The sequence below is a fragment of the Pelobates fuscus genome, chromosome 5 (genome assembly GCF_036172605.1).
Source record: "Pelobates fuscus isolate aPelFus1 chromosome 5, aPelFus1.pri, whole genome shotgun sequence".
Taxonomy (NCBI): Eukaryota; Metazoa; Chordata; class Amphibia; order Anura; family Pelobatidae; genus Pelobates; species Pelobates fuscus.
Genome location: NC_086321.1, coordinates 246,654,801 through 246,726,889, shown reverse-complemented (window position 1 = coordinate 246,726,889; position 72,089 = coordinate 246,654,801).

Here is a 72,089-nt window from a genome sequence, read left to right as displayed (position 1 = left end):
GATGAAGCTTATCCAAACACCAAGGATGCAGGTCACCCAGTTGTGGTATCCTGGGTAAAGACCAAGGTGAGACACAGAACTTCAGACTGCATAGAACCATACACAGGCTTGAAAATTAGTTGTGGACAGTCAAAACTTTAGTTAGGTGGTAATTGGACATCATATGAGGAATCATGGTGCATTTGGAGCAGTTGGTGTATGAGGGGTTAAGCTATCTGTGGATTGTTTGGTTGTAGGTAGCTAAGGGGGTGAGCTATGTGGGGATGTGTTGGTTGTGGGTCTGCCAGGTTTGGAAAAGGGGGTTTTGCAGTTACTTTCTCCCTGTGGCAGGGATGTCTGGGGCTCAGCAGTAGAGAGTCTGTTATCAGACTAGACCTGGATGGTGAATATTTGTAAATATATAAATGCTGTATGTTTGTGTTAATAAGTTGTACTTTGTTTTAGCCTTTGTCAAGTCTCTGCTGAGATCTGGGCAAGCTGTGATCACAACAACACTCTCTCCTATAGGGTTTCACTGCCTTTAAATTCTTGGATTAATCTTTGTTCCAGTCTGACCCTGCATATCACACATTACTGCAGAAGGACATATATGAGTGGTCAAACAGTACTGCAGAGATGTTGGTTATCTGTTGGAATCTGTTGGCACTATATAAACGGCAATGATAATAATAATAATAATAATAATAATAATAATAATAATAATAATAATAATAATAATAATTGATTTATGCTCTGGATGCATCCAAATGGAAATATTTATTTATTATATATTTAATAGTATTCAAAGCAAACAGTCAATATGCACAAGTGAAAAAGCAGACAAAAATATTACTACACTTGCAAATAATTTAGCCACAAACAACACTTGGTACAAATTGGCAATATAATAGACAGATATTTAGTATTCATGTCTGTATGTCTCAGCCTTTGGAAAACCTAGCTGGCATTGTTCTGAAGCATTACAGTCTTATAATTCCAACAGTTCCATAATATTGTTTTGTTTTTTTTCATACATAAATTGCTGCCCCAATCTAAACCCACTCCTAAGTTATAATTCCCTATTAATACCTTCTCTGAGATGCTCTATTTATGTCATACAACTCACAACAATGTAAAGGCCACTAAGAAATAACAAACAAAATAAACTACTAAAATTACAATTATTAAAGTTATCTGACACAAAATATGGCTAGGTGCTGAAAACTGATATGCCCACTTCTATACTCACTTATATGACAGAATGACAAATGACACAATTTAAATGGTCTGTACTAAGAATACTATTTTCATACTTCTTTATTATTACGACCTTTTACTTTTTTCAAATATATCTTTCTCTAATTCAGCTTTACCAATTTTAGCAAATCTGACTTGGAATAACTAGTATATTGTTCTCTACTTTCTTTGACAGTCCAGCGATCAAGTAATGCATACAAATCATTGTACTGTTTAAAAGTTTTGAATAAAACATTCTAACCTTGTCATACTAAGTGACAGACATAAATGTCACCATTGTTTGCTTGGGACAAATAATCCATATACTTCATGTATAATTCATCTGATCTTTAAGAATGTTTAACAATATTGAATTTAGATAAATTTCAACGTTAAAGTGAATCAGTTTCACTTTTTTTTCAAATTATATGCTTGTCTCATCAATTTTATTCATTTTTACTTCTTTATTCTTATTTTTATCACTGAAGGGTATATATGACATTGTAGTAAGTAAATATAAAATTTAATTACGTGTTGTTTCATACTGTCTCTTTGTGTTGTAATATCAATCATCCATGAAACAAACTTTTTTCCTTTTTATTAAAGATGTAAGATAAGCTTCGTAAAATAAATCAAAATGTTGAATTATATAAGCATAAAATATATTGCAGATCCCTGAATTATTATCTTTCGGCATCAGAAAAGGACAATTTCAATATATCATCCAGTAGTCCATTATTCATAACTTTCTTTTCCTTTTGTTTCGTTGTTAAATGTGTTTTCATTTTTACCTTCTGAGCCATGAACTGTTTAATTGCACTTAATTATATGTTTGCTTAGTTTTAGACTGAAACTGCTCCATTGAGGGCCTGTATGATATAGGAACTTGGCTAATTTTGAACTCAGAAACTCTGCTTGCTTCATTTACTGATTTAATTGTATTTTACAAGTTTTACAAATGGTGACCTATATCTGTGCTGTTTAACCATAAATACATATTATGCATACTTTTTTACAATGTAATTATTTTACAAACAAAAGAAAGAGGCATAAAATATTTAGTTGTGTCTGATAAAATAATAGTTTACATCATAAACATATCACACTAACAAAATAATTTGGTCACAATATATTGTGTGCACCTCAAAGACCAAAAAAAACCACCATGTACTGCAGTATTTATTTTATTGTGTATGCTGGTTTTCGTCATTCAATGTATTGAAATCTATCTAATTAAATAAGCTTTACTCACTAGTTGTGTAATGGTAAATATCCCTACAATATCTAAGAGGAATAGTCCAGGATTGGAGATTATCTGGTTTTCCTATAGCATGACAATGACAATGGACCTGTTGACTGCCCTTGCATTTATATTGGGAAATACACTCTAAAACTGCAAATACTCCTAAATAAAAATTGAGAGTACTCGATTCTGCTCTATCCTGTTCAGTAAATATAGTTACAACTGACGTAGAGATGGCTTTACACAAAATGGAGAGCACAGAACATTTTAATTTCGTCCTTGGACAGACTTAAACAAATGTTTGGAGTGGTGGAAGAAAGAGCGATATCATTATTATTATTATTATTATTATTTTATTATTTATATAGCGCCAACAAATTCCGTAGTGCTGTACAATGGGTGGACTAACAGACACATAATTGAGATCAGACCACTGGACGTACAGGAACAGAGGGTGTTGAGGGCCCTGCTCGATGAGCTTACATGCTAGAGGGAGTGGGGTATAGTGACACAAAGAGGTAAAGTAGGTGGATTAAATAGTTTGTTAGAGAAGGGAGTGGGGTATAGTGACACAAAGGGTTAAAGTAGGGGGATTAAATAGTTTGTAAGAGAAGGGTTTATTGAGTGCTTGGTATGTCATTTTTGACAGTTGCAGGAAAGGAGTCATGAGGTTTACCCTAACAAAGGCCTTCTCCACGTCTGTAGACAGTAAGAGAAGGCCTTCTTGTTCACGTCTGCAACCATGTATCAGCGTGAGGGTGCGAATGGTGTTATCGCGTGCCTCCCTTCCCATGACGAACCCCACTTGATCTGGTTGTACTAATGTGGGTATGTGTGTCTGTAGTCTAGTAGCCAGTATTTTGGCCAGTAGCTTTGGGTCGCAGTTTATAAGCGAGATGGGTTGGTAGTTGCTACAGTGCTCTCCGTCCCTTCCCTCCTTGGGGATGATGGTAATATGTGCCACTAGGGACTGCTTTGGAAATTGGTGACCCTCTTTGATTGCATTGAATGTCTCTAGGAGAGGGGTGTATAGTATGTCCGCATAGGTCTTGTAGTAGCAGAGTGGCAGGCCGTCCGGGCCCGGACTCCTGCCCGGCTTTGTCTGTTTGATAGCTATGGCTAGTTCCTCTGGTGCGATCTCTTCGTCTAGGAGGTCTGCTATTTCTTTATCTAGTGTGGGTAAAGTGTGTGTGTTTAGGTATTCGTTTATGGAGTATAGTAAGTGTTTTTGTGCTTGTTGTGACTGTGGGCTCGGGAGTACGTATAATTCCGCGTAGTATGCTCTAATCACTTCCTGGATCTTGGTGGGAAGGCAATGTAGTGTGTCTTTGTTGTCTCTAATGCGGTCTATGTATGTTAGTTGTCTGTGTTTGGCTAACATCTGGGCCAGTAGTCTGCCACTCTTATTGCCGTGGAGGGAAAAGAACGCTTTGTGTCGAGGTGAATGCCTATGGTATCTCGTTTGGAGCAGTCGGGTCAGATCTCTGCGTAATGCGAGTAGTGTTTCCTGAAGTGCTTGTGTCTGTTTGGTTTTGTTGAGGTTGTCTAGTTTCTGTATTTCTGTCAGTGTAGCTGTCATGGCGGCTTCTCTGTTTTTTCAGTAGTGCGCTCTTTTGTATGAAGTGGCCCCTCACTACACTTTTATGGGCCTCCCAAATGATCGTGGGGGATGTTAGGTGGGGTGTGTTGATGGTGAAATACTCCCTCAGGACCGTTTCAATTTCTGCTTTTATATCCGGTACCGAAAGTAGGTGTTCGTTTAGGCGTGATTTGGCTTCCTTTGGTCTATATAGGGGGGAGGCTAGTGTGATTGACACCGGGGCGTGGTCAGACCACGTCGCTGTGCCCTGTTCTACTTGCAGGATGAGTGGGAGGTGATAATGTTGCAGGTAAAAGTTATCTATTCTGGTGTATGAGTTGTGTGGGTGTGAGAAGAAGGTATAGTCTCTCTCGTCTGGATGGTGTGCCCTCCAGCTGTCCACTAGTTTGTGTTTGGATAAAAGGGTTTTGAGTGCAGTGAGTTGTTGTGTTGGGATGTGCGAGGTTCCTGTGGATGTGTCCCATCTCGGGTCTAGCGCCAGGTTAAAATCTCCTCCTAGTATCAGTATGCCCTCAGCGAATTTTGATAGTTTGCGGAGGATCTGTGAGAAGAATCTGTAGTGTCTCTGACTAGGAGCGTAGATGTTGGCGAATGTGTATAGTTGTCCCGCAATCGTTTCCCTTCAGGAACACGAATCTGCCCTCTCGGTCAGTCAGTACCTCTTTCTCTATTAGAGGGATGCCTCTGTGTATTAAAATCACAGTTCCCCGTGCCTTGCCCCCATGGTAGTCGCTAAAGTAGCCCGTAGGGTACCCGTGGTCATGCATTTTGGGTCTGGCCCCTTCCCTAAAGTGCGTCTCTTGCATGTAGACTATGGATGCCCTAATGTTGTGAAATTCTTTTAGAGCAGTTGACCTCCTTTCAGGTTTCTTCAGCCCTCTTACATTTACGGATATTATTTTGATATTGGCTGGTGTGAGCGTCATGGTTGGTGTCTGTCTATCGGTCTAGTTGTCAATCTAGAGGGTTGGGGGGGAAGGGTTTGTACAAGTTGGTCTGGGGTAAAGGGTGGGGGAGGAGTCTATTGGAGGGTTCGCCGCCTGGCGGCGTTAGGGTTATGGCGTCTGGGTGGTTTCCGAGGCCTGTACCTGTACACGGGTCTGGTGTCTCATCCACCTAGTTTTGGCGCCTATCCCTTGGGAGAGTGGAAGGAAGACTGTAGTCACCTGGCGGGTCGTGGTCCCACTGTGGCTGTCGGCTCTGGGCAACCTGTCCCGTTGTCTCTATCCGGTCTGAGTTGCTCTGTTCCGTCAGTCTCCCGAGTCGTCCCTTCGTGGCTCAATCTAGTGTGGTTCCATGTGTGTGTGTCCTCGCTTAGTACGTTTGTGGCATCTGTGTAACATCAGTAACATTGCATATCATAAAGCATTAAACTTATATCAACTTTAACAGTTCAACTTGTCGTTCCCAATAGATATTTCAGCTTGCCTGTTATAGCGGTTTCCCTCCCCATGCGTGTATGCTGTGCTCGATGGGGAGGTGATGATTGGTTGAGCTACCAGGATGTTTCACTACCTCTGTCTCTCATTGCCTGTCCTGTTTGTTTTCATATCTGAGTATTTATTACCTGTTCCCTTTGGGGTGTCCGAGCAAGTCGGGCACCCGAGCAAGCTATACTTTTTCCACCTGCACTGTGAATGTTTACATGGTGTGTTCAATAAAAACATGGCAACATTTCATTCTTTGTGTGTTATTAGATTAAGCAGACTGTGATTGTCTATTGTTGTGACTTAGATGATGATCAGATCACATTGTATGACCAATTTGTGCAGAAATCCATATAATTCCAAAGGGTTCACATACTTTTTCTTGCAACTGTATCTGGCTAGACGAAGCTCTGCTTAGGGCCCAAAGCCTTTCATCACGATAGTGATTTCCCCCTAGGAATGGTTCCTATGGATGTTAGTGATCAAGAATAAACTGGACCACAGAGTTATACTAGTAGTCTCAAAGTAGTTCTGTAATCCCTTTCTCTGGATACTTCCCCTCTCTAATAAGGATTACTTTAGATATTTACTGCTTAGAGTCTTTGCCAATCAGGAGAGGATAAAGATTCAGCGCAGTTTGGAAATTGCCTTTTCCGAATTACTTAGTGATTAAGGCTCAGTTAGACTATGTCTAATTACTCTATTGTAAAAAGGACTTTTCAAACCCAGGAGAACTGAGGTACTGTAGAGAATGTGAACATGGTTGTAATGAGCCCCAGGAGGGTGTTTTATGGGAGAATATATGTGAGGCTTCCAGGAAAGTCTACTGCGGAGTTCCTGTGTTTACAGGAACAAATATTCAAAATACTAATGAGGTGGTATAACATTCTGGTTAACTGTTTTTTTGTGGTCATGTGGGGTAAGGGCACATCTTTGCACTTGTGGTAGGCTTTGCCCTGTGGTAGTCCCATATTGGCACAGGTCCAGCACTTTATGTCTTAAGTCTATTATAGACTTTATAGACTTTTGATTTGAAGTCATGATCCTTGTGCACAATATACTCCAATCCTTTGAAAAAAATTGGTGATTTTAGGATGATTTTACTACTTAAACATGTGGTATTCCTGGGTGGAGTAGTGGCTTTTTATGTTTTTTCTTTTTCTTTTTTTTTTTTTGGTCCTTTTTTTTCTTTTTTAATTATAAAATTTGCAAGTGGTATTAACATGTGGTGCCTACATGTCTTGTACTTTTACACTTGTGGTAAAATAAAGAATTATAAACAAGACAAAGCATGAGGCTGTTGGACATGGACAGTGCTTTTCCATAGCACTCAGGAACAGTCATTGCTCAAAAATCCACTGATAGGATCTGTGGTTCAGTATCATATGCCCCTTGATTGTACTTATTACTTCTTTATCACAACCTATTGCCATTCTTCCCCTTTCAAATAATTGTTCTTTAGGGATGCTTCATATATAGTAAAGCATGAGGGTAATAGGGCAAAAACCATCAGCTATAAATTATTTAGACCCTATTGTGTACTGGTAAGTCTATCCTAAAAATTCAATCATTTACATTTTCAGAAGCTCAGCAGAAAATTATAATAATCTGGCAATAAATGATTAAGATAATTTAAACAGTTGCCAGCTGTAGACCTATTACATTATCTGCTGTTGGTGTCAATACGTACCCAAATCTAATGAGCACTGAATGTCATTCTTGATTATGGAAAAATTGGTTACATGTTTGAAGCTTACTGGTAACACTGAAACAAGAATTACTACTCGTAAACAACTTACTAATGACTTTTCACTAAAAAAAAATAACATTAGTGTTAAATATGAGATGGTTAGCTAACACACAGACATTGGATATAACAGTTATTATTTTTTTAGATTATTTTTAAAAGATATCTAAAAAGTTGAAACCAATATAAATTTATTTTATGACACAGTAAAAATGAATTGTCTAAAATGCAAAATTATCAAATTCACACATACACTGTTTTAAAAATTAGAACTTACATAGTTTTATGCAAAAATAAATTCTCATGAACATACAAAAACTAGCCACGGCATCTTTATAATGCAATATTTGAATACAAATTAAAAGATGCATGAAGCTATTTTACCTTGGGCTTACATTTATTGTCAGTACTAGAAAAATAATTTCAGTCACCCACTGTTCTTTTACTTAACTATAGTTAAAACCATCAAGAAAGTACTGCTGTTTCACCAGGAGTCTCACTTAATAAGTAATAAATTCAGAGAAAAAAGAGAAGAATATAAGTAGAATTTCTTTTTTATAGCATGAAATAAATTCATATACTTGAAAAGCAATGTTCATAGGGTGACTGAAAACAAGTCAAGTTTCCATCTCTCTCTCTGTTTTTTTATATATGAATTTCAAGATTTCTTCTGACCTTGATCCCCTGGCAGAATAATATTCTATGAAGAATTCCATAGGCATTTCTTCTGGCAAGTTTATATTTCTATCCTGGACTTTTTTAATATTATTTTTTAAACAGTAATTGTATCTATTTATTTTAAACTGTTGTAATAGCTTTTTGTGTTGCTCATATATATTAGATGAATATTGTTTTTGAGTAACCTTTCCCCCTCTCCATAATTTTATGATAACCCAGCCTCCCTTACTTCTCCCTTAAATATGTAGGAAGAACATAATTGTGTACTAAGGGGTTCCTTCATCCAAATTGGTTCCAAACTTAAATTTAAAAAAAATCGAAACACAAAACTCCAATCCATACTCATAAAAATTCAAGCACTAGAAACACACCATAAATTGAACAAAGACTCCAAGACACTGCTCCACTTAAAGCGGCACTGTCATGCCAAATGTACCTTTACCTAATCGCTTCCTATTCTCTTCCTCACTCAGAATCTGTTCTTCATTTCTTCCTGTCTGCTCTAGTTTTCTCTAAAACATAGGACAAAATAGGGACTATTGTGTCTTGTGTATATTTCCTATGCCTAACCAGCTATGACCAGCGGAGGAGCAAAGTGTTCTTCATTTCCTTCGGTCAGAGCAATTTCCCACAATTCTCAACTTTCCTCTGTGTTCTCGCTATGCCTCCTTTCACTATTCTTGAACGTCCTGTCATTTAGACAGGACGCCGGCGAAACTAAGAAATTTTGCCCTATCAGAATGAGAACAGTTTGTTTATTCATGTTAGGACGACAATCAGTACTTTTAGGTTGCTTCGAAATTGAATTTGATTGAATGAAATTCCGATCTGCACTGCGTCTTGCATCCGCTTAGAGTAGATAGCTCCCTAATTCCCATGGTATCAGGGAGCTATCTACAAAAAGGCTGAAAGACCAAGATTGGTCTTTCAGACAACTTTACTAATACTAAGTAAAGATGACTTAGTATTAGTTATTAATCTGCCCTTACTCGCTATATCGTGAGATGGGGCAAGTCTAGTAAACAGTGAGCAGCCTGTTGCTGGTGGGGGCCCTAAATGAGAATGGGGGGACATATTATCCTCCCCCCTGGTCCCCACCCATGAGTGGCAGGTGGGGGCCCTAAATGAAAATGGAGGGAACCTATTGTCCTTCCCCACGGCCCTCACCCATGAGTGGCGGGTGGGGGCCCTAAAAGACAATGGGGTGAACCTATTGTCCCCCTTGACCCCCACCCATGAGCGGCGGGTGGGGGACCTAATTGAAAAAGAGGGGACACCTATTGTCCTCCTCTCAGCCCCCACCAATGAGCGGTGGGTGGGGATCCTAAAAGACAATAGGGGGGATCTTTTGTCCTCCCCTGGCCTCCACCCATGGGCGATGGGTGGGGGCTAAATGTAAAAATAAGCCCCCCAGGGGTGACTAGGGGTCCCCAAGCCCTTAGTCACCCATCCACCAAAAAACAAATTAAATAAAGCCCTACCTACCCCCCTAACCCTAAAACTAGTGAGGGGGGAGACATTAAAACTAAATACCTGTAAATAAATAAAAAATAACTTACCATTTAAAGTCTTCTTTTTTTGAAAACTTTCTTTTTTCAACCCCAAAAAGGCCAAATAAAAATCCATAATACCAGTCGCACTTTAAAAATAAATTAAAAACCTAAAAAAAATCCCAATGCTAAAAAAATAATCCATCTTCACCCAGCGAGGGCACTGCTCAGACTGAGCTGCGCAGGGTGGGGAAAAGCTTATAAAGCCCTGCCACACCCTGCAATTTGACTCAGAGTGCTCTGCTTGTATTAATAGGAATGGAAAGCTTCTGGCCAGAGCTCACAGCAGAGACTCCACAAATCATGCATATCTAAAATCACAGATATCCAAGGGAACATGCACCAACTGACAGCAGACATAGCAAAAACATTTTTAACAAAATTATGCCTCACTATATAAATTACAACCGACTGGGGTCTCTACCAATGAGAGACAGCAATATATCCACAACAACATAGTCCACAGTCTGACCCCTACAATGAGTGAAAAACATAATGCTTCATTCACAGCTCAATAATTAAAACATCAATCAAGGACGCCCAAAATGGTAAAAGTCCCGGCCCTGTAAGACACACTAATAAATACTACAAACTTTTTTATCTTCAACTAGGACATCACATTCTGCAAGCATTTAACTCAATCTCGACCACCTCCAGATTTGACCCATCAGCTTTAGAAGCCATAATAACCTTGATCCCCAAACCTGACAAAGATCACACTCAATGCGGCAATTACAGGCCAATATCATTAATAAATATTGACATTAAGATATTCTCCCGAATGTTGGCCAACAGACTAAAACCTCTATTATACTTGCTAGTCCACCCTGATCAGGCTGGGTTTACCCCCTCATAGGGAAGTGAAAAATAACACGACCAAGATTATTAGCATCATACACAGAGCAATCACTAAGAAAATCCCAACACTTCTTATAGTATAGATGCAGAAAAAGCATTTGACAGGGTGGACTGGACCCTACTATTTAATGTACTGGAGGAAATTAGGTTTGTAGCATGATGGCTAAACTGGATTAGAGCCCTATACGCATCTCCACAAGCACGAACACAGATCAATGGCACTTACTCTGACACATTATCCATTCTAAACGCAACGAGACAGGGATGCCCCTTACTCCCTCTACTGTTTATTCTCACACTAGAACCTTTTTAAATGCAGTCCGTTCAAACATTAACATATCTGGCATCCCTGACCATTCAACCCAATATAAAATATCTGAATTTGCAGATGATTCACTCTTCTCAATCACAAAACCTGAGCATGCACTACCACACCAACTATCTGAAATTAACACATATTCCAACAAACCTAACTTTAGAATGAAAAAAGCAAGATACTCAAACTCCTAGTCACAGAACACAAGTTACACAACCTCCAATAATCCTTTCAGTTTAAATTTACCACTACTCCTATCAAATATCTGGGCATCAAGATCACTCTGTAACTAAAAGATCTCTTCTCTCATTACTATACTACATATACTAAGATGTAGCTAAATGGAACAAACCTCAATTTTCGTGCATAGGCCGAATCAATATTATAAACAAAGTATTCTACCATGCCTACTCTATTTATATCAAACATTACCTATAGGAGTCCCTCCATCCTTTTTTTGCATCCATAAGAACAATATTCACCCAAAGTGGATGGTGGACTGAGACTCCTTTCATTACTATTTAGCAACACAATTTTCTAGAATTCTTGAATAGTGCAATATGGGGAGCCCTAAACAATGGAAATCATTGACAAGAGTGGATTAGTCTGCAATTGGCATCACTACCATGGCAGTTGGAGCCACTTTCAAACCTAATCCCAGATCACCACCCATAAATCAGCCCACTACTTCACATCTGGAAGAAATATGCAAAACAACTTAATCTGATGGGATTCCCATCACGCTTAATCCCAATCTCTCATAACTCTGCGTTCCCACCTGGGAAAAATAGGCTCAAATGGCATACACATAGGAGTAACATAAATATATCCATGGTAGAAACCAACTATAAGTTAATTACAGGGTGGTACCGAACTCCGGTAGGCTCCGGTAGATCAAATATTCCCCACAGTGATGGAATTGTGTTGGAGATGTGATAAAGAAAGGGGCACATACCGACATATATGGTGGGAATGCCTAACTTTAACAGAATATTGGAATTACATACTATCAACCATAACAACAATTGCTGCCATACCAAAGCTACAATCCTTCATGGAGATATAACCCCCAAACCTATAAAACATTACCGTAAATGTTTTAGTTTTACCTATTATCAGTAGCTAAAGCTCTCATAACTAAATATTGGAGACAACAGATTTCGCCTCCAATCACTGAATGGTACACCCGAGTAGAACATATTAGAAGCATGGAAAAAGTTGGTTACTCCTTATCTGGGCATAACACACAATATACGATGACTTGGGTGGCATGGATAGCACATATGAAGAGCAGAAATTAACAAATGCAAACTGATCACTAGGGACACATCACAAATCACACCCAACACATACGAAATCACTATTGATAGAGCAATTGTAGACACAAGATACATGGGAAGACTGAAGATATATGTATATACAGAGAGTAATATCTTCTCCCCGTTGACTGTCTAATATAGATATTGAACATATATTACACACTTGAAAACCAACTAACAGTGACCATTATGACATCACTTATGTGCTGAGTTAATTTTTTCCTTATTATTACCTCTTTATGCTTTATTTTTATTTTTCGATATCATGTTAGTTCTTTTTTTATTTTTTTATTTGAACTGTATTATGGCTTATGTACAATATATTCACATTATATAATGGTCCTATACTAATTGGCAAAAGCATAGCCTCCCCATGTGACATCATGAATGGGATTATGGGTATAGCTGCAGCTGAAGGATGATTTTTTTCTTCTTCAGTATAATGCAAGTGCCATAGGTGCTTATGGTGCTTGGCGTTTCCATCTTAACTTGAACTGTTTATTTTATTTTATTTTTTAGATATTTTTTTTATTGAAAACATTTTCTCATTTTATCGTACATATGACAAAATAGTGCAATTTACATACAAGACAAAAACAAGTGTGACAATAACAACATATAATTTTACATTTATTACAACTGTTCTAATCTAAAATATAAGATAATTCTCCAACTAAACAGCTGAGGATCTAATCTATCTTTTCCGACCACCTCGGATTCTATTTGGTACCATGTGTCTGTTTTAAACGATTCAACCTGAAGTTTATATATGTGACCAATGATGTTAGCATAATAACAATTTCTGATATTTGGGTAATTTAAACCTCCATTTTGGGGTTTCCTAGAAAGAACTTTAGAACTTATTCTGGGTCTTGTCGTTTTCCAGATGAATTTCTGAAAACTGGATTGTATCATGGTTAACCAGATATCTGGGATTTGAAGGGGAATCATCCTGAATAAATGCAACCATTTGGGCATAATGTACGCGTTAATTATGTTGATCCTGCTGATCCAAGAGGATTTGGTCAAGCGCCATTCTTTTAATTTTATATTTGTATATTTCAGGAGATTCAATACATTTATTTCCATAATATCGTTAACTTGAGTTGAAATTATCACGCCCAGGTAATTAAAAACATAGTTAGACCATACAAAATCGTAGTTATCTCGCAGGTCTTTTAAACTGTGGATGTCGACATTAGTGGTTACAGCAATTGATTTGGATATGTTAAGTTTGTAATTAGATACATTAGAGTAACGTTTTATAGCAGATAAGACTTGGGGGAGGGAGGATTCTGGAGAAGTAAGTGTTAATAATATATCATCGGCATAAAGTGATATTTTTGCTTCTGAGTTGTTAGTTAGAAAACCCCTGATATTCAAATTAGCCCTAATAATAATTGCTAAGGGTTCTAAAGTTAAGATATAGAGAAGGGGGGATAGGGGACATCCCTGCTGTGTGCCATTATGTAGATTAAACCAGCTTGATCGAATATTTACTCCTACAGTTCTAGCTATTGGTTCGGAGTAAAGTGCCATAATGGCATCATGAATCCAACCTATGAATCCAAAGGAAGTCAATACTTCGTCGAGGAAGTCCCAACTGGCCCTGTCAAAAGCCTTTTCAGCATCTAATGACAGGGTCAGCAATGGAAGCCCCCGACGGAGTGCACCATCCAAAATTTTCACTATTCTTCTGGTGCAGGTATCAGAAGATCTACCTGGCAAAAAAACGACCTGATCAGAATGAACGACTCTCTCCACAAATAATTTTAATCTACATGTTAATATTGCTGCGTATATTTTCATATCTGTATTAATTAAAGAGATTGGTCTATAGTTCTTAACGTCTGTTGGTTCTTTATTTGGTTTTAGTATTGTAAGGATATTGGCTTGTAGCAACTCCTTTGGCGTTTTAGCTTTTTGGCCATTTTATTAAAAAGAGCCGTTAAAGGGGCAGTTATTTCTTTTTTCATTACTTTATAGAAGAAATTGCTAAATCCGTCCGGTCCGGGGGTCTTATTTAGTTCAAGTCTATCGATCTCTCTTTCCACCTCATTCACCGTAAACTCATAATTGAGTTGAGCTAAATCTTGTTTGTTGATTTTTGGAATATCGGTATTATCCAAATATTTTTTAATATCTTGGCTATCTGAAGATGTATCCAGATTGTATAATTTACTATAATATTCATTGAATAATTGTCCAATTTTTTCCGGGGAAGAATATATAATTTGATCCTCAACCAATTTATTAACCCTATTATTTGAGTTTAGCTTTTTTAATCTCTTAGTTAAGTTCTTATTTGCTTTATTACTTTGATGGTAAGTATTTAGTCTCAATTTGTTAATTGTTCTTCTAATCTTTTTCTATCTTTAAATTAATTTGTTTTTGTAATTCTAAAAGTGTTGATCTTAATTGAATGGTTGGGAAATCTTTATTCATTTTGGACATATTAAAGTATTGAATGTTTAAATCTGCTAGGTCTCTATTTATCATAGTTTTAGTTTGTTTTTCTATTTTAATAAGGTAGCCTCTAATAACCGCTTTATATGTAGACCATAAAGTGGAGTCTAAAATATCGGGAGTGGAATTTTCAAGCCAAAAAAACCTTGAGAGTTTAATTATGGAATCTTGATTTATTTTAGATTTGAAGAGAGAGTCGTCCATTCTCCAGGAGTCCACAGATCTCTGCAAGAACCTACCCATTTCTAATATTACTAAACTGTGGTCAGACCAAGTGTTATCTTTAATTTGAATTGTATTAATTTCTTTCCATGTGTTGGCTTTTACTAAACATAAATCTATTCGTGAATACGAGTTATGGACTTTAGACAGATGTGTAAAGTCCCGTAAATCTGAATGTGTTACCCGCCAGGCATCATATAAACCATGCATGGCACATAAGTTAGACAGTATTTTAGATTGTTTATATAGCTGGCTGTCAGACTTTAACTGAATATGTGTTTTTTTTTGTCCATTTTTTGTCCATATCATGTTAGTTCTTGTTAACTGTTATTCTCTGATGATATTTTATTTTGTAATATCTCCACTTACTCAAGTAACCTTAGGTACAGGGCATCATTATAAAATGCTATTCGCATATGAAATGTGTATGATCTATTCAAACTCCAATGCTAACTGACAACCAAATGAATGCCTATACTACTTGAATTTATCTGTTTCAAAAATTGTCAAGCATTGTACCGATTTATACAACTGTATCTTTATTTTTGAATAAACAATAAAAAGAGAATAAACAAAAAGTATTGACATCAATCATTTTTTCCCCATCAATTATCTCTTTTTGGCATCATTTGCGGAACTTCGAATTATGAATCAAACAGGCATGATTGCGCAAGTCATTTGTTACGTGATTAGTCTAGAAAGGTTTAGAAAGGTTTATAACAAAACACATTTCCAAGTCCACAAATAAATATCTGTTTGTGTTAAGCTATTTTATATAAGTTAAGATTAAAAGTTTTTGTATTCCATAGGTCAAATTTTGACAAGTTCTCATTGCAGTTGACAGACTTGATACAAGTTGAAATGTGTCAATCAAACTTCTTTTATCACTTTTCAGCCATTGCAAATAGGAAACAGGGAGGAGAAGAAGTCATTAGGACAATAGGTGTGGTCATCCACCTTTATTATGGGATAACACAGGGATAGGCAACCTTCGGCACTCTAGGTGTTGTGGACTACATTCCCCATAATTCTTTTACACACATAATGCTGTCAAAGCATCATGGGAGGTGAAGTCCAAAACATCTGGAGTGCCGAAGGTTTTCTATGCCTGGATAGCATATCAGAATTTGAACCAAGGAGGTTCCCTATCGCATCATTACTAATCCTCGTTCCTACTGCACTAGTTAATTAAATGGAAGGGGTTATTGCTTTGCTTGTTATATCAGTCCCTAATTTCTAAACACTAGACAAATGAAGAAAATCGCTACTTACCTGGTAACAATAGACTATTGGAAGAATTCAGAGGGGAACAATCTGGTAATATGTCTCAAAATATTTAAGTATTATGATTGATTAAAGTTGTGCATTCTAAAATACCTTTAAAAAAAAACTGGAAATAAACAGAAATAATAATAATAAATATAAAATAAATGGCTGGTGCATTATATGCTCACAACATGTATATAATGGCTCAATGACAGTATTTTAATTTTTGATTTTGAATTTACACTTTTAGCAGTGTTCATTTATTTATATTTAAACTGGAGACATGACAATCATGCTTTAAACATTGAATTTTTGAGAAAGCTGAACGAACAACTGCAGGTAAATAATGTCCCCTTTGTTTGAGAAGGCCAGATGCCTGGATTATGTGTTTTAATTCACAAGCTCAGTATAAAAGCATATTTCAAAGGAAATAGTTATACCGTGTCCTATAACCCCTTAAGGACACATGACATGTGTGACATGTCATGATTCCCTTTTATTCCAGAAGTTTGGTCCTTAAGGGGTTAATAAACTTGGCAATTGTAGAAGGAATGTGACTAAAGTGTTATACTTTTTCAAATGCAATATTGACATAAAGAAAATCTGTCTGCATAAAGGCTGGGAATACCTCCAATTTTAGAAGAATACTGCTTGTCTTTATTTTATGACTTTTATGAAATCTGTTTTAGGAAAATAATTGGTAAGTACTAATATGAAAGAAAACTTACCATTTATATAATTAAAAAGGAATTGTGAAGAAGTTAGTTAATGTAAATGTTGACACATCTGTCGGTTTATACCTGATGGCGTAGTAGTTATGTCATAAATGTTAATAAATACACTTGACTATGCTCTATCATACTCAATAAAACAGTTTGACTGAGTTAGTACAAGGTGCAAGAGAGTTACCTTCTAAGTGTAATTATTCTCAATGTGTTGAAGCCATCATTGATCATTGGTGACTTGATAGTATGTATCACCAACAGTTCCAATGTCATGACTGCCCTTCCTCTGACAACTTGATTTACCCTACCCCAGTAATTGTTTAAGACATCTGTATTCTTTCTTGTTAATCCAAAAGCATCCACCAATTACTCCACTGATCTTATCATCATCTCATTCCAACTATAACCTTCTAACTGCAGAACGCAATGAGGTCATGTGCCATAATGCCCTTTTTTATTTTTTATTATAATGCCCTGCACCATGAACACGTTTTTTAGGTGTGTAAATATATGCTTCAACTATCTCTCTTCAGTGGATTATGTCATAATCCTCTTACTCATATTTGCTGGCATGCCCCAAATGGTGTGCCCTAGCACTATAAAAGGTGTAATATATTAAATTATTTAAAATCCAACCAAACTTCTTCAGCTACCAAAGTACTCTTCTTCCTCTCTCTTTCATTCTCTCTCATGAACAATGGCAAGATACATGCATTCTTTACCTTCCAGATGTCACATTAGTAAAGGCTTGTCCATAGGTGCACTTGGGGCAGTAGCTCATCAGTTTGAATATGGGGAAAAATTGCAATAGTTTAGTAACACTAAGATTTTTTTTCTTCTGACATTAAGATAATTTAAAAAATATGGGAGAAAATAGATTAACATACTCCAGCCATTGCCTATAGAAATATTGAAACACAGAATGTGACGACAGATAAGAACCGCTTGGCCCATCGACTCTACCCAATTTTCTAAATACTTTTATTAGTCTCTGGCCTTATCTCAAGTCTAGGGTAGCCTTATGCCTATCGGACTCATGGTTAAACTAACTCACTATGTTCTCTACCACTTCAGCTGGAAGGCTATTCCATGCGTCCACTACCCTCTCTGTAAAGTAATATTTCATGAAATTATTTTTAAACCTTTGCCCTTCTAATTTAAAACTATGTCTGCTTGTTGTGGTAGTGTTCATCTTTTATATATAGTCTCCTCCTTTATTGTGTTGATTCCCTTTAATGTATTTAAATGCTTCTATCATATCCCCTGTGTCTCAGCTTTTCTCCAAGCTATACATGTTAAGATCCTTTAACCTTTCCTGGTAAGATTTATCTTGCAATCCATGAACCAGTGTAGTAGCCCTTCTCTGAACTCTTTCCAAAGTATCAATATCCTTCTGAAGATACAGTCTCCAAGTGAGTCTCACCAGTGTTCTGTACAATGGCATGTGCACATCTCTCTTTCTACTACTAATACCTCTCTCTATATAAAAAAAATCACCCTGCTAGCATTTCCTGCAGCTCTTTGACATTGTCTGCCTACCTTTAAGTCATCTAAATAATTACTCCTAAATCCCTTTCCTCAGATGTTGAGGTTAGGACTCTATCGAATTTTCTATCCTTTTGCACTTGTTTTTTACACATAAGATGAATTATCTTGCACTTATCCTCATTAAATGCCTGTTGCCACAGCTCTGAACATTTTTCTAGCTTACCTAAATCATTTGCTATTTGGCTTATTCCTCCTGGAACATCAACCCTGTTACATATCTTATTATCATCAGCAAAAAGACATACATTACATCAAGACCTTCTGCAATATTACTAATCAAAACATTAAAAAGAATGGGTCCAAGTACAGATACCTGAGGTACCCCACTGATAATTAGGCCTTGATTCGAATATACTCCATTGACTACAACCCTCTGCTGCCTGTCACTTAGCTACTGCCTAACCCATTCAACAATATTGATATCCCTACCTTTTGTGTCACTTTACCCCACTCCCTCTAGCATGTAAGCTCATTGAACAGGCCCCCTTTGTTCCTGTGTGTCCAACTTGTCTGGTTACAACTACATGTTTGTCCATCCACTTACTGTAAAGCGCTGCGGAATTAGTTGGTGCTATATAAATAACATAATAATAATAATAATAATAATAATAATAATATTGGAATCTAAATGTAAAGATTGCAGATTGATTGATACGCATTCTATGTGTCAAAAGCCTTACTGAAATATAGCAATGTCTACTACACCACCCTAATCTATTATTTTAGTTACCCAATCAAGGAAAATCAATAAGATTAGTTTGACATGACCTCCGTGAAGTAAACCCATGTTGTCTCTGATCTTGAAATTCATATGATTTTAGATGTTTAATAATCCTACCCTTTAACATAGTTTCCATCACTTTCCCCACTAATGAAGTAAGGCTTACTGACCTGTAGTTGCCCGACTCCTCTCTACTACCTTTCTTGTGAATGGGTACAAAATTTGCTAATTTCCACTCTTCTGGGACTACTCCTGTTAACAATGAATGGTTAAATACATACATTAATGGTTTTGCTAGTACACCACTAAGCTCTTTTAATAACTTTAGGTGTATCCCATCAGGCCCCATCGACGTATTTGTCTTTACTTCTGACAGCTGAAATAGAACCTCTTTCTCTGTAAACTCACATGTAACAAATTACTAATTTGTCCTTTTTCCTAACTGAGGTCCCTTTCCTTCATTTTCAGCTGTAAATGCTGAACAAAAATATTAATTGAGGCAGTCAGCTAGACCTTGATCCTTTTCCACATATCTTTCTTCTTTTGTTTTTTAATCTAAGTCTTGTTTGTTTGTTTTTTGCTTTTCTCATTTATGTATCTAAAAAATGTTTTATTCCCCCTTTTTACTGACTTTGCTATTTTCTCTTCTGTGTGTGCTTTGAAGGCTCTTATAACTTGCCTTGCCTCTTTCTGCCCAATCTTGCCTATAAGACAGAATATAATAAAGTGCCACAAGTGCTATGTATTTGACTTGTGGCACTTTATAATATTCTGTCTTAAAGGCACTGTGCACCTTATCTTCAAGTTTTTTGTATTGTCTGTGTGTTTTTTGAGCTTTACACTATTTTAGGTGCAGCTTCTTTTTGTATATTATTCTTGGTATTAATATTTATTGTTTTTAGACATTTATTACTGGCGCCTGTTTTTCACTTGTTCTGTGTACAATCTTGTAGATCTGTCTGTCTTCCTCGCTCTGTTTTTTTTTATAATCACTAAATGCTAACTTGTTTTTTACTATTTTGGACACGTCTTCGGAGTACCACAGCGGTCTCTAAATTTTTTTTGCTCTTACTGACAAGCTTAATTAATTTTTTTTGTTGCTTTTGGTTGTGCAACTTTTAAATAATTCCATTTCTCCAGGACTCGATTTAAAATGCTCCAGTCTGATAATAACTTCTTTATAATGCACATTCTAAAAGTCTGTTTTACTAAAATCTAAAACTTTTGTTTTTGTGTGGTTTCACTTTTCTTATATTAAACCACACTGACTGGTGATCCCTAGATCCTAAACTTTCACCTAAGTAATATCTGATACCAAATCTCCATTTGTTAACACGAAATCTAGCAATGCCTCCCTACGAGTTGGCTTCTTAATGACTTGTTTTAAACACAATCGCAGTAAAGTTTAGAATATGTGTGCTCTTGGCACAAGCAGCTATTTTTGTTTTCCAGTTCACATTAGGAAGATTAATGTCATTTTAGCTATTTCCTCTACTGGTAGATTACCTAACTCTTCTATTTGTCCAGGGGGCCCGTTAATTACACCTACACGAGTTACTGTGTGATTACCAAATTCTACCGTAACCAGAACTGACTCTATGTTTGCCTCTCTAACTTTTATTAGGTTAGATTTTCTTTATAAGGAGTACCCTGGTATTGCTACATCACAGTCAATTTTCTCATTGTACCATGTCTCAGTAACAGTGCATCAAAATAAAAATATATGTATATGTGCCTTCTTAACATAGGTTTCAGGATTATTAGGAGGACATCTGTCAAGAGTGATTTTCTCCTAATAATCCAGTCAATAGTCTCAGAGCACTCTCTCTAGGACACCAATACCTTGACCAGAAGGATATTTAAAAAAAAAAAAAACTACAGTTCAGTGGTGATCTTGCTCAAATGCTCACAAAACAGAAAAACTCTTTTTAACAAAAGCTGGTGACTATTGGCTCTGACATCCATCATATTGGTGCATAGTTGTGAACTTGAAGATAATTGCAATTTATTAGCATAATTATAAATAAATATCCATTTATTTGGAGGCCCATACTACTTACCTGAACTCCATCTACTACTATATTGACAATTCTGATAATAGATGTCACTGGAATAATTTAAGAATCCGTGAGATACCCCAGAATAAGATGGCGAAGACCTGCACTTGAAGGCCACAATACAGGCACTTTTCAATGCATTCTTGAATGGACCTTAGGATGCTGCAGTATTGCTAGACAGAGTGCACCGTAAAACCCAGTGACATCCCTAAAGAAGCTCTCAGAGATGTAATATGCAGAGTACCTTATTTTACTTTGCATATTACATCTCTGAGAGCTTATTTAAAGAAGCAAACATTTTTGTATTTATTTTAAGGATATAGTGCATCCATTTTCACTGTTGGGACATAGATTTCTTTATTAACCCCTTAAGGACCGGACTTTTTTTGCGATGTTGTACATTTGCGACCAGGCATCTTTTTGACACTTTTGTGGTGGTTGTGTTTAGCTGTAATTTTCCGCTCTCTCATTTACTGTTCCCATACAAATTATATATTGTTTTTTTCAGGACAAAATGGGCTTTCTTTACATACCATTATTTATATAATCTCATGTAATTTAATTTTTAAAAAATGAAAAAATATGATGAAAAATTGAAAAAAATACATGTTTTTTGACTTTTATGTAAAAAATCTTTCACTCATCTACAAAAGCGAATGAAAAAAACTGCTAAATAGATTCAAAATTTTGTCCTGAGTTTAAAAATAACCAGTGTTTACATGCCTTTTGCTATTTTTTTGCATGTTATAGGGCTATAGGTACAAGTAGGATATTGCGGTTTCAAAACCTATATTTTTAAAATGTATCAATAGTGACATTGTAACACTATTATCTGTCATAAATCGCTAAATAACACCCCACATGTACATATTTTTTTTAAAGTAGACAACCCAGGGTATTCAATATGGGGTATGTCCAGACTTTTTTAGTAGCCACTTAGTCGCAAACACTGGCCAAAGTTAGCGTTCATATTTGTTTGTGTGTGAAAAAAGTAAAAAACTAAATTGAACGCTAATTTTGTCCAGTGTTTGTGACTAAGTGGTTACTAAAAAAGACTGGACATACCCCATTTGCAATACCTTGGGTTGTCTACTTTTGCAAATGGTATGCCATCATGGGGGTAATTTTCATTCCTGGGCTACCATACGCTCTCAAAGGCAACGTAACCAACCTGGCCATTTTCAATGTAAAAATATGACCCATATATTTGACCCTGTAACTTTCAAAAACGCTATAAAACCTGTACATGGGGGGTACTGTTATACTCAGGAGACTTTGCTGAACACAAATATTAGTGGAAAATGTATCACAACAATTATATAATCAGTAAAAGTGCTGTTTGTGTGTGAAAAATGCAAAAAAAGTAACTTTCACTGACAATATCATCGCTGTGATATGTTTTACTGTTTTGAATCACTAATATTTGTGTTCAGCGAAGTCTCCCGAGTAAAACAGTACCCCCCATGTACAGGTTTTAGGGTGTCGTAGAACGTTACAGGGTAAAATACAGTGATAGCAAATTAAATTCTCTGGACTTTCGGCCTGGGTTGGCAGGCAGGTCCCTTAAATTGCAATCAATAAAATAACTTAATTATGTAAAAATATTACATAAATACGCACGTAGAATTTAAATATATATGCATATTTATATATTTGAAGTCTACGTGTATATTTATATAATTATTTATGTAATTTTGTATATGGACATATGAATAGTTCGTATTATTTTTATTTATTTATATATACATAGATATATATACAATTTCATTCTAAGTGTATTTTGATATAAATATATATATATATTAATATCAAAATACAGTTAGAATAAAATTTCGTATAGATATATAATTTTTTTTAATTTTTATTATTATTTTTAATTTTTTTAGTTTAATTTAAATTAATTATTATTTGTAGTTTATAATAATATATATACAATATATATAGTTATTATATATATTATATATATACACGTGTGTAATTTAATTATAAGTGTATTTTTATATTAATATATGTACATATTAATATAAAAATACACTTAGTATGACATTATATATATGATATTTAGACGTATATTATATATATATAATATACGTCTATATATCATATATATATATACACATATATAATTATTATTTTTATTTATTAACTTTAAACTTTATTTTTTTTAATGATTTTACACTAAGCAGGGAGACTGCCTGTCAGCACAGACAGTCCCCCTGCAGGCAGAGACTAGGACACCTATTGTGACCATGTGGTCGCCCTGTTGGGCGATCACATGGCCCCAGGGGTCCTAATCCGCCATGGGGAGACTGTCTGGGCTGCAGGCAGTCTCCCCACAACGGGAGCACCGCCGATCGCCGCCGGGGGAACGACGGCGATCGGGTAAGTACATTGGACCGTTAGGACGGTTCAGGACCGTCCTCGGTCGGCAATGCAAAAATGCCGATGACGGTCCTGAACCGTCCTCGGTCCTTAAGGGGTTAAAGGTTTTTAACTACTGGGCATTCCAATTTGAGATTGGTTTGCCTCACCTTAGACCAACTCAATTTTTCCACTACATAACTCTAGAAGTAGCAACAAGCCTCAAAGAAGAGAAGAACAGAAGAATCCTTTCAGCCTGCCCAATCTTTAGACCACCTATCCAGGGTTCATTGATTTGATCTAGTATGCTCTATATGGTCCTCACCTGCTACATTTCCTGTACTTTCCAGATCAATACTGCTGTTCTTTTTTGTATATGAGACTTTCATTTTACCACCAACTAACTCTCCCAATGCCAATCCTTCCTCTCTTCTTACCCCACCCTTTCCTATTCGCTTCTCCTCCCCTCTTTGGTCACTTTCAAGATTTCCTATATTCTTTCTTTCCTACATATTTTTTCTTGTGCTCCTTCCTATTATACTTTTATCTCTCTCTTCCCCCAGTTCTCATTTAACCTGACATTGGATTTATCAATACCATTGGTATGCATAGGGTGGACAAGGTGGAGTGTGGTTAAATTACCTAGTGGGCATCTATCTATATGTCAGTTCATTGTTTTATAATAGCAAAGTTTTCTTTAGGTTATTTTAGCAATTTTATGGATTCTAAACCATGGGACTGGACTACATTATTTGCAGCACATGTGCTTTTTACAAAGACCAATGATTTGACATACAGGGAGGAGAGGTATATCTGAGTGTCATCAGCGTACAGGTGGTAGTGGAATCCAAAAGAGGCAATAAGTTTTCCAAGAGAGGCAGTATAAAGAGAAAATAGAAGGGGACCAAGGACAGAGCCTTGGGGAACTCCAACCGAGACAGGACGAGGGGTGGAGGTATCCTTGGAAAAGGAGACACTGAATGAGTGTTGGGAGAGATAGGAGGAAAACCAAGAGAGGACAGAGTCACAGAGACCGAGCGATTGAAGAGTTTGAAGGAGGAGAGCATGATCAACGGTGTCAAAGGCAGCAGAGAGGTCAAGGAGAATGAATATGGAGTAGTGACCTTTGGATTTAGCGGAGATTAGGTCATTTGTCACTTTTATAAGAGCGGTCTCAGTAGAGTGGAAAGGGCGGAAGCCAGACTGAAGAGGGTCAAGGAGAGAGTTGGAATTAAGGAAGTGAGAAACACGGGTAAAGACAAGTCTTTCCAAAAGCTTTGATGAGAAAGGGAGCAGGGATATGGGCCGATAGTTAGAGGGGGAGGATGGGTCAAGAGATGTTTTTTTCAGGATAGGTAATACAGTGGCATGTTTAAGGTCAGCAGGAACAGTGCCAGAAGAGAGAGAGCAGTTAAAGATGTGTGTTAGGGTAGGCACACGACAAGGGGAGAGAGATCTGATGAGGTGAGATGGGACAGGATTGAGCGGGCAAGTGGTGGGGCGAGAGGAACGGAGAAGCACAGCCACCTCTTGTTCAGTAGCTGGGGAGAAAGTCTGGAGGGTAGGGAAAGCATGATTTATGTGTGGTTGAGAAAGAGAATGGCAAGGAGTGGAGAATTGTTTCCTTAGCTGTTCAATCTTGTCAGTAAAGTAACATGCAAAGCTATCAGCTGTAAGGTTAGTTTGGGGGGTGGCCACAGCAGGGCAGAGAAGGGAATTAAAGGTGTCAAAGAGACGCCTGGGATTGCAGGAGCATGAATTAATGAGAGAGGAAAAGTAGGACTGTTTGGCGAGGGCAAGGGCTGCGCTGTATGAAAGCAACATGAATCTATAATGGAGAGAGTCTGCCTGGGTGCGGGACTTCCTCCAGGAGCGTTCAACACAACGGGAGCAACTCTGCAGATAGCGTGTTGATTTATTATGCCAAGGATGGGGTCGTGTCCTCTTCGAGGTGCATGTTTGGACTGGGGCTGCAGCATTCAAGGCAGATGTGAGGGTAGTGTTATATATGGAGATGGCCAGTGAGGGACAGGAGAGGGAAGGGATGGATAGCAGTTGTGAATCAATGTCAGCTGACAGCTGCTGGAGGTCAATAGAGTTAAGGTTCCTCTTGAGCTGAGGGGGTTTAGGCTGAGGTTGTTGGGTGAGGGGGTAATTGAGAGCAAATGATAAGAGGTGGTGATCACAGAGAGGAAATGGGGTGTTGCAGATATTAGATAATGTACATGAATAAGAGAAAATAAGGTCAAGGGTATTGCCAGCTACATGAGTGGGAGAATTAGCCCACTGCAATAGTCCAAGGGAGGAAGTAATTGAAAGTAGTTTAGAGGCTGCTGGGGTTAAAGGTGGGTTAATGGGAATATTGAAGTCTCCAAGAATTAGGGATGGAATGTTGGAAGAGAGGAAGTAGGGTAGCCAGGCAGCAAAGTGGTCAAGGAAGAGGAGAGGGGAACCAGGGATACGATAGATAACGGCAATGTTAGCAGAGAAGGGTTTGAAAAGGCGAATTGAATGAATTTCAAATGATGGGAAAGAGAGCGAAGAGGGGTGGGCAGGGTTTTAAAGGAGCAGTGGGATGATAGAAGAAAACTTACACCGCCACCTTTAATCTCTGCTTGTCTTGGATTGTGGGTAAAGTGAAGACCACCAAAGGATAGTGAGGCAGTGGTAGCAGTATCTGAGGGAGAGAGCCATGTTTCTGTTAGTGCAAGTAGGTTTAGGGAGTGTGAGATAAATAGGTCATGGATGGAAGTAGATTTAAAGGTGCTACACACAGAGCGTGCATTCCAGAGGGCAGCTTTAGTGGAATTATAGTGAGAATTATAGTGAGAATTACATGGAATGGGTATTAGGTTGTTGTGGTTTCTGGTGTTTGTACGAGGTGGCTGAGTAGTGGAGGGACCAGGGTTTGGAGAGACATCACCTGCTGCTAGGAGTAGTATGATGGAAAGGAAGAGAAGGTGCAAGTACGATTTAAATGTTGGGGATGAGAGCTTGCATTTAAGGTATTTAGGAGGGGTGTGTGGGGAAAGACTGGATAAATATGAGTAAAGTGCATGTGATGAATACAGAGATGAGGGGAGCAGAGAGGGAGCAATGAAGATGGTGTTAGCAGGAACAGGTAAGTAAAATGATAGAGATATTTTAATGAAGAGGGAAGTGAGAGAGAAAGTGAAAAATAGAAGTGAGAACATTAGTAGGAGAGTAGGTGCTGTGTTTTTAAGAGCTGTGGTTAGGAGGGTTAAGGGTTAAAGAGGTATTGTGGGGGGCGTGTCCAGCTTCCGGTGAGAGTGGTCGCATGGTTTAGGAGCTCCGCTTCCATCCCGACCTTTAAGCTACTGAAAGCGTATTTCTAAGCGATAATTTAAGGGAAGAAACATCCTGCACAAGAACGCAGTTATAGGATCACAATATGCCACCCACCAAACAATTAAAAATCTCGGACTCAGCTCGATCAAAAAAGATGGAATGCCGCCGAGAAAACCAAGATGGCGTCGAGGCCTCTAATTTATCAGATGGCCTATCTGATCACGAACCGAGTTATGCGACCTATTCCAACTCTCCTGTGACGGAAAGAAGTCTCCATAAAATGTTACAAGAACTCCGTGCCACAATTACAGCTGACTTCCAGCGAATAAATGGAGATTTAAGAAAATAAATCTTGAATATCGGTGACAGAACTACTCACCTCGAAAACAGAACGGAGGAATTATGTGTGGCCCACAACGAAGCAGTGGACAAAATACAAAAGCTGTCTGAAGAAAATGAATCTCTAAAATTGAAATTAGCAGACATTGAAGACAGATCACAGAGGCAAAATGTCCGCTTCAGATGCATACCCGACGACATATCCCACGTCGCTCTTCCAGCCCACATTCTCTCTATTTGCAATCTGCTGGTCCCGGGCCTGCTGGACTCCGCGTGGGGCTTTGACAGAATGCACCGACTCCCGAGGCCAGCTCGCTTGTCCGCTACGGTCCCCAGAGACGTAATTGTGAAATTTCATTATTATGCTCACAAGGACACTTTACTATCAGCAGCAAGGAAGATGGCGACGCTACCAGATCTATCGGCATCGACAATGGCGAAGAGAAGGGAATTTATTACAATCACAAAGTCTCTACGAAACAACAGTGTGGCTTACAAATGGGGTTATCCCACCAAACTGATCATATGGAAACAAGGGAGAAACCACATTGTAAATGACCCAGCAGAAGGGTTGAAGTTACTAACAGAGTGGGGCATGTGGAACTACACTTATGATCCTCAAGGCGCGACGAACAACACTTCCCCAAGAAGACTGCAAGCAGAATGGCAAATGGCGAAAACACCACCTAAGAAGCCATGAACTGTGCAATGAATATCAAGCAGGTCTCTACTGCTATAGGTTATGCGTAATTCAATACGCACAGGTACCCGTTTGCTACAAGTTTAACCCCTTAAGGACCAAACTTCTGGAATAAAAGGGAATCATGACATGTCACACATGTCATGTGTCCTTAAGGGGTTAAATGCATGATAGTCTAGCATCAATATGCTGACAACATCTTTAACATCATGTCATGCGAGGCATTATTGCCGTTACATGGTCTGATGTCAAACACAATTTTTTTCAGGCTAGAAAGTTATGTGTTATGTTGATATACCTTTGCACATCTAGTATCTATGCTAGCATATCCATGGTATAGTCTATGTAGATGCCCTAATGGAATATGTTAGCCAATTGCATAGATGGTTTTATGACTTACTATATAGCATTGTATTTGTACATTTACAGACTTAGATTTAGTATAACTCTATGCTTCAACCTTGAGCTACACCTTATAGTAACGCTTGACTATTTATTCAGGTCATTTCCACTTTAATCAAACGAGACTCAACTTATTAATGATACCTATACAGTATCGCAGCTTTGTATGTTTCCCTGGTAGCAGGTTACTACCTTGCATTGTAACACAATTCACTTACGGTGTTGAACGTTGCACCATTTCACACAGTCTGCATTTGTGAATTACGTGCAGGTATATGTTATCAAACTAACTTCTCCTTACCGCCCTATTCCCGTATTTTGGTTCACATAATCGCACACTGGATAAGTAACTGAATACCCAAGTGCCAACAGTCTACCAAACTTTTTGGATAATTGTGATATACGCACATAAACGATCACAAATGTCTCCAAAGTGCTCACTTACAGCATATGTATCTTATACCCTATTACCACCAAAGGCCCGCTTCAGTGATCTCGTGCATTCATCCACAGGCATGGGTAGAAATGTGGATACTTAACTTTTGCGTGTTGCCAGTGGCGTATCTGTGCACATTTCACGCATTATAAACTTCTACTTATAATCTTTCAAGAAAGAAGGGAAAAAAAAATAGTACCGGGCTACTTACTAACCCACTGCACTAAGCCACTATATGATCTTAATTTACCACAGAATAAGTCGTTCTTGTGTACGATAGGTGTGATCACTGCTACCATCGTTTCATTGGCTCATGGTTTCGGCTGTAAAGATCAATGTTGTTAGACAAGTTAACTTCTGTTCAACATACTTCCCACGAGTTCTCATTTATATTGTTAATATGCTTTACCTCCAGGTCGGGAGGAGACCAGGGTCCCTCTTAGTCATCTTTGGAATAGGCTCTTAGTTTATACCCCACAGATGACCTTTGTGTGCCTTCCTATTAGGGAAGCCGTATGTAAATACCTTTGTTTTTTCTGTCTCTCTTTCTTTTTGTCTGGAAATCTCCATTTTACCTAGCAGGTCAATTAGAAAGTTACCACCTACTTCGCCTATGTATCCTGATGTATCACTATCGAGTTACCGCATCATACTCCTACAGGTATGCCATGCAAATCTCCACTTACTGATTCGAAGCGTCCCGTATATCATAAACCCCACAACAACACTCCTATGACACATCACTCGATGAAAATTCTCTCGATCAGCGCCAGAGGTCTTAATAGCCCCTTTAAGAGGAAACATTTATTACATACCATGCACGACAGTGAAGCAGCAGTAGTGTGTGTTCAGGAAACCCACTTTAGCATAAAAAACGCACCCCTCATCCGTTCAATGAAATACCCAATAGCCTACTATGCCCATGCTCCTAACAAATCCAAAGGTGTAGCGATAATTTTTCATAAAGACTGGGTTTTCACGCCCCACAAGATGTACGAAGACAAGACAGGTAGATCTTTAATTTTGGTAGGCGAATTGAATGGCATACTAGTTACCATAGCCTCAATCTACGCCCCCAATGAGGCACAATTTTCGTTCCTTAATAAAACAATAAAAAAGATATCACTAATGAAACAAGGTTACGTTATTATATGCGGAGATTGTAACTGCACTCTTGACCCATCACTAGATACCAAACGTACTAAAGACAAACCGCCCAATAAAACGTCTATTCACAACAGTACTTCTCTCACAATTACTACACTCCACAATTACTACACAATTACTACACTCCCACAAGATTTCACATATTTCTCACAGGTCCATATGACGTATACACGAATCGATATGTGCATCCTAGACAAATTGACTCTTCCGCATCTATTAGACCAATCCATTGGTCAAAGGACATGGTCTGACCATGCTCCAATTACTATCACGCTAGCGGTACCGTACCCCTCAAAACTAGCCGCCAAGATAAGCATTGCAGCCCACTGTAAAAGTACGCATTGCCCCAATATTTCGGAAGTGATCTCTAGAGTAGATGCCACGTATCACCACGAAAAGGAGTGGGCAAAAGCGAGCAACGTTTCATCCTTCCTCACTAAATGGCAAAACTGGGAAGAATTTACACAATCTTATTTCAAATAGGTGTGCACTGTCGCCTAGATGATAATTCAGCCGAGCCATCGGCATGCCTTCTAGACATTATGTGAGTGGCATCTTACCCATGATACTTACCCATTTACATTTATGTATACATACACGATTATACACTTCATCACCAAAGAATCAGTATCTGTTCATAATCCGAATGAGACCTACACCCTCCCCTTACTTTCCCCAACCTGTACTATTCCCTTCTTCTCTACATTCTATGAGTGGCTGACGTTATTGTAAAGGGTACTAAGATTTACATCGAATGAGCTATACAAGTGAAAAACAACCTCCTCATAAACACGAAACAGTGACAATTACTATGTGATTCATTGGTCCTCGCAAATCAGAATGTTATTCATATTGTTATGTAAATGTTATAAATATTGTTATGTAATCGTTGTGGCTATACAATCCGCAAACACACACACACCTTGTACCAAGACTGAATTCAAGTTATTATGTAATTGATCTCATGATCAACTACCGTGTTATAAGTCACTTTACTGTATATCCCTTGATATGTGTGGTTACCAGATGTTGATTACCAGATGTTGAATACTATATGTGTATATGTAACTCAGAATGTTGTAGCATTACTTGCCTGTCATGCTGTCACGTAACATTGTATTTCTGAATACCCATTCACCACCCTCCTTTACTCATGGATGTACATGTATACCTCTATATCCTTTCTTTCCTATGTACAAAACCAATAAAAAGATACATTGGAAAAAAAAAGAGGTATTGTGAGAGTATAGCTATTTTGGGTGTGGAGGGCTTGGTGGACATAATTGGTTTAACAGTAGTGTTGTCGCGAACCCGAAATTTTCGGTTCGCGAACGGCGAACGCGAACTTCCGCAAATGTTCGCGAACCGGCGAACCGCGCGAACCGCCATTGACTTCAATGGGCAGGCGAATTTTAAAAACAACAGGGACTCTTTCTGGCCACAATAGTGATGGAAAAGTTGTTTCAAGGGGACTAACACCTGGACTGTGGCATGCCAGAGGGGGATCCATGGCAAAACTCCCATGGAAAATTGCACAGTTGATGCAGAGTCTGCTTTTAATCCATAAAGGGCAGAAATCACCTAACATTGACACCTGTCCTCAAAGCCCAGCCCTGATACACACTGACACAGAGCAGAATAGAGACTGTTCCCCCTACATAGGGTCACTTGGCAGATATGGATTGACACCTGTCCTCAAAACCCCTGATACACACTGACACAGAGCAGAATAGGGACTGTTCCCCCTACATAGGGTCACTTGGCAGATATGGATTGACACCTGTCCTCAAAACCCCTGATACACACTGACACAGAGCAGAATAGAGACTGTTCCCTGTCCACAGAGACCATGATACACACTGACACAGAGCAGAATAGGGACTGTTACCCCTACATAGGGTCACTTGGCAGATATGGATTGACACCTGTCCTCAAAACCCCTGATACACACTGACACAGAGCAGAATAGGGACTGTTCCCCCTACATAGGGTCACTTGGCAGATATGGATTGACACCTGTCCTCAAAACCCCTGATACACACTGACACAGAGCAGAATAGAGACTGTTCCCTGTCCACAGAGACCATGATACACACTGACACAGAGCAGAATAGGGACTGTTACCCCTACATAGGGTCACTTGGCAGATATGGATTGACACCTGTCCTCAAAACCCCTGATACACACTGACACAGAGCAGAATAGGGACTGTTCCCCCTACATAGGGTCACTTGGCAGATATGGATTGACACCTGTCCTCAAAACCCCTGATACACACTGACACAGAGCAGAATAGAGACTGTTCCCTGTCCACAGAGACCATGATACACACTGACACAGAGCAGAATAGGGACTGTTACCCCTACATAGGGTCACTTGGCAGATATGGATTGACACCTGTCCTCAAAACCCCTGATACACACTGACACAGAGCAGAATAGGGACTGTTCCCTGTCCACAGAGTCCATGATACACACTGACACAGAGCAGAATAGAGACTGTTCCCCGTCCACAGAGACCATGATACACACTGACACAAAGCAGAATAGGGACTGTTCCCTGTCCACAGAGACCATGATACACACTGACACAGAGCAGAATAGAGACTGTTCCCCGTCCACAGAGACCATGATACACACTGACATAGAGCAGAATAGAGACTGTTCCCCCTACATAGGGTCACTTGGCAGGTATGGATTGACACCTGTCCTCAAAGCCCATGATATACACTGGGGGGAGCTACTGTCCTCCCCAACCCCTGCGCGGTGGGTGGGGGCCATAAATCACAATGGGGTGACCTACTGTCCTCCCCCCCTCGGCCCCTACCCCTGCGCGGTGGGTGGGAGGCATAAATCACAATGGGGGGGCCTACTTTCCTCCCCCCCGGCCCCCATCCCTGCGCGGTGGGTGGGGGGCATAAATCACAATGGGACGGACCTACTGATAGGAGTGGAGTATTGTTCATATCAGTTTAATACCTTCCGCGTCTCCTATCAGTGGACGTGTAAATGGCAGAGATTTTTAATTGTTGAATCACCTCCCCTTTTTAGGCCAAGGTGGGAAGATGCTTAGACCACTGGTATATTGGGGCCATCTTGGAGGATTTTAATTTTTGGTTTGGTTTTTGAAGCCACAGTGCTGCACCAGTGGGCCTAAAAATTAGGCATGTACACATGCCTGAAAAATTTGGTATTGTTGCAGCCGCTGCTGTAGCAGCGGCCAGAAAAATTGATGTTTGTTTCACAGGCAGAAAGTGCCCTAAAACATGGCGGCTTGAACCCTAGTTGGTGGCGGATAAGTCACGCAAGTCAAACGTCATTCAGAGCTAAAATACAGCAGCGTGTGGACCATTTTTAGCCCAAGGCAGCTCATCTCATCAGGCCTTTTTTAAGCGAATGTATCGCCCAGTGTCAGTCCCTTCGGGATCCATCCCTCATTCAGCTTAATAAAGGTGAGGTAATCTAGACTTTTTTAACCTAGGAGACTTCTCTTCTCAGTGACAATACCTCCTGCTGCACTGAAGGTCCTTTCTGACAGGACACTTGAAGCAGGGCAGGCCAGAAGTTCTATCGCAAATTGGGATAGCTCAGGCCACAGGTCAAGCCTGCACACCCAGTAGTCAAGGGGTTCATCGCTCCTCAGAGTGTCGATATCTGCAGTTAAGGCGAGGTAGTCTGCTACCTGTCGGTCGAGTCGCTCTCTGAGGGTGGATCCCGAAGGGCTGTGGCGATGCATAGGACTTAAAAAGGTCCGCATGTCCTCCATCAACAACATGTCTTTAAAGCGTCCTGTCCTTGCCGGCGTGGTCGTGGGAGGAGGAGGATGACTTCCACCTCTCCCCCTGTTAGATTCCCGTTGTGCTGTGACATCACCCTTATACGCTGTGTAAAGCATACTTTTTAATTTATTTAGCAAATGCTGCATCCTTTCCGACTTGTTGTAATTCGGTAACATTTCCGCCACTTTCTGCTTATACCGGGGGTCTAGTAGCGTGGACACCCAGTACAGGTCGTTCTCCTTCAGCCTTTTTATACGAGGGTCCCTCAACAGGCAGGACAGCATGAAAGACCCCATTTGCACAAGGTTGGATGCCGAGCTACTCATTTCCCGTTCCTCCTCCTCACTGATGTCATTGAAGGTATGTTCTTCCCCCAGCCACGTACAACACCACGGGTACCAGATAGGTGACAACGAGCACCCTGGGATGCCTGTTCTGTTTGGTCTTGCTCCTCCTCCTCCTCCTCAAAGCTACAATCCTCCTCTGACTCCTCTTTCTCACAATCCTCTTCCAGCGTTGCCGCAGGTCCAGCAAGCGATGCTGATATGGCTGTTTCTGGTGGTGATGGTGACCACAACTCTTCCTCTTCCTCTTCACGCTCATCTACAGCCTGATCCAGCACTCTTCGCAGGGCACGCTCCATGAAGAAAACAAATGGTATGATGTCGCTGATGGTGCCTTCGTTGCGACTGACTAGGTTTGTCACCTCCTCAAAAGGACGCATGAGCCTACAGGCATTGCGCATGAGCGTCCAGTAACGTGGCAAAAAAATTCCCAGCTCCCCAGAGGCTGTCCTAGCACCCCGGTCATACAAATATTCATTAACAGCTTTTTCTTGTTGGAGCAGGCGGTCGAACATTAGGAGTGTTGAATTCCAACGTGTAGGGCTGTCGCAAATCAAGCGCCTCACTGGCATGTTGTTTCGCCGCTGGATATCGGCAAAGTGAGCCATGGCCGTACCAGATAGGTGACAACGAGCACCCTGGGATGCCTGTTCTGTTTGGTCTTGCTCCTCCTCCTCCTCCTCAAAGCTACAATCCTCCTCTGACTCCTCTTTCTCACAAAGATGGCCACACACCTTCCTGGCCTGCTTCAGGACGTCCTGTAAGCCTGTGTACTTATGCACAAAGCGTTGTACGATCAGATTACACACATGTGCCATGCACGGCACATGTGTCAACTTGCCCAACTTCAATGCCGCTATCAAATTTTTTCCGTTGTCACACACCACTTTGCCGATATCCAGTTGCTGCGGAGTCAGCCACTTTTCCACCTGTGCGTTCAGGGCGGACAGGAGTGCTTGTCCGGTGTGACTCTCTGCTTTCAAGCAAGTCAAACCCAAGACGGCGTGACACTGCCGTATCCGGGATGTGGAATAGTACCTGGGGAGCTGGGGGGTGCCGTTGATGTGGAGCAAGAAGCAGCGGCACAAGAGGACTCAGCCGAGGAGGTTATGGAAGAGGATGGAGTAGGAGGAGTAGAGGAGGTGGCAGCAGGACTGCCTGCAATTCGTGGCGGTGTCACCAACTCCTCTGCAATGCCACGCATTCCTTGCTTGTCAGCCGTCAGCAGGTTTACCCAATGCGCAGTGTAGGTGATATACCTGCCCTGACATTGCTTTGCAGACCAGGTATCAGTGGTCAGATGGACCCTTGCCCCAACACTGTGTGCCAGACATGCCATGACTTCCTTTTGCACAATCGAGTACAAGTTGGGGATTGCCTTTTGTGAAAAGAAATTCCGGCCGGGTACCTTCCACTGCGGTGTCCCAATAGCTACAAATTTTTTGAACGCCTCAGACTCAACCAGATTGTATGGTAAAAGCTGGCGGGCTAATAGTTCGGACAAGCCAGCTGTCAGACGCTGGGCAAGGGGGTGACTTGGTGACATTGGCTTCTTACGCTCAAACATGTCCTTGACAGAAACACATGACTGTGGGCAGATGAGCGGGAACTGCTCAAGGCGGGAGACGGAGTGGCGGATGGTTGAGAGGGGGCAAGAAGGACAGCAGTGGTTGACGTGGCTGAAGATGCTGGACCAGGAGGAGGATGGCGGCTTAGAGTAGGCGTGCTGCTTGTACTCATGTGTTGATCCCATAGGCGTTTGTGATGTGAGATCATGTGCCTACGCAAAGCAGTTGTACCTAGGTGGGTGTTGGACCTCCCACGACTCAGTTTCCTTTGGCACAGGTTGCAAATGGCATCGCTGTTGTCAGAGGCAGACACACAAAAAAAATGCCACACTGCTGAGCTCTGCAATGACGGTATTCTGGTGGTGGACACAGCATGCGTTGATTGGCGTGCTGTCGGGCTGACCTCGGTTGCCGATGCATGCTGTCTGACTGTGCCACTAGCTCCTTGCGACGACCCCCCCTGCTTCCAACTCGTCTCCTCCTCCTCTCTGTCTCCCCATCTGAACTTTCGCCCTGTTCTTCTTCTTGCCGAGCGGGCACCCACGTGACATCCATGGACGCATCGTCATCATCAACCGCTTCGCTTGTATCTGACAACTCAGAAAAGGAAGCAGCAGCGGGTACAACATCATCATCATCACACCGTACCTCCATGTGTTTAATGCTGCCTGCCTGAGACATATCCCTGTTATCTACATCCTCTAGCAATAATGGTTGCGCATCACTCATTTCTTCAAACGGGTGTGTGAATAACTCCTCTGACATACCAAGTAAAGCGGCTGTGGTGCTAGTTTTGGTGGTGGCGGCAGGCGGGTGAGTGCTATCTTGAGAGGTGCATGAAGCTAAGCTGGAGGAGGATGGTGCGTCAAGGTTCCGAGCGGAGGCTGTACAAGATTGGGTGTCCTGTGTTAGCCAGTCAACTAAGTCCTCAGAACTTTTCAAGTTCAGGGTACGTGGCTTCTGAAAACTGGGCATTATTCTAGGGCAAAAGGGAATCACAGCACCATGACCACGACGGCCCCTGCGGGGTGGCCTGCCTCTGCCTGTCATTTTTTGGGGGATTAGTGGTACTATGCGTGCAAGCTACTGTGAGACCAGATATGATTGGCAATGTGAACTGTAACAGTTCTGCAGAGCACACACTGTAGGCCTGAGACACCCGCTTGAAGACAAGTAACTGCTATTCAATCTATAACAGTGAAAAATAAATTTTGGTTTTAAAAGCACGCTATAGAGACACCAGATATGATTGGCAATGTGCACTGGAACAGTTCTGCAGAGCACACGCTGAAGGAAGGACTGACAGAGCCGCTTGAAGACAAGTAACTGCTATTCAATCTATAACAGTGAAAAACAAATTTTGGTTTTAAAAGCACGCTATAGAGACACCAGATATGATTGGCAATGTGCACTGGAACAGTTCTGCAGAGCACACACTGTAGGCCTGAGACACCCACTTGAAGACAAGTAACTGCTATTCAATCTATAACAGTGAAAAACAAATTTTGGTTTTAAAAGCACGCTATAGAGACACCAGATATGATTGGCAATGTGCACTGGAACAGTTCTGCAGAGCACACACTGTAGGCCTGAGACACCCGCTTGAAGACAAGTAACTGCTATTCAATCTATAACAGTGAAAAACAAATTTTGGTTTTAAAAGCACGCTATAGAGACACCAAATATGATTGGCAACTGTCAAAGCACGCTGGAACAGGTCTACAGAGCACACGCTGAAGTAGGCCTGACACCGAGACGCTTGCAGACAACTAACTGATCTTCTATTACAGTGAAAAAAAATGTTTTCTTTAAAATCTAAAGCTTAAGCTATTGTTAAAACAGATATGAGTGGTGGCACTGACTGTGCAAATGGGCAAGGCATCCAACCTGACACAGAAGCTGGCAGGCAGGCAACTGCTCTTCTATTACAGTGAAAACAAATTCTTTATTTTAAATGTAAAGCTTAACCAATTGTTAAAACAGATATGAGTGGTGGCACTGGGCAAGTAGGCACAGTATCCAATGTGAACCTCACACAGAAGCTGGCAGGCAGGCAACTGCTCTTCTATTACAGTGGAAACAAAATTTTGGTTGTAAAAGCACGCTATAGAGACACCAGATATGAGTGGCAACTGTCAAAGCACACTGGCACAGGTCTGCAGAGCACACGCTGAAGTAGGCCTGACACCCAGACGCTTGCAGACAACTAACTGCTCTTCTATTACAGTGAAAAAAAAATATTTATTTTAAATGTAAAGCTTAACCAATTGTTAAAACAGATATGAGTGGTGGCACTGGGCAAGTAGGCACAGTATCCAATGTGAACCTCACACAGAAGCTGGCAGGCAGGCAACTGCTCTTCTATTACAGTGGAAACAAAATTTTGGTTGTAAAAGCACGCTATAGAGACACCAGATATGAGTGGCAACTGTCAAAGTACGCTGGCAGGGTTGTGCAGGGCACACGCTGAAGGAAGGCCTGACAGAGCCGCTTGAAGGACACTGAGTGGCTGCTATTAGCTTACACTGGAAACCTTTTTTCTTTGTAAAATCACGCTAAAGAGACACCAGATATGATTGGCAACTGTCAAAGCACGCTGGCACAGGTCTGCAGAGCACACGCTGAAGTAGGCCTGACACCCAGACGCTTGCAGACAACTAACTGATCTTCTATTACAGTGAAAAAAAATGATTTCTTTAAAATCTAAAAGCTTAAGCTATTGTTAAAACAGATATGAGTGGTGGCACTGGGCAAGTGGGCACAGTATCCAATGTGAACCTCACACAGAAGCTGGCAGGCAGGCAACTGCTCTTCTATTACAGTGAAAAAAAATATTTATTTTAAATGTAAAGCTTAACCGATTGTTAAAACAGATATGAGTGGTGGCACTGGGCAAGTAGGCACAGTATCCAATGTGAACCTCACACAGAAGCTGGCAGGCAGGCAACTGCTCTTCTATTACAGTGAAAAAAAAAGATTTATTTTATATGTAAAGCTTAACCAATTGTTAAAACAGATATGAGTGGTGGCACTGGGCAAGTAGGCACAGTATCCAATGTGAACCTCACACAGAAGCTGGCAGGCAGGCAACTGCTCTTCTATTACAGTGGAAACAAAATTTTGGTTGTAAAAGCACGCTATAGAGACACCAGATATGAGTGGCAACTGTCAAAGCACGCTGGCACAGGTCTGCAGAGCACACGCTGAAGTAGGCCTGACACCCAGACGCTTGCAGACAACTAACTGCTCTTCTATTACAGTGAAAAAATATATTTATTTTAAATGTAAAGCTTAACCAATTGTTAAAACAGATATGAGTGGTGGCACTGGGCAAGTAGGCACAGTATCCAATGTGAACCTCACACAGAAGCTGGCAGGCAGGCAACTGCTCTTCTATTACAGTGGAAACAAAATTTTGGTTGTAAAAGCACGCTATAGAGACACCAGATATGAGTGGCAACTGTCAAAGTACGCTGGCAGGGTTGTGCAGGGCACACGCTGAAGGAAGTCCTGACAGAGCCGCTTGAAGGACACTGACTGGCTGCTATTAGCTTACACTGGAAACCTTTTTTCTTTGTAAAAGCACGCTAAAGAGACACCAGATATGATTGGCAACTGTCAAAGCACGCTGGCACAGGTCTGCAGAGCACACGCTGAAGTAGGCCTGACACCCAGACGCTTGCAGACAACTAACTGATCTTCTATTACAGTGAAAAAAAATGATTTCTTTAAAATCTAAAGCTTAAGCTAGTGTTAAAACAGATATGAGTGGTGGCACAGGGCAAGTGGGCCCAGTATCCAATGTGAACCTCACACAGAAGCTGGCAGGCAGGCAACTGCTCTTCTATTACAGTGAAAAAAAAATATTTATTTTAAATGTAAAGCTTAACCAATTGTTAAAACAGATATGAGTGGTGGCACTGGGCAAGTAGGCACAGTATCCAATGTGAACCTCACACAGAATCTGGCAGGCAGGCAACTGCTCTTCTATTACAGTGGAAACAAAATTTTGGTTGTAAAAGCACGCTATAGAGACACCAGATATGAGTGGCAACTGTCAAAGCACACTGGCACAGGTCTGCAGAGCACACGCTGAAGTAGGCCTGACACCCAGACGCTTGCAGACAACTAACTGCTCATCTATTACAGTGAAATTTTTTTTTTTTTTTAAATGTAAAGCTTAACCAATTGTTAAAACGGATATGAGTGGTGGCACTGGGCAAGTAGGCACAGTATCCAATGTGAACCTCACACAGAAGCTGGCAGGCAGGCAACTGCTCTTCTATTACAGTGGAAACAAAATTTTGGTTGTAAAAGCACGCTATAGAGACACCAGATATGAGTGGCAACTGTCAAAGTACGCTGGCAGGGTTGTGCAGGGCACACGCTGAAGGAAGGCCTGACAGAGCCGCTTGAAGGACACTGACTGGCTGCTATTAGCTTACACTGGAAACCTTTTTTCTTTGTAAAAGCACGCTAAAGAGACACCAGATATGATTGGCAACTGTCAAAGCACGCTGGCACAGGTCTGCAGAGCACACGTTGAAGTAGGCCTGACACCCAGACACTTGCAGACAACTAACTGATCTTCTATTACAGTGAAAAAAAATGATTTCTTTAAAATCTAAAGCTTAAGCTATTGTTAAAACAGATATGAGTGGTGGCACTGGGCAAGTGGGCACAGTATCCAATGTGAACCTCACACAGAAGCTGGCAGGCAGGCAACTGCTCTTCTATTACAGTGAAAAAAAAGATTTATTTTAAATGTAAAGCTTAACCAATTGTTAAAACAGATATGAGTGGTGGCACTGGGCAAGTAGGCACAGTATCCAATGTGAACCTCACACAGAAGCTGGCAGGCAGGCAACTGCTCTTCTATTACAGTGGAAACAAAATTTTGGTTGTAAAAGCACGCTATAGAGACACCAGATATGAGTGGCAACTGTCAAAGTACGCTGGCAGGGTTGTGCAGGGCACACACTGAAGGAAGGCCTGACAGAGCCGCTTGAAGGACACTGACTGGCTGCTATTAGCTTACACTGGAAACCTTTTTTCTTTGTAAAAGCACGCTAAAGAGACACCAGATATGATTGGCAACTGTCAAAGCACGCTGGCACAGGTCTGCAGAGCACACGCTGAAGTAGGCCTGACACCCAGACGCTTGCAGACAACTAACTGATCTTCTATTACAGTGAAAAAAAATATTTCTTTAAAATCTAAAGCTTAAGCTATTGTTAAAACAGATATGAGTGGTGGCACTGACTGTGCAAATGGGCAAGGCATCCAACCTGACACAGAAGCTGGCAGGCAGGCAACTGCTCTTCTATTACAGTGAAAAATAATTATTTATTTTTAATCTAAAGCTTAACCAATTGTTAAAACAGATATGAGTGGTGGCACTGGGCAAGTAGGCACAGTATCCAATGTGAACCTCACACAGAAGCTGTCAGGCAGGCAACTGCTCTTCTATTACAGTGAAAACAAATTATTTATTTAAAATCTAAAGCTTAACCAATTGTTAAAACAGATATGAGTGGTGGCACTGACTGTGCAAATGGGCAAGGCATCCAACCTGACACAGAAGCTGGCAGGCAGGCAACTGCTCTTCTATTACAGTGAAAAAAAAATATTTATTTTAAATCTAAAGCTTAACCAATTGTTAAAACAGATATGAGTGGTGGCACTGGGCAAGTGGGCACAGTATCCAATGTGAACCTCACACAGAAGCTGGTAGGCAGGCAACTGCTCTTCTATTACAGTGAAAAAAAATATTTATTTTAAATGTAAAGCTTAACCTATTGTTAAAACAGATATGAGTGGTGGCACTGGGCAAGTAGGCACAGTATCCAATGTGAACCTCACACAGAAGCTGGCAGGCAGGCACCTGCAATTACATTACACAGGAAAAAAAAAAAAAAAGCAGCCTGATGTTATAGCCCTAAAAAGGGCTTTTTGGGGTGCTGTCCTTACAGCAGAGATCAGATGAGTCCTTCAGGATTGTAGTGGACACTGAATACCCTAGCCTAGCTATCAATTTCCCTATCCAATCAGCAGCAGCTAAACTTTCCCTCCTCTCACTAAGCATGCATCTTCCGAATGAATCGAAAATGGATGCTGGGAGGGAGGTTGGAGGGTGTGGAAGGGAGGGAGTGCTGCTGATTGGCTGGAATGTGTCTGCTGACCGAGAGGCACAGGGTCAAAGTTTGCCCAATGATGACGAATAGGGGGCGGATCGAACTGCGCATGTGTCTGCCCGCCGCGGCGAACGCGAACACGCTAATTTCGCCGGGAACTGTTCGCCGGCGGACAGTTCGGTACATCACTATTTAACAGGAATGCTAGGTAATTTGAGCTATCTATAAATGTAATGATTACCATGGGGAGGGTGGGGTGTGGGGTAGGGTGGGTGGGAAGCGATCATCCAGAAATGCTACCTCTGCTTATGGCAAGTCCTGCAAGGTTGTGTGCTGGGAGTCCTGAGTGTAGCTGTTTCAATATTGTATGGGGCCCAGGCTCTGCTTATGGCAAGTCCTGCAGGGTTGTGTGCTGGGAGTCCGGAGTGTAGCTGTTTCAATATTGTAGTTCACCCTGACCCGGTCGGTTTCATACCAGGTTAAGAGGTTAAGGGAATAACACCATTACAAATAAAATAAATAAATGAAATTAAAATAAATTTGATTCATTATGCTTAGTGGCCCATTAGACCACTATTTTATAAGCGATTGATGCAAAGAGAACTTTTAACATGGTAAACCTACAATTTGCCATATTATAAAATTTGGACTTTGGACCGTAGTGGTTTAGTAGAGTGTTATGGTCCTGACTTAAATATGAATATTAATTTAATAATTAATATATAATAATTAAGCAACAAATAACAACATTAATATTTTTTTAGAGTTCGGTATTATGGTTGAATATATAATAGGAAATACACAAAACATTGTAGTATTAAATGTATATTTAATATAATTATAATAACAATTAAACAAATGCCAGCAGAATGTAAATTTACTACAATAATTACACAATACAAAACTACAACATATTACTTAAAAAAAGGCTATAACAGTTGCTAGCTGTTATAATAGATTACTTACACGGCTCCAGCCTGTTTGGCTGGAGCTATACAGTCAGCTACATGTTCAATCAATGCAAGCAAAGGAAAAGGGACTGAATTCCTCCTACTATTTGGTTTTATCCAGTAAGTAGGCTGGCCTGTGATGTCACTGCCAGAAGCACATGAGTTAGCACACTGACCCCTAGTGGTGCATCTAAAGCATTAAGCTCATTATGCTTTACTGACATCTAGTGGTGCGTCTAAAGCATTAAGCTCATTATGCTTTTTCATGACAAAAAGTCATTAATTAATAAATACCATTACATAGAGTATGCACAATCTATTCTGCTCCTACTGCTAGAAATGACACAAGGCAGGGAAGTCCTTTATTCCCTCTGTTGTTTTTTTCTATTTACAATGCCACTCACACAGGTATTTAGATCCAATCCTCTTATCAAGGGATTGCAGGTCTCTGACAAGGAATTTAAGGTTTCTGCATTTTCAGATCATTGCTTGTTTACTTTGTTGGATCCTCTCACATCCCTTCCATACTTTGAGTTATCCCTTTATAATCAGCTTCCAACTTCAATTTCAGTAAAAGCGAGATACTCAATATCAACCTTACTAACTTAGTAGTACAATCTCTTAAAGCCAATTTCATCTCCTATCTAGAGGTTCATATAAACTTATCTTTGGACAAATGATATCACTTAAATTTTCCACCACCTCATCACGCTTTTGAAAAAGAGCTTAAACGCTGGCATCTCCCACACTTTGGTTGGATATGTAAAGTACATATATTGATAATAAAGTCACTACCTTTATTTGTATACTTACTACAAACTCTCGCCATCTCCCTACCACACATATTTTTTTACATCTGCTCATAACCTATACATTTGCTCATAACCCATTTACTTTCTCTATATGGTCTTACAAGTAGCCTAAATTGCAATATTCTACTCTAATTCACACAAAATCTAGAGGTGGCTTAAGGTTACCACATATAGAAAAATACTATATCGCAATGTTCTCCTGAATATATGAATAGGCCACCATACAAGGTAACAATAAGCAATGGCTAGTGATAGGTGATTCTTTTTTAGCCTTTCCCATTTTTAATATGCCTAAACTGCAAACTGCTCCAATTTTAATGATATGCAAGCATCAGCATACGACCATAAGTTTGTTAGTTTGGAACAGACTTATGCATGTATCCTCCTTTTCCCTGTAGTTCTCCCCTCTATTAACTCACACACATAAACCACTCTTTTCGCAGAGAGGAAGCTAATTACTTATTGCTTATTTTGGTATGTCATACCTGTCTTTGTATGTAACTAACTTTGTATCTATTAGCAACATTCGCTATAAAGCTGTAGTTGTAATATCAGAAAGTGCTACAATCAAAGATGAGATCAGAAAAGTGGGGGTTAAGAGCAGAAACAGAGAGAGCTGGGACTTTATACAGAAATATTGAACTGTGCTAATTTGTCTGTATTGCAGCTCTGTGCAATACATCACACAACTCTGGCTGTGTGGGATATGGGTATCTCCTTATTGTGTCCAGCTCTATAGTTTCTCTGTATTTTACTTAGTTCTGTCTGTTATATAGATATCTCTGTAGTACTCAGTTCTTTGTATTTAATGGACGTCTTTGTGTTGTGCCCAGTTCTGTGTATTTTTTGAGTAGCTATGTATAAATCTCAGCTCCTTGTATTGTATTAGTATCTCTTTATTATAATGGGTTATTTGTATTGTATAGGTATCTCTTTATTGTACCTGGCTCTATATATTGTATGGGTATCTCTGTATTATGCTCAGTTCTGTACCTGGCTAAGAGTATTGTATGGATATCTCTATATTAAAGCTAACTCTGAGTATTGTATGGGTAACTCTGTATTGAAAAGGAACTGGCATTCAGTGTTGTGAAAAAATACCACTGATATGAAGATTGTGGTTACAGAATTAAAGGGCAAAATCAAATTCTAGGGGAGGAGTCCGCAACCACCACTGTGTCACAGTACTGAGTGTTCAATGCAATCTGATTACAAATTTGAGTCAGCTTGCAGAAGTTCTATGTGGCTCAGAAACAACAAAAAAATTAAATAAGAAGGGTCCAAATAGCAAGATTTAAAGCAATAAATCAATAATGAGTAAATAAGATTATGACATTATTATTATTTATAAAGTGCAAATTCCATAGCACTGTACAATAGGTGGACTAACAGACAAGTATTTGTAACCAGACGAGTTAGGTGCACAGGAACGGAGGGGGTTTAGAGCCCCTTCAAATGAGCTTACATTTTAGAGGGAATGGGAAATAAGGACACAAAATTTAAAGGAGGGGATATAGTAAGTTGCTGGAATAGTTTTTGATGTATTTTGTGAATGTATACAGTTGTAAAAGAAAAATGATTCAACCCCCTCATTGAAAATCAGGTTTATGACAAATTTACAGACTTTCAGCTTTTTGCAATGAACAAATCAAACAAAAGCAACCGAAATAGCTCAACACAACAAATGCTTCAAATGGCTTCCCCAAATTCAACTGAAAATGCAACTTACAATTACTTCTTCAATCTCAAAATGATTCAAAAGCACAGATATGCAAAATAGGTGATGTCTCAAGCACACCTGATACAACTAATCAAGGGCTTCATTATTTGCACTAGATGTGCTTGAGCTAGAACACTTCAAATACCTGAACTGGCTAGAGGATTGTGATTGTTGTGTGTCATGTTTGACTTCATGTTAGAAATATAGCAACGTCAAAACAATGGTCTACAAAGTTAGAGAAAAATGTAATGCCTTTCACAAACAGGATACAAAAAGGTAGTGGAGGTACTGAGGTACCTAGAGACACCGTTGGAAGCATATTTCATAATTTGAAGGATCAGTGGTTATACTACCTGGATGGGGCAGAAAAAGGAAGATAGCAATGGCTGCAACCAGATTTCTGCAATAGACCTGCAGTAAGACTTGGTGGCAAAAGGCACTCAACGCAGAAGGTTTCCATGCCAGAACTCCAAGATATACACCACTGCTGACCCAAAAGCACAAGAAATGTTGTCTCCAATCTGTTCAAAATCATATAATTAAGCCACAGACATTTTGGGATTCTATTCTGTGGAAAGATGAAACAAAACTAAAACTTTTGTGCCCAATGGATCAGCGGCATGTCTGGAGGAAGAAGAATGAAGCATACACTCAAATGAACACTCACAGTTAAGCATTATGGTGGCTCTGTGATGCTCTTGGGCTGCTTTGCATCCTCTGGCACTGGGAATCTGCAGCGTGTTGAAGGCAAGATGGATTCATTGAGTTTTTGAAAATCCTAGAAATAAACATCATGCCGTCTGTGAGGATGCTGAAGTTTGAGTCATTGGACCTTCAAACAAGACAATAATCCCAAACCTCAAATTCCACTCCGACTTAGTTGCAGAACAAGTCCTGGAAAATTCTACAGTGGTCATCACAGTCACCTGCTTTGAACCCCATGGAAAAACCTTTAGTGGGATTTGAAGAAGGTGGTTGCAGCACACATACCAAGAATAATCCTAAACCTGAGTCCATTGCTCATGAGCAATGGGCTAAGACTCCTCAGGGATGCTGACAGTAGCTGGTGTCTGGCTATGCATCTCATTTGCAGCAGGTCATAACAGCAAAAAGAGTGCTCTACTAAGTACTAAAATTAAGGGGTTGAATAATTCTGAGACTGGATAAGTCAATATAAGTTGCATTTACAGTTATATTTGGGAAAACCACTTAAAACATTCATTGTGTTGAGCTGTTCCAGTTGTGTTAGTTTGATCTGTTCATTGCAAACAGCTGAACATCTGTAAATTTTGACAATAAACCTGATTTTTAATGGTGGTTTAATAATTTTGATTACAACTGTATATTCAGTAGAGTTGGTTTATTTGCCAAAGATACAATCCTTGAAACACAAACAGAATGCTTGGTAGAGAGATGCTACTAAGCAATCTATATGCAACATAAATGACATTGTCAATGATTATGAAGGGAAACTTTAAGCTATCAAAATGTATAGATCAGGATAAAAAATAATACATTATTCTACAGCACAATAGTAAGGTCATTTGCACATCGTAAAACAAAACGATGTTACAACTTGGAGGCAATTTAATCACATTAGAAAGCTATTTTCTCTATCTCTGCTTTTGCCTATATTTTAATGCGACCTTTCATCTGTCACATCACTTGCTTATCGCATTGGCTAACTAGGAAGTCCTGGCAGAACATGTTTAACCATCAGGAGTAAAGGAAATTTCACAACCCTACTAAATTCTCCAAGACAATTATAGGCTCAATTACTGACATTCACTGATTTGTGAGGAAACACATATTAGAATGATTTTTCAACTCAACAATATATTTCATAAATTCAGATATGCAGTTAAAGTGGACACATTAACTGATACGTGTAATGTAATCAAACTAAATTATTACTTCTGGCGAAGTTAACATCAAGAGCTATAAAGCATTAAGTAAAAGTAAAATAGTTACTGTGTAAAGGGAATGTTTGTTCATTGTCTCCACAAGCTTATAGTAAACATTGAATACAGACAAAAGGTTCAGCGCTATTTAACCAAACCAAAGAGAAAGAGTATTAAATGGGTAGGCAGCACACCTCAAAGAGATAGGGCTCCCTCTTTGCCCTACAAACAAATACAGAAGTAAAAAAGGGAGACTGCGCCAAAAGGTATGGACCATATATAAAACAAGATTTCTGTTACATGTAAAATTGGACCAATATATTTTTATTTTTTCTAATTGATTTATGTCAGTTTATACTGTAACAATGCATATTTTATACATTCTGTTGTCACATGTAGTAGTTAAGACATTTATATGCACTCATGTTCTATTTTAAACCTACTCTTAGGCTTATTATCTCAATTTTGTACACTGTTATTATTGTCCCCCTTTTTTCTCTTCCCTAATTTTCCTTTATCACATATATTTCCCCAATACAGACTCCCTAAATATGGCCGCAGCTGTTCCCTGTCCACAGACTCCAACAACATGGCCGCTGTCATTCATTCCTCTGCGTGCCAACATTTTATTCCTTAAGACCACCTCACTAAGACCTCCTCGTAGGTCTATTGCATGGTAATCAGGACCGTTCCCTCCCACTATTTCTTCAGCCGCAATCTAATATGCAACATTTCTGCACAAAACGAGTCCGCCGTGGCTCGCACTACATTTCTCAAGTCCCCTAGCGCCTGATTACGTGGCGTGGCCCGGTACCTAAGATGGCCACGGGTTACGTGATCGGCTTTATATATTCATTTTTAACAGTTTAAAGTCTCCTTTCACATCCCTTTTTCACCACATGCTTCCAGTATTTAATCCAAATTTTAAGAAATGCCATATTCACTGTCATGATGTCATTTGGGCACCAATTTTGAATCTGTTATGAATGTATTTCCTGTATAATCCCTTGCTTGTCAGGTTAGACACTTTTCTCTCCATTTGATAAAGCCTTGTAGGTGAAATGCATAGTGGATATTTTATATTGTTAATAAATGTATTTTGGCTATTTTTTTTATATATATAAAATATAATATATATTTTTATTTTCTACTGCCTGGCATCCTATTTTATTGTTCCAGTGAGGACTACTACAAAAAATTATAGGTGGAATTATACCACTTACACACTACCCATTAAGCAGTCTGTCTGCTCATCCAAATGTGAGTACCCAATTGTTATTCTACACTCCTGGTAATAGTGAGCACTATTGTTGTTCCTTTTTTAGTCTATTTTATGGTCTTCGTATTGCTGTGACATCCACCTAACAACAAACTCTTCACGTATCCTATAAGTGGGAATTATAACCCCTGTATGCTAATCATACTGGAGCTGGTTAAAAGCTCTATAAAACGTGAGTAGGACTATATAAGACATTTTTATCTACTGTTATTTTTTCTGGGATATATTGCACTGTTAGTTTTTCTTTGTTTTTGTATACAGATCTCAAGAATCTTGTGATTTGGCATTCCAAAGGAAGAAACTCCCTGACAAGATTGCAGATTTTTCTTCTGGCAAGTTTTCATTACATTTTTTACTTGGACTATATATTGGACATTTTTCATATAAATACTTACAGTTTTTCTACATATTTGCACCATCTAACCTCCATTCCTTCTATTTTTATAGTAAACATTATTAAGAGCAAAACTACACACACACAGTACCCCTACCCCCCAGCAGTACCCCTACCCCCACACACAGTACCCCTACCCCCCAGCAGTACCCCTACCCCCCACACAGTACCCCTCCCCCCACACACACAGTACCCCTACCCCCCAGCAGTACCCCTACCCCCCACACACAGTACCCCTACCCCCCCACACACAGTACCCCTACCCCCAGCGGTACCCCTACCCCCCACACAGTATCCCTCCCCCCACACACACAGTACCCCTACCCCCCAGCAGTACCCCTACCCCCACGCACAGTACCCCTATCCCCCCCACACACAGTACCCCTACCCCACACACACACAGTACCCCTACACCCCACACAGCACCCCTCCTCTCCCCAGCACCCCTCCCCTCCCTCACACCCAGCACCCCTCCCCTACACCCAGCATCCCTCCCCTCCCTCCCTACCCCCCCACACAGCACCTCTACCTCCCCACACAGCACCTCTACCACCCACACAGCACCCCTACCCCCCCACACACAGCACCCCCACCCCCCCACAGCATCCCTACCCCCACACACAGCACCCTTACCCCTGCCCAGAACCCCTACCTCCCCACACAGCACAGCACCCATCTCACACACACAGCACCCCTCACACACACACACACACTGCACTCCTCACATACCCCCACACAGCACCCCACACAGCACCCCCCACACACACCACCCCTCACACACACACACAGCACCCTCACACACACACACAGCACCCCTCACACACACACACACCACTCCTCACACACATAAACACAGCACTCCTCACACACACACAGCACCCCTCACACACACACACACACACAGCACCCCTCACACACACACAGCACCCCTCACACACACACACACACACACACAACACCCCTCACACACAGCAACCCTCACACACACACACACAGCACCCCTCACACAAACACATACACTACACCCCTCGATGCAGTATGTGTGTGTATTCAGCAGTCTGTGTGTGTGCGTGTATTCAGCAGTCTGTGTGTGTGCGTGTATTCAGCAGTCTGTGTGTGTGTATTCAGCAGTGTGTGTATGTATTCAGCAGTCTCTGTGTGTGTACTCAGCAGACTGTCTGTATGTGTATTCATCAGTCTCTATATTCAGCAGTCTTGTGTGTGTGTGTGTATTCAGCAGACTGTGTGTATGTATTCAGCAGTCTGTGTGTGTATGTATTGCATTTGTTGGAGATACTAATAAATATAAGCTTAATTTTATCTATTTATATCATTATTTAAAATTTGTATCATTGAACTCTCTGTTGTTGTGTTCTTTTAAAACAAAAGTTGTTAATTAGTTCGGACAACAGTACGAGTTGTTTTTTCTAAACTTAAACCTCAATATTCAGGTTTAATTGCCGTGTTGGCACTTTAAGGAAAAAAATTTGGCATGTATTGCGGTTTGGGCACTCGGGCTCAAAAAGGTTCGCCATCACTGTACTATACCATATATAGTACTATACTATCAAATTATTCCTCTATACTTGCTGAAGGAGTTCACCATCTTGTTCTTGCAGTGATAATGTCATTCAAGGTGAAGCTGTATTCAGTTATATTCTTCACTACATGAAAGCCTTTGGAGTAGTCTTGATTCTCCAGTCAGAAGAACAGACAAGACCACCATCAAGCAATGACAGTACATGATTTTGTTTGAATGCATAAAAGACCAGGCTGAGCAATTTGGCTGTAATTAGTCCAAATGATGATGGCCTGGCCACAGACAATGCATGACCCTCATTTATCTAAAGTGACTGGAGGAGATCCTTCCCTGCAGCCCACTCTCCAGTTGCTAACTGAATTGCCTCTTATTATACATGTGCCTCTCATTAGTATGTAATATTTACATATTAAAAACACTTAACATAGTAATATACATAGAGAGGCTAAGTGATAACACCTACATTGCATAACAAAAATAACAACAGTTTGTGTTAGTACATACAATATTTAAATAAGATGCTCTAAGCAAGGGGATAAACAGTATCACTATTCTACACACATATATATACACACATACATATATAATATATATATATATTTTTTCATCTGATGAATTTCAAGGAACTTCAAAAGAAAAAAACACCTATGCACTCAAAGCAGTTCTAGTAGTAAGACTTTTATTTGTTAGAGCAATATTTGATATCTATAATTGAGCCTTTATCAAGCAATGATTGATAAAGGCTCAATTGTAGGGCCAAATGTTGCTCTAACAAATAAGTCTGTTAACTAGAACCACTTTGAGTGCACAGTTATTTTTTCTTTTGAAGTATTGCATGTAGGTTTCGCCAACCCTGCCTACCTGCACCTTAGCTTGTTTATGCTTATAATGTGTGCATCCCCCTCCCTAGATTTGACTTTCAAAGAACTTCCCAAGAAAGAATATTGTGCACACACAATTTAACCTCCCTTGCCTTTGCTTCAAGGTGTTGGTCAGGAATCAAAAAGAAGGAAAATAAATTTATAAATGTGAGGTTGGATAGAAAAGGATACAATTCACATGTAGATTGCTTACGTGAGAATAAAAAATTCTAAAAAAGTGAAAATACAGAATATTCTTTGTCTGTGAAACAAATTGTACTGAGGTTCTTGTGCATGATATATTACAGGTAAAAATATATAGTGTGCACTATATTTATTTTCTGTATATTGACATAATCATTAAGGAGTTGGGCCACTAAAATCCATTATACCTTGTAACTGAGATACTAGTATGTACTTTTTCTAAATTGCTTGGGGAAAATACACAGGATGCATGCCAGTGCATTCTACTTCATGGTAAACCTGGTCACTGGCTGCACCTCACATTTCCAACAACTGTTTAAGTCTGTATACAAAGTGTAATATGCAATATGTGTTGTGTCAAGTACTATATAAACCATAATGCATTGGCTAATTCTCAAAACTTTGCAATTTACAATGTAAAATAGTTTAACCATAGATGAATAATAATATGCATATCTTGATTTCTGTTCCACATACTTGAAAACCTAGTAGTAGAATCCACAAATATTAACAGGTTTATTAGCTAATGGAAATTGCTGGGAATTCAAAGTGAAATCAAAGTGAATTTAAAATTTAAGGCCATTAACAGGAAATTAACAAGAAAAAATATGGAATTAACAGGAACATTTTTCCCATCAGCTATACTTTCAAATTGCCTACTTTAACTTCAATTTGAAATTTACTTTAAATTCCCTGCAATGCTCACTTTAGTGAATAACCCTGTATGTAAATTTGATTAAGACATGCTATGCTGAGAACGATAAGACAGGGTGATATGTCTGATCAGGTTATGTAGGGAAGGTGATGGACAGACAGCATGACAGGTATTGGCTGGCTTACATTGTGTTTATATAATTTATTATTAGTGGCTGCCAGCAATAATGAAATCCAACAACTTAGGAGCCAATAAATATACTTACTTATAGATATATGGTTATACAATATACTTTTTTGCTGGCAAATCTGCTAAAAACTCTTTTCTTAGTATGTTTACTATAGAATATCACAGACTGGCGTACTTTTCTTTCTACTATCGAGGCGTAGTTAAAACACTGTGGTCTGTTTCACATTGATTTATTTTCCAATTAATTTTCAATCACTATTATTTTCATTATTCACTATAAGATATCATGCCATTGTATGCTCTATTTTCTTTTCCAAAATGGTAAAACTTGTCAACTAACCACAGAATAAACTCAGATGACTAAATATTCTAAAACATAGATAAATTAACTTTATTCTGCCAGTCAGATATATTAACATATTTAGAGTTTAGACTTCTTTATTATTATTATTATTATTATTATTATTATTATAAATTCCAAACAATCTTGACAGCAATGATAGGCCAACCAACCCCAAGCATTCACAGCCTACCATTACCTTTTACATTGGGTTGAATTTATAATGATAATGAAGACATCTAAATTCCACCTTCTCAAGTCTGCTGAAGAGGGGGCGGTCTCTTCAGTCTAGGTAGAGCTTCAATGCACTCAGACGTTCACTGTTCCTCGTTTCAGATAGAAAATTGAATTCCACATTATCAAGTTGACTAAATAGAGTACTTCACAAGCACTGAAAAGCAATACACAGGTAGAACATACATTGAAAATAGCTGCTCCTGCCTTCTATGTTTTTACCACTGACAAGAAACAATATTTACATTCGTACGAGAAAACAATTATGAAGATAACAAAACGATTGTGTGCTAAAATGACTGTTTGCAGTGATGTATGTTTTCAAGAGGATAAAGATGAATGCACTGTGAACAACTACCAATGAAAGGGTTGATAGCAGCATGGTTAACAGACTTTGCATAATTTTTTGGTTCTGATTTTCAGTAAAAAAACAAATATACCATTCTCAAATTTAAATGAATGTCACATTGTTATCAAGGTCACAGTTTCAATTGTTTAACTTATTTTTTACTGATTACATTCGTTAAGCTTGAGACAATGGGGTAGATTTATTGATGTGTTTTGTTATGTAAAGTGTTCTAGAGTGCTAAATGTAGGGCAGTTACACGGACCCAGAAGTGCTAATTACCCAACTCAATGGGCATGGTGGTCAAACGCAGCTCACTGCAGAATGTCATTGCTACAGCTGTCGCTTGTTTAGTATAACGTTTCTACATTTTGGAAATCTCTTAAAACCTGCCATAAGGAGCACAAGGTGGGAAGTATTTTTCTTCTATATGTTCATATATATGTTTGCACCATTACCCCATTTAGGCATTGATAAACATATAAATTCCTTTATTGATATATATTATTTTCAAATCTTTCTGTATATTTAACTAAATTTTTTGTTGTTTACTAAATATATTCACTCCTGCATGTACTTAGGCCCAACATGAAGCTTTTACGAATGCTGTAATTGCATCAACAAACCAGCATGTACAAGCCTGTATTAAGCATTTTGCTTTATAAATTATGGAGTACTTGTTCATAAATAAATCTGCTAATTGTCATGCACTGCATTTCCCAAAATAAAATATGCTCTTATTTTTAATATAGTGTGGCGATCTCATGTTGTGAGAACATTCTCATTTTGCTATATATTATCTATGATACTTTTGTACGCTGAATGTCAGTAATACAATGCTAATGAAGTTATTTCAATATTTTAGCATATTACGAGTTGTTTATTTTATCATTTCAAGCTTTTTCAAATATTAAAATTCATGTATATGTATATTTTTTTGTAGGGTCAGTATTGCACTAATGAATAAAAGAACAATTTCAAAATACGATTTTGTAAGTGAAAACGTTTGACATATTTAATTCATTGTGGTGACGTGTGATTTGCTATTTTTGTTTTCAAACTTTCTTTCTCTGGCAACTTATAACAAATAGTTATAGATATTGAAACAGAAACAAAGAAAGTTTAGTAACATGCAAAAAAAGTGAGAGATGACTGAAACCTCTCTGCTGATCAAAGTACAAGGTATTCAAAGGGTATTCAAAGTAAATTTAAAATTTAAAGAGACACGATTGACTTCCAGACCACTTCAGCTCATTGAAGTGGTCTGGGTGCACTGTTCCTGTCAGTTTAACCCTGCAATTGTAATTATTGCAGTTAAATACACCTCTGGTGACTGTCTACCAGACAGCCACTAGATCAGCTTTTAGGTCATTAGGCGACTTTTGATAGCCTAACTGCTGCTGGATATCCTCACGCTATACATGAGAACATCCAGCCTCAGCTAAAACCCAATAGAAAAGCACTGATTCAATGCTTTCCCGTGGGGTTGTTCTAATGTGATTGCGGCGCCAGCAATGCATGCGCATTAGGTTCCCGACACCAGCTGATGTCGGGGGAAGGAGGAGCGAAGATGGAGCTTGACCAAACAACAAAGGACATCAGTGCTTGATTCGGGTCAGTAAAATAAGAGTTTTTAACCCTTTGCGCACATCGGGGGTACAATTTTGTATTCCTAGCCTATAGTTTCCCTTTAAGGCAGAAGTAGCAAAAATTGAACAATTCTCAAACGCATTTTTTTATTTTCCTAGATTGGCTACTTTGACTTTAAATTTTAAATTCACTTTGAATTACCAACAGTTCTCACCTTAGTGAATAATCCTGTCTGCATTTATATTATCTGAGTCGGAGCATTTAAACCTCATTATAAGGGATCTTCAGAATTTATAGTTCAGCTTTTTTACTGAAAGCTGTGCAACATCAGTCGATCTGTACCCTATTAGTCTAAAGTGACCTAATTTGTGCAGCTGTGGTTTTATTCATGTTTTTGTTTTGTATTTTGAATAAAACACTTTTTCATTTTGAATCAAATAAAAATACTTATAATGAAACTTCTTTGTGCTAATCGTGTGTAAGTGAATGTCCCTCTAAGTATAGGAATGTAGGTGAATTAACAATAGCTGCAGTCGACTACTTAACCTTGATTCTTTTCATAAGAAAGGTACCCTAAAAACATCTGGTTGGTTTGCGTAGACCTAAGGACAATTTCTGGAACATAGCTAGTATGTGAGTTTTTATTTTAGTTTCTGTCTTTGCTGCAAGAGTCTGTAATTACATTCCCAAAGGACCATAAAGAGCAGGTTTTAAGCACATTCTTGAATAACATAATCAAAATGACTGAGCAGCGATTACTGCAGCTGTGCCTAAGCAGAGCAATGTTTCTGCCCTTGGGGAATGCAGTTAAAAACATGGAGGTGTACAGCAATAAATATAGTAAACACATGCAAAAGCTTGAAAATAATAGCATCTATGCGTGACATAGGATTCTTTGATGAACAGCTTACAAAGCAATATATATGATATTTAAATTATTCTGAGCAATTTGAGTCAACATTATCTACTGTACATTAGTCATAAAAAAAACATCCCTTAGGGGAAACAGAGCTTTCATTGGCTCATGCCTTAAATGTAACGCATTATAGCAAGTAAACGTATCTAGGAATGAAACATGAAATGGCACATAAATAGAATGACATCATTCACAGGCAATGATTAAATGTTGCTAGGGGACTTGTAAAACATTTCTGGAATAAAATGTAACTGGCTGACAGTTTAAGATGACTAGTAATGCTTAATTTTTATTTGCAAACATGTCATTTATAATCTGGTTTGTCAGTGCTCTGCCTAGGCATATAAAATGATGTGTTTCTAATATGGTTCCTATAATGTTATTTTTTATTGAAGATTTTAATCTTTAAGACAAATGACTTTAATTTTATTCAAATGTAAATTCGGCTTTTAATTATTTGCATATTTATTATAAAATAATCAAGAGTGATCTGTTTGCATTTGTGCAAGTTAGGATCTTAAGCAATTATGTTGAAGACATTTTGTTTTATTAGCACTTTCTCATGAAAAACAAGTGTTATACAAAAATGCCATAGAGTCTGAGGTTTTCTAAGTATTCAAGAATTACTGACTAAAAAATGTGTTCATAGAAAAAAATAAATCTTAAGCATACTCAAGCACACCAATAATTATTGCACAATCAGTTTTTTTCTTTGATATATGCTTGATAACAAAGTGCAACTGTGCAAGACAGAAATACAAAAAAATGCAACCAAATGTACAATACTGCATGCGTGGCCATAAAGGGCTATCACCATAAACCCATATAATACATATAAGGTATACTAACCTAGAGTTGGAGACCTCAAAGCCCCGACATTTCGGCTCTTGGCCTTTCTCAGGGGATATCCCCCTTGAGAAAGGCCAAGTGCCAAAACATATGTATATATAAACATGCATTTTATGTATATATACACACATATATAAATGCACATATATGCACACTCTGATAAACTCACACATATACATATGTTCAAGTGCACACACATATACACAGATATTCCAGACACACTCACTGATACAAATGCCAGAAAGTCAAACCACTCAGATATTCACTGCTTCCACACAGACCGACATAAAAGAAACCAAGAGGGCTGCACTCACCTGAACGTGCATACATTATAGGTCAGAGACATATACACTCGTACAGACACCAAAGTACACTGTTAGACACATACATATGGTGACATACGCACACACTGTCACACATAAACTGCCAGTAACAAACACTATCAGACATATACATACATTTACATGAAGACAGATGCACACACTTTCACACACACACATACACATTTACCCTGGTTGTGTAGTGGTGATAGTGTTTTGTAAATCCTGACAGAAGCCATCATACAGTCTCACAAACACATGCTACTTCTCAATTCCATTATGAGGTAATATATAGCTTGACTTACTAATGGAGCAGTGACTTCAGTGTGCTGCATGTCTAATGGCTGCTATAGGATTTACAGCAGTATTTCACTAACACGGTGCCAGCTCCCTATCAGCCTCAGTCACCTTCCATTTACTTTTTTCTCCTGGAGGGTGGCTGGCTTTTCTTTTACTCTGCCCAGCAGAGGAGATATGCCAGCACAACTGCCCCACCCCCTAAACTGCAGTTGAATTAGCTAGCTCACAGTCAAACTTGAGAGGCTCCCTGACCTAACCCTAGCAGCATTAGCTCAGTTAAAAAAAATAACAAAAATGGAGGAACACAGCACAGGTTGCAGCTTTCTCCTCATGGACAGCAGTCATGTCAGCTCAGTATGTAACTGCAGGACCTGCCCCCTTTCATCAGGCACGACCTGTAGCAGCAACTTTTCTGTGTTCATCAAGGAAGTTCACTGTTTGGTGGCTTTTGATGCCGCTGGGCTGTGAGAATTTGCAAATGTAATTAATTTGCAATAAACACATTTATTTTGCAATTATGCAATTTGTGTATACACAAGTGCAGGTATGAATGTAAACTCTGGCAAACGTGTATATGCGAGTGCCAAGGTAAACAAAGTTAATTTCTGTTGTGGTCAGCAATAGACTAGGAGTTTCATTTCAGAACAAACTGCACTTTATCCAAAATCGAGCCGATTAAATGAATTTCTAAATTCTGAAACGCCATCCAACTCCAACTCACTTGTGCCTGAACATGATCACTTTTAATTGTAATTCATTGTGCTGCTCCTCTCAACAGAAAAAAAGGAGAATGGGAAAGAGAAGAGACGGTTTTCTTTTTTGTTTGGTTTTAGTTTTCCTGGCTAATAATGGCAGCATTTAACCTATGGGTTTGCTCCTCCCTCCAGTTAATAGGAGAGGAAAAAACTTAATTAAACAATTAAGAGGACTGGTATATAACACTCCCTGTCAGCCTGGTTCCTCAGTTTTTTTTCCTGTCCTCTTAGCCAAGGACAGAAAGCTTTGATCTGTTAATTATAATTTTTTTTTGCTCACCTAACTATTTATGTAGTTTTTTAAGAAGTAACATTTTTAAGAACGGGGGCGGGGTCTGACAGCCAAGCGAGGTAGTCGCATGTGGCTAGAGCTTCTTGGAGAAAATCACCAAATGGGCCAGATAATTGACTTGTCCTCTCCACTTTTGGCACAAAACTTGCTTATACTCCTTGGGACTATCCTGTTGAGAGTTGGACTTGTTTCTGCCTGATTCCGGCAGTGATAGCCCGTTTTCGACACGGGCCTACTAACACACCTGAGGCAGGGGAGGCAGCCGTTCCTCTGCCCGTGCCTGAAGAATGCCTATTCCAGGGCCCTGTCCTCCCCCTATGGATTATCGGGGGATATCCCGGTCTCCACTGGTGGAATCTAATGGCCTTTTCAGCATAGCACCGCAACTTACATAAAGCCAGAGGGTTGATGCCCTCCTTGCAAGAAGCCCGCCATGATGGGGCCCACTGCTCCACAAGTCTTCCTACAGCCTAATCCCCATGTAGAATCATTGCTGAGAGCTTTTTATAAGCTCTGTGCTCAGTTCTGGGCTAAACTACAAAATCAAATGTTACACGTTACTCATATGGGCCAATCCAAGACCTCACGAATTTGGATGGCTGGCCAATGACACAGTGTGCAGTTTCTCTGGGCGGTGCATGCAGATCATCACGGAGGTGGAGGATTCCAAGGTCGGTAACTAGGCCTCGACGATATGGATTCCAAGGCAACTTCTACCCACCCAGAATGCGAACCACTTGGAGTTCTTTCCCCAGGCACCACCTACACAGCCAATGGGTTTTCCTCTTGCGACCCGTTTATTCTCTCCATAAGTTTAAAGGGTAATCCAGATGTGGACCCCTTGCTCACGGTGCCTAGAGAGATATCAGCTATGCCTCACTGATGATGCCTAACAAGGTTGAAACGATCGTCTGGGGTTGCTGTATCTCTCGTGCAGAGAGAACTTGCTGGCATTTCGGATCTGGACTGCCCGTATGGGTGGGACCAGTCTGATATGCTTCAGATATGTTCTCTCTGTAATGGCACAAGATGAGCTAAAACCAGCTTGAGTTCTGAGCGGGGACCCACCGAAGGGCAGGCTATTTCAGCTGCTGTCCGTTCTCAGAATACTCTTGCGACCCGTTTATTCTCTCCATAAGTTTAAAGGGTAATCCAGACGTGGACCCCTTGCTCACTGTGCCTAGAGAGATATCAGCTATGCCTCACTGATGATGCCTAACAAGGTTGAAACGATCGTCTGGGGTTGCTGTATCTCTCGTGCAGAGAGAACTTGCTGGCATTTCGGATCTGGACTGCCCGTATGGGTGGGACCAGTCTGATATGCTTCAGATATGTTCTCTCTGTAATGGCACAAGATGAGCTAAAACCAGCTTGAGTTCTGAGCGGGGACCCACCGAAGGGCAGGCTATTTCAGCTGCTGTCCGTTCTCAGAATACTCTTGCGACCCGTTTATTCTCTCAATGGGTTTTCCCATTTTATTTTTCTTTATAGCTAGAAATAGTTTTTGTTATATTGCTCTCCTGTTGATTGACATGCTACGCTGTACCGCACAGTGGCAATTACCTCTTGTTCGCCTAGCTATGTATATCTATACTTCCTATATTTTCACTACTCAAGCAATTAGCTTGCCCTCATGCATATCTAGCTTGGTTACCCCATATCTAGTTTAATATCTAAAAAAAATGTGCAGTTCATCCTGACATGTAATGTGTATGATTATACTGTATGTAATTGCTATCTTGAGTATTGCCACTACGCTAAAAAAATTTTAAAAAATTATATAAAAAAAGAAAATTAAGAATGAAAGAAGCTCTTAATGAACAGTTAAAATTTAGAGCCGTAAATCTGAGAACAAAATAATGGGTCACAATTACTTTTAAGAAAGGTTTCCACTTTACAGCAGTTATTAATTAGATTTATGATTTATACAAGATAATCTACCGGAGCAAGGCTAATGAGAGCAGTCATCTTTAGTTTCTAGCAGTGTTAAATGAGGCAACTTTTGTAATAATACTCATGTGAAATGGTGTACTCAGGGATCATCAGTTAATTCAAATTGCAATCATGCTATCACAAAAATGATATCTGTTATATTTCCCTCTAACAATAATAGCACTGAAGGCACATCGGATTGCAACTGTGAACATCAAACGGAAACACAGTGCATATTTTATGAAAACAGAATTGTGCCTTATTTATATCAGGCCATTTCATTGCAAATTCAGACTAGGAATAAATAACAGCTTTCCCAGGAATCAGCTTGGGTGTGAAACAATATGGAGTTCATTCCAGCTCATGCCACCAAGATTGTTATAAAATGTTAATTAAGAGATTTTACCCTGCTAATTCAATGCCAGCACAATTAATATGTCCACCATGGTTTCTAAATCATTACACAGACCTAAACATGTTATTCGTGTTTATAATATTCATATGATATATGACTATAAGTCTTGCTTTTTTTTTTTTTTTTAAATACACAGTTTTTTTTGTTGTTTTTTGAATAAAACATCACTGCTAAAGGAAAATAATAGTAACATGGTTTACACTAAATCCTGAAATGATAGGTAATCACTTGGGGATTTTACACTTTGGGGAATACCCTGTAAGTCCACAATTCATGAATTATAAATGTGAAAATGTTATTTAGCTTTAGCATTAGCTTTAGCATTATATAATATTAAAAGTAAAATATGGAGATTCCGTACAAACGTACATTTACTAGTATTTAGTTACATGCTCCATTGCGTTGGAATAAAGTGTGTTGTATATTGTATGAAAATGTAGGAAGCACCGATTTTGATTAGCTTAATTGTTCAAGGAAAATTGTTTTTTTTTGTTTTTTTTTAATGATACCAACAGATTGCTATTTTTTAAAAAAAATTCCAAGTCAATTATATAAGACAACAGCAATACTTAGTTAGATTCTTATTCAGTTTCTTATTCAATTATAGAATTTAGCTTCTTATTCGTCTAGGTTCTTATTTAAACATAATTGTTATTCATTCAAAATGTATGTAAATATTATGAACCCTGCAATGTAAATATAACTTGATTAAAATAATAATTATATCCAAGCCATATTTCTACACATTTCTGATAAAATAATAAATAATGAAAACAATAAAAAGAATAAGAAATTTAATTAGTTACAAAAATTAAGTTGGCTCAATCAAACTGACCGATATTTCATTAAAGTAGCAAATGTAATCCTCTCCCTCAAAAAAAAAAACATTCGCCACGTAATGCCATTTTTTTTTAATTGTAAATTTATAGTTCACAGTTAAATGAAACAATAAAATTAACAATTATTTTCATAATCATACATTTTTTATTAAACTTTTATGATCAATAAATGTATTCAAGATGCATTATCTTCCATAACAAAAAAGTATTTAACAATATAACATTCATAAACAATATTGTAAATATATAATTTTAATAAGAAAAAAATAAAGTTGAAGTGTTGAAGATACTTGTAGATATTTTAGTTATGTATTGTAATGTCAAGTGTTTGTATTGTTCACGAGAGCTCAGTAGGTTAATTAAAACAAAAAAAAACTTTGGAAAATGGTTAAAATAATTACATTAAATATTCAAGGTTTAAATATCCCCCAAAAAAGACAAGCTTTCCAAGATTACTTAAAAAAAGAACAGGTTCAAATTGCTATGATACAAGAGACACACTGGGGTAAACAGGATGAAAAACGATGGAATAGCAGGTCATTCCCCTTAAAAATCTGTTCCTCTAGAGAGGAGGGAAAAAAAGGAGGAGTAGCAATATTCTTTGCAAAAGATCTAAAAATAAATATAAAATATATGGAAACAGACCTGGAGGGGAGATATATTATTTTAGTAATCACAATAGAAGATGAACTTTTCACCCTAATCAATGTATACTTGCCTAATAAAAATCCCGTATGCCTATTGAGAAAAATAGTAAATAAGGTTGAGAAAGTAGCAGTGGGAATAAAGATATATGCAGGAGATTTTAATAGTATACAAGATCCATTATTAGATAAGTTCTCTGAAAAAAATAATAATAATTGGGATAAACAAGTATTAAAAAACGCAAGGAACTTTAGTAATTTGATAAAAAGAGAAGGTTTATTTGATATATGGAGACTCAATAATCCCGCAGTAAAAGAGTTTACATTTTATTCCTGGCCCCACGATTCGTATTCTCGAATAGATCTTATTTTTGGGGATTTAAAACTGATAGAAAGAATACATAAAATAGAAAACAAAACAGTAATATGGTCAGACCATAATAGCGTGTGCCTGGAATTAAATAGTAAAAGATCTAAGTGCTGTAAGAATACAACCTGGAGGTTAGATGAATCAATACTGGCAGAAAAAGAATATAAAGACTATATAGATAAAATGACTACTTGCTACTTTGAAGAAAATAATAACGGACAAGTGGAGAATGATACTTTATGGTGTTCATTTAAGGCAGTAATAAGGGGACATTGCATAATGCTTAATAAATTAAAGAAAAAAAAAAAGGTGTAAATGTACAAGATCTCTACATCGAATTATACAATTTAAATAAAACAAACAATGTAAAACCAAGTAAGGAGAATCAGCTAAAAATAGAGAAGATTAAATCCGAGATACAGGAAAAAATTTATGAAAAAATCAAAATAAATATGCATAAACTTAAAATTAAATATTATCATAAATCTAATAGAGCAGACAAAATCATGTCGAACATGTTGAAAAAAAAAAATATATCAAATAAGGTCGACAAAATAATAACTAATGATAGCATCTCCCTTCTCCCAGAACACATAGGGAAAACATTCAATGAGTATTATGCTAATTTATATAGTCAATCAACAATCACCTCATCAGAAAAAATAAAAAGATATATTAAAGAAGCAAAATTGAATAAAATAACAGAAATACAAGTAAAAAAGCTAAATAAAGAAATTACGGAAGAAGAGATTAATATAATAATAGACAGATTAGAAACCTACAAAACCCCAGGCCCAGATGGATTTGGAAACAAATTTTATAAAGTAATGAAATCACAACTGATAGGTCATTTAAAAAACACTTTTAATACTGCAGTTAAAAAGGGCAGATTCCCAGAAGAAATGCTCAAAGCAAACATTCTACCTATACTGAAACCAGGGAAAGACCCAACAAAAGTACAGAGCTATCGGCCAATATCATTAATAAATGTAGATGTAAAGATATTCTCTTCTATTTTGGCTAGTAGATTAAAAGAAATAATAAATCAAATCATTCATCCTGACCAAACAGGGTTCGTCCCAGATAGAATGTCAAGCAATAACATCAGACGTCTGATAGATGCACTAGATACATCAAAGCGCAAAAAAAGTCCCATGCTGATCCTGTCTTTAGATGCCGAGAAAGCCTTTGACAGGGTCAGCTGGGACTTTATGAAGCTTACTTTAGAAGAAATAGGCATACAGGGATGGTTGTTGGACGCAATCTTGGCGCTATATAAAGATCCAATGGCGAGAACAATTGGCCCAGGCATATGCGCAGACTGGTTCAAATTGAACAACGAAACCAGACAAGGCTGTCCACTGTCTCCCCTATTGTTTATAATGACAATAGAAGTATTAGCTAACAGAATCAGAAATAATGAAAACATCAAGGGATATACAGTAGGACAGAAAGAATTGAAAATTTCCCTTTATGCTGATGACACCATTCTTTTTCTAAATAATCCGTCAACATCAATAGTAAACGCAATGGCGGAAATTGAAATGTATAGTTCAGTATCAAATTACAAATTGAATAAAACAACATCAATAGCTATATACAATAATATATCAAGTCAAGAAATAGATCTTTACCAAAAAACCTATAACTTTATAAAAGTAAAAACGTTTTCATATTTAGGAATAAAAATATGTAAAAATCCAAAAAATATTATGCGAACAAACTTTATGGACCTCTTAAAAGAAACAAATAAGAATTTGAAAGAATGGAGAAAAATAGAAGCATCTTGGGGAGGAAGAATTAATATCTTGAAATCATATGTTCTGCCAAAATGGATTTACATTTTTAGAATGATCCCTCTAAGCATCCCTAATGAATGGCTGACAATGATCAATACTTCCTTATCTAGTTTCGTATGGCAAGGAAAGAAACCTAAGAATTAAAAATGGAATATTATCAAAAGGACTAAAGAAGGGAGGTTTGGGATATCCAAATATAAGAAAATATTATGAAGCAGGGATCATAATGCATGCTATGATTACCCAGATAAATCAAAATAAAGAAGAAATATGGTGGTGGTCAGAAATAGAATCAAGTCAATTAAACGACTCCCTAAACTTAGTCTGGAAGAACAAAAAAGACAATTTATTTAGATCATATATTCTAGACCAGATTATTCCAGTCTGGCAAAAGATAAGGAAGAAAATCGATTTAACCAATAAAATATTTGATTTTCAAAGAATAGACATAATAGAAGCAAGCATAGAGAACATCTCCTTAAAAACATGGAAGGAAAAGGGAATAAATACAATAAAAGAATTGATTAAGGAGGGCAAAATTAAACCCTATAAAATATTGACAGAAGAGTTTAAGGTTCCTGTTAATGAAGTATATACCTATCTTAGAGTAAAACACTTTCTGGAGAAAGTTGAGATAGTAAAAGAGGGTAAGATGTATGAAATTTTAAAACCAATGTTACATCACAATAAAATAAAACAAATGTTCTCTAGGTGTGTCAGAATGTTGGAACAAAAGGAGGACTTAGCCCTCCCCAACGTTATAAAAAAATGGAATATGGAACAAAAAATCAATATAGAAGTAAATGAATGGATATTCAATATACAAAAAATCAGTAAATTTGTCCACTCCTTTATATTAATAGAAACACACTTTAAGCTAGTTCACAAATGGTATATGACTCCAACCAAAATAGTTAAATTTGATTCACTCAAGGATGTGAAATGCTGGAGGTGCAGAGAGGAAAAAGGAGACTACATTCATATGTGGTGGTCCTGTAGACAAGTGACTGTTGTCTGGCAGTGGGCTCAACTTATCATCCACACACTTTGTGGTGTTGAAATACCTCTAAAACCAGAAACAATGCTATTACATTATCAATGGCCAAAATTAAATAAAATAAATCAATTTTTAATTATTCATTGCTTAATAGCATGTAAAATAATAATAGCAAGAAATTGGAAGGGAAATACCGTCTTTAATATAAAGTTGATAATAATACAGATGATCTATCAAATTAAGATGGAAAAGGATCACTGCAGGACTCTGGATGATAATTTGAGCCTATGGTCAATTTGGGAAGAAAAACTAATACAAATGTAAAGGTAATGAGATTACCATCTGAAAAAAGTAATAGAAATTGGTAGTATGATGAGCTCTCGTGAGGGAGGGGGGGAAGTCTTTGTGTCTATGTGTATGAATATTTTTTATAGATATTGTGTATGAATGTTTTTATGTACTTTTTTGTAAAAGATTTATGGCGATAAACCCAATAAAAAGAATTTAAAAAAAACAAAAAGAAAAAAATAAAGTAATAAAGTAAATAAATGAAAAAAAAAAAGGAGATAGAAGAGAGGAGGTAAGAGAGTAATCACATACCTTTTGTTATCAGGACCAATGTGTAGTTGTTATTTAATTCAGTACTGTACTAGGCACAGCTGTCGAGATTCAGAGGAAGATTTAGCTTGTGAATTATCTTAATTAGCCAGATTAAATGCTTCATTCCATTTTTTCCATGCTATTTTCCAAATTTTATTCTTTTGATTTGCAGCTCGTCTAGCTGTTGTTTTAGATAACTTATTCACCTCAACAAGCTGTATACACTCATAATGTTGGGGCTATATTGTTCCTCCACTTCAAACTTATAACTGTAAGTGCAGCAATAGTTATATGGTATATAGGATAAAGTTTTTATTTTGTAAATTTTTTAGGATAATTTTGTAACAACAGAGTTTCAGGATTATGCGGAATATGTATTTCCGTTATTTTGTGCATTAAAACTGCCACTTTCTTCCAATAGTTTATTCTTTTTGGGCATGCCCCTCAAATGTGGAGCATGTGTCCGGGTTCTTGCTGGCATCTCCAACATTTGTCAGATATATTGGAATAAATTTGATGTAGACGCTTTGGCACTAAGTACCATCTATATAGAATGTTTCTTGATAGTTCTATATGATTACTGCATAATGTAAGTTTATTATTTGAGGAGAATAATTTTTGCCAAGTAGTTTCCTCAATCGTGATTTTTAAGTCACGTTGCCAAGCCCATATAAAAGGTAAATTATAAATGTCATAATTAGAAATCAGGCCTGCACGTTTTGATATAATTTTCAAAGGTACTGCTTGTTTTGTAAGTACTTTCTCGAAACTCGTCAGCTTCTGCCCATGTACAGACTTATACACTGGCATGTAATATCTCAATAACCACGTTTTTAATTGTTAGTACGAGAAATATGCTATATTTGGAAGATTGTGGGTTTGTTGAAGGTGTGTAAACTCTACCACCTTATTGTCTTGAATTAATTGATAAACATAATATAAGTTATGTCTTTCCCAGAGCCAAAATGAAAGTTTAGTATTATAGATTGGAAAGTAGTAATGGTCATTGCCAGAGAATAAAGATTATGTGAGCAATATTTGTGTCTATATGTATTCCAAATATTTAACGTTAAAGCAGGCGTGGGAAGCATAGATTTTTTTTTGGGCTGAAGATTAGTGATGTCGCGAACATGACATTTTCTGTTCGCGAATGGTGAACGCGAACTTCCGCAAATGTTCGCGAACGAGCGAACCTGGCGAATCGCCATAGACTTCAATAGGCAGGTGAATTTTAAAACCCACAGGGACTCTTTCTGGCCACAATAGTGATGGGCCCCCACCCACCTGAGCGGTGGGTGGGGGCCATAAACAAGAATAAGGGGGGGACCTAATGTCCTCCCCCCTTGCCCCCACCCCTGAGCGGTGGGTGGGGGCCCTAAATACAAATTGGGGGGACCTAATGTCCTCCTCTCTGGCCCCCACCCCTGAGCAGTGGGTGGGGGCCCTAAATACAAATTGGGGGGGACCTAATGTCCTCCTCTCTGGCCCCCACCCCTGAGCGGTGGGTGGGGGCCCTAAACACAAATTGGGGGGGACCTAATGTCCTCTCCCTGGCCCCCACCCACCGCTCAGGGGTGGGGGCCCTAAACACAAATTGGGGGGATCTAATGTCCTCCCCCCTGACCCCCACCCCTGAGTGGTGGGTGAGGGCCCTAAACACAAATTGGGGAGCGACCTAATGTCCTCCCCCCTGGCCCCTACCCCTGAGCGGTGGGTGGGGGCCCTAAACACAAATGGGGGGGGACCTAATGTCCTCCCCCTGGCCCCCACCCCTGAGCGGTGGGTGGGGGCCCTAAACAAAAGTAAGGGGGGAGGACCTAATGTCCTCTCCCCTGGCCCCCACCCCTGATCGGTGGGTGGGGGCCCTAAATACTAATAAAGGGGGGGAACCTAATGTCCTCCCCCCGGCCCCCACCCCTGAGCGGCGGGTGGGGGCCCTAAAAAAATGCCCCCCCAGGTGACTAGGAGTCCCCAAACCCCTAGTCACCCCCTTCCACAGAACTTTCCCACGCTGTGTAAAATGACACAGAGCACTCTGATTGGTGGATTTCAAACCAACCAATCAGAGTGCTGTGACAGGTAAATGTAGAGACTTACCTGTTAGTCTCTTCATTTACCTGTCAGAGCACTCTGATTGGATGACTTAAACCCACCAATCAGAGTGCTCTGAGCCTAATTGCAGGGCGGGGCAAGGCTTTAAAAGCCTTCCCCCGCCCTGCAGAGCTCAGTCTGCGCGGAGCCCTCCATGGGTGAAGATGGATTATTTTTTTTTGTGCTCGTTTTTTTTTTTTTTTTATTGCGTCGGTTATTATGGTTTTTTATTTGGCCTTGTTTTGGACTGAAAAAAGAAGATTTTAGAAGAAAGAAAACATTGAATGGTAAGTTTTTTTTATTTTTCTTTACAGGTTCTTAGTTAAAGGTCCCCCCTCATTATTTTTAGGGTGAGGGGGTGGGTAGGAGGATACTTTTCTTGGGGGGGTGACTAGGGGTTTGGAGACCCCTAGTCACCTGGGGGGACATTTTTTTAGGGCCCCCACCCGCCGCTCAGGGGTGGAGGCCTGGGGGGAGGACATTAGCCCCCCCCCAATTTGTGTTTAGGGCCCCCACCCACTGCTCAGGGGTGGGGGCCAGGGGGGAGGACATTAGGTCCTCCCCCTTACTTTTGTTTAGGTCCCCCACCCACCGCTCAGGGGTGGGGGCCAGGGGGAAGACATTAGGTCCCCCCCAAACACAGGTTACTGGCTATGGGGGGATAATGTATAATAAAGACAGGTTACTGGCTATGGGGGATAATTTATAATAAACACAGGTTACTGGCTATGGAGGATAATGTATAATAAACACAACAAAAATAATAAAAAAAAATGAATGCAGCTTCAGAATTAATCTAAATTATATGCTATCTAGGAGGTGGGAGGGTCTGGGAGGGAGGGTCTGCTGCTGATTGGCTGGAATGTGTCTGCTGACTGTGAGGTACAGGGTCAAAGTTTACTCAATGATAACGAATAGGGGGCGGACCGAACATCGCATATGTTCGCCATCCGAGGCGAACGTGAACACGGTATGTTCGCCAGGAACTATTCGCCAGCGAACCATTCGGGACATCACTACTGAAGATGATTAAGAAGCCACATCAAAGAAAAGCAATGGCCCTGTGTTACCATTGACTCAAGATTTACCCTTTGTGGTGAATTTCTCTGTGTTTGTGTTATTACTAGTGTGTTAATATTAGCTGCCAGATAATAAATTTTTATATTCAGTAAACTCATGCCTCCATTAGAGAATTGGTGATACAAAATTGTTTGGGGGGGCGTGTCCGGCTGCCGAGGAAGATGGCAGCATAACTCAACAGCTCGGCGTGGCGCCCACTAAAAATGTCTTCTTCTCAGACAATGGGAAGAAGACCTCAATTAAACACTCTCAGAGGCAGACTGGCAAGACTACAAGAAAATGCATACAAGGTCTTTACCCGCTGGTACGTTACCCTCGCCACCCTTCATGCTATAGACTGTACAACACCAGACTCATGCTGGAGATGCGGAGAGGAGAGGGGCACCTTCAAACACATCTCGTGGGACTGCTCCCTCATTCAACTGTACTGGGAGGCGATTGGCCGAGTAATTTGGGAGGTAACAGACGCAGAAACTCTCAATCTTTTTTAAGCCCAAATAAATCGGTTATCTTCTGTGTAGATTCAAACACTCACCTCTCAATTTTTTTGAGTAGATATCTATACTACTTAGGTACACTTCCTGTGTTTCTTCATTTTTTAAATTGTAAAGTTCCATATAATATTTGGCTAAATTTTTAATAAAATGTTGTGGATTATAATTTTTTGTACCATTTAAATGCAAGAGATAGGGTATTTTTGATTTAAAGTAAATTTAGCCATTGTACAGGTCTGCGGAATTTGTTGGCATTATATAAATAATAATAATAATAATAATAATAATAATACAAGAACATTTAGCTTGAGACAAACCACATTTCACATCAAAAACTGGCACCAAACTTGCACCATAAACTCAATGCATTTCAAAAGAGATTTATGAATAAGTAACCAGGGTTTTCCTATATCAAAACCAACTTGGCTCACCCAAAATGCCAATGATTTCTATGCCATCCAACAACATTTAGCCTGAGCCAAACCACATTATTAAAAACTGGTACCAAAATGGCACATTCAACTCAATACATTTCAATAGGGGATCTGAATAAGCAACCAAGGTTTTCTTATATGAAACCCATCGTGGCACACCCAAGTTACCATGAATTTCTATACACTGGGGGCACATCTGTGTAATACAATTACTGATAAGTTAAGTTTGAAAAAGATGGACATGCAGCACCTACTTGGAGAGAGAGCACCTGGTGAAAATAACGCACTTCAATTATGAACATTGGGGTCAATTCTAATGCAGAACGCTGCTCCTTTGTCTCCCTGCCCTCTTTTTAAAGTAACACATCACAGCATCAATTACTGGACGCATACAGCCCTGCGTAACTCTGGCACTGGCACTGACACACACACAAGTTGGGCAAACAGGAATGGTGTGGGCCTGGCTTTGCAAAACAGAGTTATATGCAATTCCCTATAGCCCTCTGTCATTGCCCTGGTTTTATTTCTGATTACCAACAGTGCATGCTGTGTTCAGTGTGTTTCTCTGGTATACTGTTTTGGCTTGTCTGACTACTCTGATCTCTGTGCTCCTAGATCTCTGTGTCAAGTTGGTGGCATAAAAAACATTAAAGGTGATTTAGGTGTGCTTCTGGTGAATGTCTCATGTAAAAAGCTTTATGTTGTATTTTGTGTTTTAAAAATTCCTACCAACTACCCATTATTTAACCCATTTCATAAATGGAATCTCTTAATAAATCTGTTTAAGGTGGCTACACTGTGGCAAAGGTTACTGCAAAATCTTGAATTTTTTTCACTTTGCTTTGGTTAGAATAACTCAGATGATACTCACAGGGTTATTTACTCAAGTGACATACAAAAGATAATTCAAGGTGAATTTCAAATTTAAGGACAAAATAGCCCCAAAACTCTCTAAAACAGGCTTGCTTCTGTTTCAGCTACTTTGGCCTTAAATTTAAACTCACTTTGTTGAATGGGAACTAAAGACTGCACCAATGTTCTCTGTGTGTTGAATTTATTTCTTCAAAGGTGTAATTTTTCTTGTATCTTTGAATTGCAGTTTTACTCTCACTTCGCGTAAATGAGTGTAGTACCCAAAATGGTGAGTAAATGGGTACACATCATAAATAGACTGTTAATAAAAATTCAAAGTTATAATGCTACAAAAGACATTTAAACATTAATTAATATATAGTGGTGCTCAAATGTCATAAATGAAATATATACAGTGTACTGCTTTACAAAAAAACAATTGTTATGATAAACAAATAAATGGATTTTTGTGATTGAAAAATATCAAGGTGGTTAAAAAATATGAATATGTTCATTTGGGAATTTTGTTTTCATCTTTGTGAATATTTAAATTTTACAAAGTCAGTTGGGTTTTAGCAAGAATGTTTTTTGCATTTGATGTAAGTATAGTATGTAGAAGACATAGCCCATTGCCTAAATCCCAATGGTAACCTTCACTAGCACTTTGTTAAGATAAAGTATCTTATGTATTAAATGTAAATGCATTTGTGTAACATCTAAGTGACCATGTAGCTGTATCAAACTATACAGTATTATAAACTTACTAAAGCTGCCAGTATATAGGTAATGTGTAATATTTTCTTTTGGTGCATGCAAATTAAATTCTTTCATTCAAATAATGGATGCATATAACAGATATAAGCACACATCATTGTGATGTTAAAGAAGATAAATTTCATAAATTGAGTTGACATTTTAATGCAAAATCAGCCCTTGGATCATCCATGTTATTTTCAATTAACACCAATGAGCAAGCAAGGGCTAGCAAGAGAACAGGAGGACAATTTCCCCCCAGGTGATGAGTATACAAGGGATTGTAGAGTGCAATTTCAATTTCACTACCTTTTTAATGATTAAATGCCAAGATGTGTAGTGCTGACTATGACAAAAGTAAAGCCAGAGACAAATGTCATGGAGAGGGTAATAAGGGACAGCTGCAGACCCAGATCTACGAAGGTTAATTAGCAATAATATTGGTGGACTGAGATGTACTTACATAGATACAGTATATAAGGCCTCATCCCACACTCAAAGAACCAACAATACTCCAGCTCTGCATTTAACATCCTGCAGCAAATCCCACATATCACCAGCCTCATCCCACACTCAAAGAACCAACAATACTCCAGCTCAGCATTTTACATCCTGCAGAAAATCCCACAACTCACCGGCCTCATCCCACACTCAAAGAACCAACAATACTCCAGTTATGCATTTAACATCCTGCAGCAAATCCCACAACTCACCGGCCTCATCCCACACTCAAAGAACCAACAATACTCCAGTTATGCATTTAACATCCTGCAGCAAATCCCACAACTAACCGGCCTCATCCCACATTAAAAGAACCAACAATACTCCAGCTCTGCATTTAACATCC